Below are 72,089 nucleotides of genomic sequence, written 5' to 3'. Positions count from 1 at the left end.
GCTGTCCTGGCAAAACCACCCAAGTCTCCGCCGAAAGGCAACTATGAGCGCATTATTGGAAAGACATGGGCCGAAGCGGAGCGGTCGGGAAGTACAGTCAGTGATCAAAGGCTGAAAGAACGACGAGCAGCTGGGAAACAAATTTCCCAGCTCGGCGAACAAGCGAAGCAATCGTGCCCCCCGCTCAAGGTGCCTAGAGACATCGTCGATCCGAGGATGGTGCCCGGTTATGGCAATCCTGACGATTACCTTCCCGACACTATACATTATGATTTCTTGGAGGTGCAGATACACAGATACGAGTACGGGAAGCCTCTCGTCAAAGATGAAAAATCTCTATCAACGATGATGCGAAGATTGCATGATTGGTACTTGAAAATCTGCAGAGAGTCTGGGGGGAGGAGTACTTTGTATGCGAGAGTTAAGCCGGAGCATGACCTCGTTGGAATTGAACTGTTACCTATTCCATTTGAGGAGTTCTATCAGTTTTTCAATCAATTGGCCCTTGATAAAGCAACGGTCACCTGCTACTGTCTGTAAGTACTACTACTTCTGTCATTAAGTCTCTCTATATAGCTCAGCTCTTTGATTGCATGTATTTATAATTATCCTCACTATATTATGCAGATTGAAGATCGCCGAATTGAGGAAAAGACAAATCGGTGATATTGGGTTCGTTAACACATACTCCCTCCATTCCTTTATAAAAGGTGTATTTGTTTTTTGATAAAATTCCACAATGTAAGGTGCATTTCTTCTAAATCCTCGTAATTCCCTTTTTATCCCTCCAGAAAGAGGAAAGTATCTCTCTCCTGATTTTCTCTATTTGATCTTGTATAAAAAGAAGGAAACTATCTCTCTCAATTGCATGTATCTCTTACTTTCCTGGACAAACGGATTTACTTGCCACTAACCAACAAATTTGCCAAGGGTACTTTTGTCCTAACACCTCTATAATTGTGCGCCTTGGTCACCGTGCCCAAAATAATACACCTTAGATAAAGGAACGGAGGGAGTATCTCATAGATGCAACTGAAGTTGATAAAAGGCCCGAAGATACCGAGGCCAACTTGCTACGATCATTCAAAATAAATGAAAACAAAGATATAATACTCTTTCCTTACAACTTCAAGTGAGTGTTACTGTCTTGTGCATATTCGGTTTCCCTTATATATTAGTCCAGGTTATAGTAATGTAATTGATGAGTTATGCATGCGTGCGCAGTTACCACTATATTCTCCTAGAGATTAGGCTTGAGCAGGGAGTAGTAACTGTCTTGGACTCTAAACGAAAAGATCCCCAGGAGTATGCGGACATGACTGAAATCCTCAAGAAGTAAGTTAAATCAATCATTATCCACCATATCAGCAACTTTGTTCATTTCCTGATATCAAGCAATTGTTTTCTTTGTCCGGCAGGGTTTGGAGAAAATTCACCAGAAAAGCTCCGGGACTGCCGAAGGAGCTGCAATTTAGACACCCGAAAGTAAGTACTATAGTAGCATGTTCCGCGCATCTCCTAGTGATTCAAGCGCTAGTTTCATCAATACCATTTGGCATTCTTGCTTATCAGTTTGATTGACCTCTTTTTCTTGTAAAGTGGTTGTGGCAGGAATAAGGGAATGATTTCTGTGGATACTACGTCTGCGAGTCCATCCGCCACACGACCTGTGAGCGGGGCGGGTACTCTGCCGAACAATATGAAGTGCGTAAATAACAATATTCACAATTTTTTTTATTACCATCATTTGTGTTGAGTTTCATTCATTCATATACATATATAAAATGTATTGACCCCCTTCTTCAAATTAGATGTTCCGGATGCGGGATGAACTCCTAGCACCAGATCGCATGCGGGCTATTCAAGAGGAATTGGCGGCATTCTTTCTTGACCACGTGATCGCTGAAGACGGAGAATACTATGTGGACCATGCGTCCATAATTTAGGAGATTATATTTGTAAGAGATAATTATTGTATATATGTAGCCGGTAGTGTCGGACGATAGATATACGAGAACTTGTTGTTCGACCAATCTCTCGGAGAAGGAGAGGTGGTCGATATCACTTCTCTCTGTATGCATATATGTTCATGACGATCTTCTGTTTCCTTCGTTTGCTTACTAGCTAGCTAGCGTGTCTAGTCCTCTCTATACGTAAGTATAGTACGTAGCGTCGACCAAGCACGGACATAAGAGAGGACACTTCTCTCTATTAATTAGCTATCTAACACAATATATGAAATACCTAAATTAACCCCCCAAAACCCCCAACCCCCCCCCCTTCAAAAAAAAACAAAAACCCCAGCCACTGGAATGCTGACGCGTGGATGCCTTTTGGTCCCGGTGGGTGCCACCAACCGGGACCAAAGGCCCCCCTGCCTGGGCTTGGCGTACCGGCCACGTGGGGGACCATCTGTCCCGGTTCGTGTTAGAACCGGGACTAAAGGGGTGAGGTATTAGTAACGACCCATTAGTCCCGGTTCATGAACCGGGACTAAAGGCCCTTACGAACCGGGACTAATAGGTGTTTTCTACTAGTGCCTTGTCCAATATGCAACGCCAAAACTGAGCATCGAGGTTCCTTCTCAATAAATCTGCGACCTTATTTATTGTGACAAGTGAAGCTTGCGCATTGTGCAATACCTTGGCAAATTGATCTACTATTTGTACTAGTCGCGGGTATTCCGCCGGGTCTACGCTTCCAAATGCAAGTTTCTTGAAAAGATACCTCAACTCATTGTAAGATAGAATACCTAGGAAAATCGGTTCAATGATCCAAACCGGGCTAATCGTTTAAGTTTACTTACAATGATGATCTTGATTCCTCTGCCCATTGTTATGAGAAGTGAGTGTAACTTTTTCCAATCATCGTCACCCACATCAGCAGCAAACTCAATAACTACCAAGATCATCCCTTCCATGGTCCTGCCATGGTCAAGTATCTTCAAAAGGCTGTTTCCATTCAAGTGCAAAATATAGGAGAAGCGCGAGCGAAACCTTTCGTCGCTGCACACATGAGCAACCAATGTCTTCTTTCCAATTGCAGCACCTCCTATGATTGGAAGAACGGCTGGTGCATGATCACCAGGAGGGTTGTTGTGCTGCAAGAAGAAGCTCAAGAGTTTTTGCGTGTCAGCCGAACATGAAATTTTCAATGTAAAGATACACATCGTATGGTCTACGAGACATGCGTTCACATCCACCTAGAAGCATAACAAATTCTGTCATGTTAGCAACTACGACTTCTAAGCTTTCCAAGGAACCATGAGACTCAAGGCGCATGGTCTTATCATTCTTCTCAGTTGTTCGAGAACGCTTGAGGGGAATGTCTAAATACAAGTTGCTGCAAGATGAGTCGTTGATGCTAACCTCATCGAAGCCTGCACTGTCTTGGATGGTTCGGTGCCGCAAGGTGTCCAGCGCACTGTATCCTCCATACATGGCCTCTGAGAGCATCTTGAGCTGCAACTGCATCGCAGAGTTGGTTATGTACCGCGCATCTGCCTCCTCAACGACTGTGCTGACTCTCATCAGGAGGCGCTGCAACCTCTCCACCACCTTCTCTGATTGTGCATGGTTGTTGGAGTGGTACTTGTTCATCAGGAAGGAGATGAACCGGCTCACAAGTTCGCCAACAACTGCAGATTTGACAACCTCCATGGCTGATGGTCGATCTCTCTGGAGAAATTAACCAGACTGCTCTCTTCCAAGTCTTGCAAACACTCTTGGCAAACATAAAGAAGTCTCCAGGGATGACTAAATGTTTGACTGGAGTAGTGGGTTGGTGACACTGATACTTTTCTGAACGGCCCAAACCAAACACGTGACAAAGACAAGCCAACTTGTCCAAGGCACATGAAAAAATCGACCACTATTTTTATACTCACAATAGGTCCAAATTAATCATGGTTCGATAGCAAAATGTATATTTAATTATTTGTGCATTTGTCTTTCTTGGGGCTCCTTTTACATTTTACACACGAGGAATATCATCCACCCTACAATAGCAAAGTTTGACCGTGGAAATTGTTTGGGCTTTTCTAGCTGAATTTCAGTGGAGGATCATGACACAACTCGTTGGCAAGGACACAATATGCCCCCTTTCTACCTTTGTCAGTGATGATGAGAATCCCAACTCCATACGTCAGTGATGATGAATATCTTTTGCAGGCTTACCTTTATACTACCTGGGGTATCTCTGTTCATGCTTCACCATAAAGGAAGTTGAGTTTCCTTCAAGCTTGTGTCAAACTATCTTGAATTATAATTCTGTTCTAAATTTCTAGCCCGTTGTTGCTGTTCTTTTCTTTTTCCATTTTCCTCACCGAAGTTTGAATTCTTGGGCACAAGTAATAAGTCGAGAAAAAGCGGATAGCATTGTGTACTGCTATACTCTCATACAATTGATGTACATTTCCTTGATTTTTGACCCACAAAAAACATTTCCTTGATTTTACGCAGCATAATATACTTGAAGTTAGTAGGAGTATCTGATATCCAGAACGCCCTACTTGAGTAATCTTTCTCAAGATATGTAACTTGTCCATTGATATATTCTCACTCCTGTTGGTTCTACAGCTTCCCCCTGCTGCTCGCCGCCAAGGCCAACAAAGGTGCACTGATTTCGCGGGCTGCCGCTTTGCATGAAGGTGCTCGTCCACAAGCTCACCAGGTACTCGCTACCAAGCACTTCTCCCCGCCGCGACGGTGGAAGTGGGTGGTGAGTAAGGGAAGGGGTGCGTCATGGGGCTGTCTTTCTCGCCCGCTCCCCCGCTCCCCCGCTCCCACGACTAGGGTTTCCCCCGCTTCCCCCGCCGCCGCCGCGGCTGGCGGCCGTCAGCAGCGCGCTCCCCCCCCCCCCCCCCCCCCCCCCCCCCTCCCCCCCCCCCCCCCCCCCCCCCCCCCCCCCCCCGCGGGTGACGGGTGGCCCCCTGCCTCCTCTCCTTCAGCCTCCTCCCCGTCCATCTCCCTCCCCGCCGCCGTCGTCCCTTCCCCGCTCGCTCTTGGGGGGCGCGGGGGCCTCCAGATGGCGGCGGTGCAGCTCGGCCGCTCCGGTGGGGTTCGGCGGCAGGATTCCGGCGAGCTCCGTGGTTCTCGATGCGGCGGCGCGGCCGTTGGCCGCAGGGCGGCGTGTCGGTGCTAGTGGCCGGCGGCGCCCGCGCGGCCCAGATCTGGGCCCATTGGGGCTCCATCTGGGCTAGGGGGGCCGGCGACTCGATGCGTGGCGGCGCTGCTCCTTGGTTGGCGGTGAAGTGGCGGTGGTCTGCGGGGCGGTGGCGGCTTCGTCGGCTGGCGAGCTGCAGCGTGACGGCAGGGGCAGTCCGGACCCTTTTGGGTCCGGCCGGGCCTCGGTGTCTGGCAGTCCCCTTGTCCGCGCGTCCGGTCGGCTCCGCGGTGGCGGTGGTGGTTTTCCCCTCACGTCGGTGATGTTGCAGATGCCCCCAAGGCCATTCTTCCTTCTCCCATCCTCCAGGTCTCGTGTCGGTGACCTCAGGGAGACGACGAAGTTGATTCGGTGACCGTGGTGGCACATGTTGGTGGGCGGCGCGATGGGCGGTGCACTATGATTCGTCTGGGGTGGTGGTGGGGGTTTGTGTTGGGAGAAATCTCTGGCGGCTCGTCCGGCCCTGACGCGGCGACGCCTGTGGGTGCCGCCGGACCTTCCTAAAGGGCGTCGGGTACACCCCTCCCCTCACTGCCCCCCGCGTACCGGGGGAAACCCTAGGACTAGTCCGGGCAGCGGCGGCGTCGTTGTCGCCTCCTTCTTGAAGGTGTTGCTTGGTACGCGGCGCTTCGGGTGCTGGGAACGTGGTGGTACTTCTCCGGAGTCCGGAGGGTGCAGCGGTCGCCGGTCATCTTCGTTTCGTCGATCTGCCGTTGTTGGCATTTGTTTCTCTTCCTTTCTTCTCTGTGTTTTCTTTGGGCTTGTTTGTGCTGCGGCCCCAGCACCTATCGTTGAATGTATCGGTGGTTGCTTTGTAATACAAAGCGGAGAGAAACCCTTTTCGTGAAGTGGGTGGTGAGGCAGTTTAAGTGTTTACTCTTTGAGTAAAATTAGTGAGCTCAACTAATATAGAGATACATGTGCAGATGTGCTCACAGCCCAGACCTTCAGAGCTGCGTCTATTTATTTTGGATTTCATAGTTTATTTTGATCACAAATCATTATAGTAAAAACCTGCACAAATATATAGTACAATTTGACCACTTAACCATTGCTCCTAGGTAGGCATGTCAATGAGGATTTTGTGCTGGCAATTACCTCTCGATATGCTTTGGGGGGGGGGGGGGGGGGGGGGGTTCCTGACAGCAGGCGACACTGTCCGCCGCCGCCTCTGTCGTGTCGTAGCCGGACGCTGGCTGCGTTCAGATGGAGTGCTCCGTATAGCAACCAGACTCATAATTTGGTGGGCTCAAACGGGTCCTCTTTTCAGTGCTGAAACAGGCTTTGGACTGAATTTAGTAACAGCCCATATTAGACGCTTTTTCTGTTAGTTTTTTCGCGTGGATTTCACACAGAAGTGACCTCCAATATTGTCAGGTCTTGAATGTGCTATAGCTAGTGTTATGGGATATTGTAACTGACATAGTGTAACAGAGCGCATTGCCATCACTGTTTAAGTGTTTATTATTCAAGTCGACATAGCAAGCAGTTTCCTTAAGAAAAACAAAGCTTATGATTTCCGTCTTGTTTCAGGTCAAGCTAGACAGCTGACTGTACCGTATTTACTGGTTCCACTCTTCGGTTCTGGAAAGTTTTAGACGATCGACAACTTTGTTTTGTTTGCTATTCCAAACTAGCAGCTGTCTTCCTACAAGAAATTGTTTTTGTCCCCCCTGTTTCTTGGCTTCTGGACGCGCGAGTGCTAGGATGCTCGTTCCGACAGGTCAGGAGGCTGTTGTGTTAGGAATAAACCACGTTTCACCGTGGTCATCTGTGTGTGTCGCGTGTGAGTGGGTGTGCACTCAGTCCAGCGCGTGGGCAGGGGCCGTTGGCGAGTGTGCCGGCCAGATTAGCTAGTGCATGCACCTAGTTGGCAGGTTAGTTAGTGCATGGATCTCGGCTGGATAAGGTTGAGAGCCTAACCCAAGTGGTGGTTGAGGCCGTGCATGTAGCTAGGTTAGTGCGTGTGTGTGGTTGGACTAGGTAGTGGCCGGTGTGGCAGCCGGGTCGTGTGTGTGCAGCCGGGTATAAAACCCCCTCCCCGTGTACTGATCAAGAGCGCCGGTATGAGCCGAGCCTATGAGCCAGAGAAGAGGCAGTCTCCGTCAGGGAGTGGTATGCGCCCGGTTGGCTATGAGAGAGCTCCTCTGGGTAGGCTGCGGTGTGTTGCCGCGCCCGGATATGTAAAGTGAGGCCGTTCGTGCGGCCGAGGCGCCGTTCGTGCGGCGGAGGCGTTTGTGCGCCGGAAAAGTTATGTGCTCCATCTTCCATCTTCGTTTGTGCGAGTGAGAGAAAGAGAGTGGCAACAACATGTTGATGTTACTGCGAATATCCACACCATATACACCTCAAACTTAAATCATTATCCTCATATGCTTGTTCCGACAGTTTCTGAAATTTTATCAGAATATTTCTGCTTTCAGCCTGGGAAGGATGTCGGCGCCTAGCAGACTTCTTAATCCAATCTTATCCTGCAGTTGCAACTGTAATCTGACCTGATCCAAGTTTTTGTGCATTCCACATCCACGCAACAGCACAACATATAATTAGTAAGTCACTTTACTTAGAGTTCACTCGCTAGTGATAGTAAGGAGTGATGTCGTTTGTTCGCTATCTAAAAAGAGCAGGTGGTGGATCGTTGGATCTGATAAAATGTACAAGTTTATGGTACATTAGCTAAAATCATTAGTACATTTATTACTTCAATGGTATACATGAACACATCTGTTTATTCTGAATAAAAAATACAGCAAGAGCTACATATTACAAGAGTTTTGAAACAAAATTAGACCGGCACTCCTCGTCGCTTCCTCCCTGGCAAGGTGCTACCATGATGTGTATCCTGAGCACGCCTAGTAACAAAATAAACAAATGATTCATGCAGGGGTATCCTTGATTCCCATAAAATGAGAATGAAGTCTCCTTTTGGTCTAACACTAGGATCTGTTAGAAGTTCCGCAGCAGTCACACTTGGCGGTTTCTCGATTGAAGCATTCATTGTATAAGGTGCCATGCTGTGTGGATGCGAAGTAACGTCCTTTATGTCCACTGGATGGCCTTGTTCTAGGAGCGTTATTCTTGGCTGCATACCATACATGGAGACAGTGGCGAGTCTAGTAGGGGGGCTTCAACAGGCTCTAGCCTACCCTCCAAAAATACAAAAGAAAATAGTACTACACGTCCCAGCCCAGCAACCCAATATCTTATTCTCTGCCAAAAAACACCAACATTCCAACAGCCCACACGCAAGTACCACACAGGATATCGAGTAGGGACACATGATAGCGAGATGACGGACCCTCACGCTCCATGGCTCAAGACAAGTATATCAACATTTGTTTGCTGTAAAAAAGCATATCAATATTTCTCTGTCTAAGTAGGAAAATATGAAATATATAATCCAATTTGATACTTTTCAAAAACTTCAGAACAACTATAGTAAATACTACATGTTTCCAATAGTAATCTGGCTAATTTTGAGCTTATTTGAAGAAAAAGCATTAAGTGATAATGGCTATATTTTGCTAAGTAAATTCATATTTTGGTGAAAATTTTGATTTTTTAAATCTATCAAGTACTACATGTTTCTAGTAGTAATCTAAGAAATTTGCAGCTTGTTTGGAGCGAAAGGACTGGAGATAATGACTATTTAGCTAGACAGATATAAATTTCCGTTCAAAATTTGATATTTTCAAAAAGCCATACGATGACAGTAATAATACATATATTTTCAGTAGCATTCTGGTAAGTATTAGCTTATTTGGATTAAAAAATTAGGAGATAATGCCCTTTTCTCTTTAATTAAAATGATGCTTAGTTTCTTGCTGTTAAGTTTGAGCCCACCCTTCATTGTATTCCTGGATTCGCCACTGCATGGAGAGGTTCCTTTTAAGGAATCTTATCCCCTTGTCCAATATGCCACACCAAGATTGAACATGCAGACTCCTTCTTAACGCATCTGCAAACACAGTTGTTTCAACAAGTGAAGCTTGCATACTATGCAACACCTTGGCAAATTCATCCGCGAGCTGAAGTAGCCGTGGATGTTCTGTCGGGTCTACGCTTCCGAATGCCATTATCTTGAAAAGGTACCTCAGCTCATCGTGAGATAGAGCACTTAAGAAAATCGGCTTCACCGATGCAAACCGGGCCAATCTTTTAATTCTACTTACAATAATGATCTTGCTTCCTCTTCCAATTGTTATGAGAAATGAGTGAAACTTTTCCCAGTCATCGTCATCTATATCAGAAACAAACTCAATAACGATCAACATCATCCCTTTCATAGTCCTTCCATGGTCAAGTATTCTTAAAAGGTTATCTCCATTCAAGTGCAATATAGAGGAGAAGCGCAGACGAACCCTTTCATCGCCGCACACATGAGCAACCAAAGTTTTCTTACCAGTTGTTGCACCACCTATAATCGGAAGAACTGCCGGTACATGATCACCAGGAGGGTCGTCGTGCTGCAGCAAGAAGCTCAAGAGCTTTTGCTTTTCAGCATGCCGGCCAAACATGAAGTTATCTATGTAAAGATAAACATCATATGGCCTACGAGACATGCGCTCGCATCCACCCAGAAGGATCACAAATTCTGCCATGTTAGCAACAACAATTTCCAAGCTTTCCAAGGCATAATGCAACTCAAGGTGCGTGCCCTTATTACTTGTTCGAGAACGCTTGGCTAAATACAAGCTCCCGATAGATGAGTCGTTGCTGCTAACCTTGTCAGAGCTTGCCCCGTCTTGGAGAGCTCGATACTTCGAGTTGTCCACCACACTGTATTCTCGGTACATGGCCTCTGAGAGCATATTGAGCTGCATCATCATCTCGGAGTTGGTTATGTACCGTGTGTCCGCCTCCTCGACGATGGTGCAAACTCTCACTAGGAGATGCTGCAACCTCTCCATCACCTTCTCCTGCGAGTGTGGACGGCTAGAATGGTACTTGTTTAGCAGGAAGGAGATGAAACGGCTCACTAGTTCACCTGCAACAGCAGACAAGGCAACCTCCATGGCCAGAATTAAGTAGGTAATCAACTGGTCGGCTTTTTAACAAATTTATAGGCTGGCATCTGCCAAGTCTTGCAGAGAGTCTTCACGAAATATTAAAGTCTCCATGGTTGACTTTTGACTGTGACGAGTGGGTGGGCGACACAAGGATACTTGTCATTTTCACCTTTGTGCTAGTTCAGTGTTTAATAAATAAATAAAAAACTTGCACTGTGAGCATTTTTCATATAGGTCAGTCTTGACCTGATGTTGATCTGCACTATGGTAATGGAGAAGAATTACCGAAAAAGGGTTTCCCCCGCTTTATATTATAAAGCACCCACCGAATCACAAGTTCAACGATACAAAAGAAAGGAAGAAAAAACCATAAACGGCAAATATACAAGATACCAAAGGAGCCACTAACAAGACTCGAATGCACCAAGCACAAGCTTGAACATCGAAGCCCTCGGCGAACAGGAGCCAACACACGCCACGACTAAGCCGAGGTAGATCCCGCTGCAGGAGGATTGTCACACTCCGTCATCCCCCTTGAGCCAAGCCATCCGGTCCGCCATCCATCTCTACCTCCGAAGAGAGCCCCCTGCCCTCTAGTCCTGGATCGGAGGACACTACGCCGTCGACAGGCAGAGTCGCTTACCCCTGAGCTCGCATGACCAGGACCAACAGGTTGCCGGGAGGGGGCGACAAGCACGACTACCGCACCAGGCAGCCGCATCATCGATCATCGCCAACGCCGCGCGCCGACGCCAACTTCAACCGCAAGTGGCCGAGCATGGACACCACTGACGATATCCGGCAGCCACCTTCCGTGCCAAAGCCTCGACCACCACTCCGCCGCTCCAAGGTGGTGTCTTCAAGAAGAAAAACGACGCCGGAGCGCCGTCACCACCCAATCCGGAGATTTGGGGCTTTCACCCGGGATGAGGAAGGGAGGGCGAGGGGGGATTGCGAAGCCGCCTTCAAGAAGGGGAACGACGCCGGAGCGCCGCCGGCGTCGTTGCTGCAGCGAACAGCCAAGGGGTTTCCCCCAATCCATCCCCCCGAGAGGAAGCACCATCGCCAGATCTGCTCCAAGGGCAAACGGGGAAGCCCCAGGAGCCAGCCACGCTCCCCGCCGATCCGCCGCCCACGCGGCCAGGAGCGACACTCCCCGCATCTGCATCAGCCACCCGCCGAAGGGGGCCGACGCGCTCCACCAGTGGCCACCGCCACCACGCCAGGCGCAACCGCACGGAACAGAACACCATCGAGCCCATCGCGCCGCCGCCAGGCACCGGCCCCGCCACCGCCACCCGCCGCCGTGCCGTCACGCCCTCGACCAGCGCCACGCCGCCGCCCGCTGACCCCGACCCGCGTCGGCCCTAGCGAGCAGGGGAAGGAAGGCCCCGCCGCCGTCGAGGCTGACCGGGCTTCCCCCGTCAGCGCGAGCTGGCGGCGGCGAGGGAGGAGTCGAGGAGGAGGGGGGCCTGCGACTGGCGGCTAGGATTTCCCCTCTGCGTCGCTCGCGGGAGCGACCAGGAGGGGAGGGGAGGGAGGAGACATTGCACCATTCGCTCTACCATCGGAGAAGAATTTTCATCTGCTGCAACTTGGACGATCGACAAACTTGGTCTTGTTTCCCTATTCAAAGCAACTCTCTCTATTGACAATTTAAGTGGCCTCTGCCGAACAAGTCTCGCAGAGAATCTTTGCAAAATGGAGAAGTCTCCAGTGATTTATAAGTAGTTGATGGCGACAAGATGGTGGGTGACACAATGATACCTGTCTAAATGTCCTGACATGTGATATGGACAAGCTAAGCAGCATGAGAATATTGACCACTCACTCTAGCAAAGTTTGACGGTGGAAATTGTTTTGGTCTTTTCGAGAAGGACTTGAGTGGAGAAGCAAGGGGCAACACATCGACAAGAAACGATATGCTTACTTTTCTATCTTGTTTAGTGATGATGAGAATCACAGCTCCATATACTTCAGTAATCTCTCAGGGCACAGGTAAACTGTTTGTTTGTACTGTTGTCTTTTGGTTTCTTCAGAACCTGATTGATTATGTGTGGTTTAGTCTGTACTAATTCAGTCTGATCGAAAAACGTTACATCTGTGCATTCGTCAGATGTCAGGCTTGCACTGATGTTGATGTCCACAATGGTAAGTAAAGGTGTAGCTTGACCCGATGTTGATTTCCACAATGGTAAAAGTGTTGCTTGATCTGATGTTTATTTCCAAGCAACGACTTCCATGCCGGGCAGCTCAGCAGTGGCACCGCAGATTCTCAGGACCGCCTTGTACAGTCAATTTTATCATTATTGGCCGTCCTTATTAGCAGAAGTGCGCTCCTTTACTGGAAAGACAAGCCAAGCTGATTTCTTCTTTTTCCTGTATGTCATCTGGTCTAGAAAGACAATCCAGGCTGATTTTATCATCTTATATCGTTATTGGTACAAGAGTGAAGTGCATGATGAACAGTAAAAACAAATAAATATATAAAAAATTAAATTCTTTCGCATCGAAGATGCCCTGGTGCGTGAACAGTAGAAATGTTCGGTAATTCAAAAAAATGTTCGCGAATATGGAAAAGTTATTCGCGACTTTAGAAAAATGTTCACAAACAATAAATTTGAAAATATGTTCGCGCGTATGGAAAAATTGTTCGGGACTTTAAAAAAATGTTCGCGAACCACAAATATTCGCGACTTTAATAAAATATTAGAACATTTTTTTAAGTCGCAACTATTTTTCCGAAATTCATCGTTCGCGAATATTTTTTTAAAGACGCGAATATTTTTTCCAAACTCATCGTTCGCGAACATTTTTTTAAAGTCGCGAATATTTTTTCCAAATTCATCATGCACGAACATTTTTAAAGTCATGAATATTTTTACAAATTCATCATTCACGAACATTTTCTTAAAGTCACGAGCAGTTTATTAAAGTCGTGAATAATTTTTCCAAATTCATCGTTCGTGAATATTTTTTGAATTAATGAACATTTTACTGTTCATGCACCAGGGTATCTTTGATGCCAATGAATTTCAGTTTTTTTACATTTTTACTGTTACCATGCACTGTTCATCGCGTACAGAAATAATGGTCGGAACCGAATGCTATTTTACTGTTCATGGTTCACTGTTTCACTGTTCACGTTTAACGCCGCCAGCTGACCGGTTAGAGGGGAGGGGGTCAGGGAGATTTTGGACCTGAATGGCACACTTACTGCACTTTAAGAACCTGGATGATGATTTTCATAGTTCAAGGACCTGCGTGACACCTCTGAAATATTTCGAGGACCTACAGTGCACTTCACTCTTAGTACAATCACTAAACTACTTACCTGGGGTGTGCGTGTCTGTTCATGCTCGACATTAGAAGTCCATTCTCATGGTGATCTTCAATTCTAACTCAGTTTTAAATTTCTAACCTGTTTTTGGCCATCGGAGATCACGGTACCATTTGGTTTTATTTTGCCCTTTTTCACACAGAAGTTTGAATCCGTGCGCACAAGTAGAGATCTGTTCGAACTCGCACTACGGTTGTTTTTCCTTAGATTGAGAAGCAAGCATTGTGTAGTGTCTCTCATACAAATAATATAGATATCATTCCTTTTTGGTTCGTCAGAACCTAATACCGACAGTGTGGTCAAGTGTGTCTGCACGTGGCCTTTTGGCTCAATTAGACTTATGTTGATGAGCAAATCTGATTTTGCTCTCCGCAATAGTGAACATGCACTTTTCTCACCTCTTTTTGGTGAAGCAAATGACACTTTTCTCATATTTTTCGTAGCTTCAGATCTAGAGCTTCTCTATCCCGTTTAGCCTCCCGTTGTGGCCGGGGAGCCAAACCAGTGCAGCAAACGGTTTTCTAAATGTTCAGAAGTTTCAGTGTCCAACACTCCAGCAAACATTCTTTTTTAATTTCAGTTCAGTTTTCTCACCTTCGTGTATGGATCAGGATTTGTACAATGGTGTCAGATGAAATTGTTGGTTATAAAAGATGTGCAGGGCATGGTTGCTTCTGATAGAGCATACCACATTATTATAGATCTGCAGTACATTTAATGGTATACAATCACCCCTAAAAATAGTTTCTTCATGGCCATGTGAACACATCCGTTTCACATCTACCAAAAAAGATATATACAACAAGAGGTCCAAGAGTTTTGAAACAAAATTAGATTGGCGCTCCTTTCTGCTTGCTCCCTGAGCATGTGTAACCTGAGCATGACTTGTAACAAAATGAGGAAACGAATTATGTGGTGGTATCCTTGATTCCCATGCAATAAGAATGAAGTCTTGTTTTGGCGTAACACTAGGACCTCTCGTAAGTTCCCCAAATGTCAGACTTGGCAATTCTTTCTTGATTGAAACATTAGGAGTACAAGCTATCATGCTAAGTGGATACAAAGCATAATCCGTCATGTCGACTGCAGAGGCTTGGTCCTTAAGCATGCTTGATTGAATATCAAATATGGAGTAGTTTCTTTTAACATATATTAGTCCCTTGTGCACTATGCAACGCCAAAACTGAACACTGACGTTCATTCTCAACACATACGCAAGCATATTTGTTGCAAGAAGTGTACCTGGCACATTGTGCAACAGCTTGGTAAATTCTTCTACTAGTTGTACTAATTGTGGATGTTCCGTGGGGTCTACACTCACGAATGCTAGTATCTTGACAAGGTACCTCAACTCATCGCAAGACATACCACTTAGAAAAATAGGTTTCATCGATGGAACCGGACTAATGTTTGAAGTCTACTTAGGATGATGAGTTTTGTTCCTCTGCCCATTCTAATGGCAAAGAAGTAAAACCTGTTCCATTCATCGTCGCTTACATTAGAAGCAAACTCAATAACTACCAACATCGTCCCAAACAAGGTCCTTCCATGGTCAAGTATGGTCAAGAGGTTGTCCATTCAAGTGCCAAATAGAGGAGAAGCATGACCGAACCCCTTCGTTGCGACACACATGGGCAACCAAAGTTTTTTTCCCAATTGCTACACCACCTATTATTGGAAGAACTGCTGGTGCATAATCACCAGGAGGGTAAATGTGCTCCAGCAAGAAGCTCACATCCACCCAGAAGAATAATAAATTCTGATATTAGCCATAGCAATTCCTAAACTTTTCAAGGCACCATGTGACTCGAGGAGCATTGCCTTGACATTGTTGTTCGAGAACGCTTGAAAGGAATGGCTAACTGCAAGCTGCTGCTAGACTAGTCATTGATGCTAACCTTGTCGCAGCCTGCACTGTCAAGCAATGAAAGGCACGGTACCTAAAGTTGTCCAGCTCACAGCATCCTCGGTACATGGCCTCTGAGAGTTTCTTGAGCCGCATCATCATCCCGAAGTTGGTTATATATCGCCTGTCTTCCTCCTCAATGATGGTTCTAGCTCTCATCAGGAGGTGCTGCAATCTCTGCACCACCTTCTCCTCTGATGGGCATGACTCAAGGAGTTGTACTTATTTACCAGGAAGGAGATGAACTGACTCAGGTTGGTCATAATAGGAGTATCATAACTAGTATTATCCATGTCAACTATACAATTTTGACGTGGTGGTGTTGATTTAAATGAAGAAAGAGATGGTTCAGTATCATATTATGATACCGTATCAGAATAAATTATGTGCTACTATGTGTTATGCATGACAATAATGTGAGCACCTTAGATACTCACTAGTAGAAAACAGGGCTATGGTCCAGGCCGGCTCAGCCCATTAGTCCTGGTTCAGTCTAGAACCGGGACCAATGTGGGCATTGGTCCCAGTTCGTGAGCCCAAGGGGCCGGCCGGGCCACGTGGGCCATTGGTCCCGGTTCGTCTGGACCTTTTGGTCCCGGTTGGTGGGACGAACCGGGACCAATGGGCCTGGCTCCTGGCCCACCACCATTGGTCCCGGTTCGTGGCATGAACCGGGACCAAAGTATTTAGTTCTAAGTAGAACTGAAAAAATAATGGCACTAGTAAACCGAAGGGCGCCCACACTGGTTTATAAGCCTGTCCCTCTCTTCACTGTTGAGCTCCTCTCAAAATGAAAATAGATGCCCCTATACAGGAAATTTGACCTAAATTCATAATGAATTTCTCTGAAATTCATGGAAATTGATTATGAATTTAGGTTGAATTTTTTGTATAGGCGCATCTATGTTCATTTTTTTAGTAATTTTAATCACAAACTTGAGATTCACACAAATTTTAAAGAATTCAAATTTTATCTATTCTAATTTGAAAACTAATGGCACTAGTAAAGTTAATCACAAACTTGAGATTCACACAAATTTCAAAGAATTCATATTTTAACTATTCTAATTTGAAAACTAGTGGCACTAGCAAAGTTAATCACAAACTTGAGATTCACACAAATTTCAAAGAATTCAAATTTTAACTATTCTAATTTGAAAACTAATGACACTAGTAAAGTTAATCACAAACTTGAGATTCACACAAACTTCTAATTTCAAAGAATAAAATTATCTAAGTATTTTCTGTTCAAAACATTATAAGCAAAAAGAAACTTTAATAGCAAAAAGAATCATCATAAATATTTCTTTTGTTACAAACTAGTGATTCACATAAATTTCAAAGAATTCAAATTTAAACAATTCAAATTGGAAAATTAATGGCACTAACAGAAAGTTTATAATTTTTATTACCTAAAACCAAAAATAATAACTGAAAAACTAGTAAGTATTTTGCTATTAGTAAAAAAACAAAAAACTGAATTTTTTTTAAAAAAATGCCGCCTACTGGGCCACCACAGCATGCATACGACTGGAAACCCGCTAGTTGGGCCAGGATGCAGGCCACAGTAGGCCCACAGGCACAGAGAGTGGATTTAGGCCCGTAAGCCTGTAGTAGAGAGGAGCTCGAAGTGGTCGGCTCCGCAGGGCTTATAAACCACTCCGAGCCCCTCTCTGCTAGCGAGGTGGGACTAAACATCCCAACGCACCGCGGTAGTTCCAGTACACGCCCTTTGGTCCCGGTTGGTGGCACCAACCGGGATGAAAGGGAGCCTTTGGTCCCGGTTCGTGGCACCAACCGGGACTAAAGGCCGCTGCTTCCCGCCCTTTGGGCTGCCGAAAAGTGGCCTTTGGTCCCGGTTCGTGGCACAAACCGGGACTAAAGGGGTGCATTGGGCCTGGTTTGTGCCACGAACCGGTACCAATGGCTTTGCTATATAAGCAAAGACTTGGGAAATTTTCACATTTCCCTCGCAGTTGCCCCCGACGACGCCGAGCACGTCGACGCCGAAAGGCTGCCCCGACGCCGTCCGCCGCCCCTGCCCTCTCCCCCGACCGCGCCGTCGCCGTCGCCGGTGCCTCGCCGTTGCCGTCGCTGCCCCGTGCCCCCCTGCCCCCTCGCCGGCGACGCCGTGCCCCTCCCCGTCGCCGTCCGCCGCCCCTGCCGTCGCCCCCGACCGCGCCGTCGCCGTCGCCCGTGCCTCGCCGTCGCCCCGTGCCCCCCTGCCTCCTCGCCGCCGACGCCGTGCCCCTCACCGTCGCCGTCCGCCGCCCCTGCCGTCGCCCCCGACCGCGCCGTCGCCGTCGCTGCCCCGTGCCCCCCTGCCTCCTCGCCGCCGACGCCGTGCCCCTCCTCGTCGATCGCCGCCCCGACTTGCGTAATTTCCTAATTTAATTAGAATGTATAGTTAATTTAGTTGTATAGTTAGGATGTATAGTTAATTTAGATGTATAGTTAATTTAGATGTATAGTTAATTTAGTTGTACTTAATTTAGATGTATAGTTTAGATGCAAAAGTTAGAATTTCTTTCTATTCATACATTTTTTTGGTGATATTATTGTTGCATATGCAAAAGTTTGTGTGTTGATATATATGCAAATAATATGTCAATTTTTTCATAGAATTTTTATGATTTTTTTGTTGTAATTTTGTTCATAGAATTTTTATTTTGTTCATAGAATTTTTATTATTTTTTTCTGTTGTAATTTTGTTCATATTGTGTAGGAATCTGAACATTATGTATGATCAAAGTCATTTATGTATATGTTCATATTTAGAAGAAAAAGAAGGAGAGAAAAAAGGAAAATAAGAAGAGGAAGAAGGAGAAGAAGAAGAGGAGAAATAAATAAGAAGATGAAAAAGAAGAAATAAAAAGAAGAGAAGAAGAAGGAATAGAGGAGAAGAAGAAGAATTCTTCTTGTTCTCCTCTATTATTCCTTCTTCTTCTCCTTTTTTTTCTTTTTTTTCTTCTCCTTTTCCTTTCTTCTTGTCCTTTTTTTTTCTTCTTCTTCCTCTTCTTATTTTTTGTTATCGGGTATGTCGTTGTCGACATAGCCTCCCTCCCCGATAATTAACTTTTAGTAATTAGTACTACTTAGAAAGTGTTTAATGGAATTTGTTAGAACTAGGTAAACTTGTTTATTTTTAGTAAGTACTACATTATTCTATTTATAGTAAGTGCTTAGTAGTTGAACTAGTTTATTTAATAAAACTGGTTTATTTTACTATAGAAGTAGTTTATTTTTAGCAAGAAAATTAATAGAACTAGTTTATTTTTTTAGTTAAAGCAATTATTCCCGCAACGACGTGGACGATGCCTATCCCGCATCCTCGTCGTCGAGTCGGCGGTGGACGACACCTGCTTGACCAGATGGGCCATGTCCGGGACTGGGCTTCGCCGGGGTGGTACTGGGAGGCGCTACCTTCCGGGGGGCGTAGCTTGGTGAGGAGCCAGCCCGTCGTTGACCCGATCCTTGTTTGGTGGCGGTCGCGTGGGCCAGTGACGGTGCCGAGGCTTCCGGACACCGCGGAGGTGGTACGTCACCGTGTCAGCGAGGAGGACGAGCACGTCCGTCGCTACATGGTTGCGTTGGAGGGCGGGTTCGAGAATACCTGGCAGGTTCTTCAGGGATCTCACTGGAGCTATGATCCTGTGATGGTTCCTTCCCTTTGGGTGTCCACCGCCCGCGCCGATACCCGTCGGGCGCTACGGTTCTAGCTGTACTGGCGATATGTATGATATATAGTATTCGACGTGTATTAGTGATAATATTCGATGTACGGACACATGGAGATGATGTAGTTTTTCTTATAATTGAAGGCATCCTAATTTGAATACTACTTTATTTTGCGATTTGATTTTTCTTATTGAATGCTCAAATTGGAGAGCACTATGCAAGGCATATGCATATGATTAGTTGAATAATAATGATCTAATTTAGTCTTTGAATTATGAACGTATCATCGGACGAAGAAAGTCTCCCGGGGGAGTGCGACTGGTGCCACAACGATCGAGGTGAGTGCGACAGGCCTCACCTGGACGATGGTCGGCGCTTCAGCATTAAGCTCGAGGAGACCTTCGAAGTTGAAACGGTACGCAACGACGACAAGTGTTTTTTTTTCATAATTAAGCATGACTTCAACTATTTCAACGTGTAATTTTCATCTTTTACAATTCGAGTATAGTTTATCCCATGCCATGCAAGACGCTATGTCTTGGAGAGGATGGATTTTGAAGACCATGAAAATTTTGAAACGAAGAAAATTCACCTAAGGACCCATCATGACGTGGATTTTGAAGTAAAGTTGTATAATGCTGAGAGCGTAACCCATTTTGGTTGCAAAAATTGGGAAGCATTTTGCAAATTCTATGGTTTTGATGAGGGTATGCTTGTCACCATGGATCTTGGTGATCCTGAAATCGAGCAAGACAATATGGACATTTGGGTCCTTGTTGATACTCCTCCAGTTCTACCGCTATGTGAGTTTCTCAAACATAGTTAATTATTAACTAATTTATATTGTTCATTTCAAAATAGTTGACAGCTTATTTCCATTGACAGCTTATTTTGAAGTATCAAAGAATGTGCAGAAGATGGTAGATAGAACTTACTACACCGATGGCTCTGAGTTAACTTACAAGGAGAAAACTCATCTGGTTGGATTTTGTAATGATCTTGAGAATTACAATATCTACAATCGAACTCCTCAACATTATGGTCAATACGTGCCACTAGTGCACGTGTTGAACTACGGTAACTACCATGAAGATACCCTGGTAAGATTTTTTACTATTAGGACATCCGTGCATCTTTTTGCATACTTCTAAAACTAGTACATCATTGCTAACTACGAAGTTATTACTATGTTTTTCAACAGAGAATCCCAGAGGATTGTGTGCCTCATTTGATGTATCAGAATGGCGGCAGCCTTCGTGTTTTGAACATATATCCAGGTCATCCTACGAATCTCAACTGTCCATACCGGATTTCAAAAAGAAGTGGAGACATGACAATCAAAGGATGGAAAAAATGTATGGACAGTCGTAATGAGCTTCTTGGAAGCAAAAGGAAGCGAGGCGCAAGAATTGGAGACAGGATGATCTCCATTCTTCATAATGGAGAGTCAGGGTCTATATTGTTTTATGCTATTTTACCTTAAGTGTGTTTAGGTCCTACCTGATACTGATGATCATGTGCTAAGAACAATTATGTAGGGTTGGGTTCGATGACTATGAGGATGATGATCGTATGACTTATTATTAATAACGAGTAGAAGTTGTATGATGATGCTTGATTAGTAGGACTTGTTATTATATATGATGATGTATGATGCGAGCATGCATGAGTTATTATATATCTGCGGGTGAAATGAACATAGCAGTAGCTAGCGTTGGTAAACCAAGGATGAAGATATAAGAGAGGACACTTCTCTCTATTAGCTAGCTAATAACAACCTAAAAATAACCCCCTAAACCCCTAAAACAGCCACTTTTTTTTTTTAAAAAAAAGAAAAACCTCAGGTCCAGCCAGCTGCTGACGCGTGGAAGCCTTTTGGCCCCGGTTTATGTCTTAAACCGGGACCAAAAGCCCCCCTGCCTGGGCTGCCGGCAGCGGCCACGTGGAGGGCCATCAGTCCCGGTTCTGGATTGAACCGGGACTGAAGGGTCTGGCATTAGTACCGACACTTTATTCCCGGTTCAGGAACCGGGACTAAAGGCCCTTACGAACCGGGACTATAGGCCCTTTTTCTACCAGTGACTAGTTTACGATACTATGCATACGGAGTTAGTATCATATGCATGATACTAGTATACGATACTCCTGTTGGGGAACGTAGCAGAAATTCAAAATTTTCCTATGTGTCACCAAGATCTATCTATGGAGAGACCAGCAACGAGGGGAAGGAGAGTGCATCTACATACCCTTGTATATCGCTAAGCGGAAGCGTTCAAGTGAACGGGGTTGATGGAGTCGTACTCGTCGTGATTCAGATCACCGATGATCCTAGTGCCGAACGGACGGCACCTCCGCGTTCAACACACGTACAGCCCGGTGACGTCTCCCATGCCTTGATCCAGCAAGGAGAGAGGGAGAGGTTGAGGAAGACTCCATCCAACAGCAGCACAACGGCGTGGTGGTGATGGAGGAGCGTGGCAATCCTGCAGGGCTTCGCCAAGCACCACGGGAGAGGAGAAGAACTTGGGAGAGAGGGAGGGGCTGCACCAAAGGCAAAAGGTGTGTTTGAGAGGCCCTCCTACCCCACTATATATAGGGATCCCAAGGGGGGGGGGCGGGGGGAGGAGTCCTCCCCCCCCCCAAGGCACCTAGGAGGTGCCTTCCCCTGCTGGGACTCTTCCTTTAGGGTTCCCCTTTCACCCTAGGCGCATGGGCCTCTTGGGGCTGGTTCCCTTAGCCCATGTAGGCCAAGGCGCACCCCCTTCAGCCCATGTGGCCCCCCCGGGGTAGGTGGCCCCACCCGGTGGGCCCCCGGGACCCTTCCGGTGGTCCCGGTACAATATCGATGACCCCGAAACTTGTCCCGATGGCCGAAACAGGACTTCCTATATATAAATCTTTACCTCCGGACCATTCCGGAACTCCTCGTGACGTCCGGGATCTCATCCGGGACTCCGAACAACATTCGGTAACCACATACAAACTTCCTTTACAACCCTAGCGTCATCGAACCTTAAGTGTGTAGACCCTACGGGTTCGGGAGACATGCAGACATGACCGAGACGTTCTCCGGTCAATAACCAACAGCGGGATCTGGATACCCATGTTGGCTCCCACATGTTCCACGATGATCTCATCGGATGAACCACGATGTCAAGGACTTAATCAATCCCGTATACAATTCCCTTTGTCTATCGGTATGTTACTTGCCCGAGATTCGATCGTCGGAATCCAATACCTAGTTCAATCTCGTTACCGGCAAGTCTCTTTACTCGTTCCGTAACACATCATCCCGTGATCAACTCTTTGGGTCACATTGCGCATATGATGATGTCCTACCGAGTGGGCCCAGAGATACCTCTCCGCTTACACGGAGTGACAAATCCCAGTCTCGATTCGTGCCAACCCAACAGACACTTTCGGAGATACCTGTAATGCACCTTTATAGTCACCCAGTTACGTTGTGACGTTTGATACACCCAAAGCATTCCTACGGTATCCGGGAGTTGCACAATCTCATGGTCTAAGGAAATGATACTTGACATTAGAAAAGCTTTAGCATACGAACTACACGATCTAGTGCTATGCTTAGGATTGGGTCTTGTCCATCACATCATTCTCCTAATGATGTGATCCCGTTATCAACGACATTCAATGTCCATGGTTAGGAAACCGTAACCATCTATTGATCAACGAGCTAGTCAACTAGAGGCTTACTAGGGACATGGTGTTGTCTATGTATCCACACATGTATCTGAGTTTCCTATCAATACAATTATAGCATGGATAATAAACGATTATCATGAACAAGGAAATATAATAATAACCAATTTATTATTGCCTCTAGGGCATATTTCCAACAGTCTCCCACTTGCACTAGAGTCAATAATCTAGTTCACATCGCCATGTGATTAACACTCACAGGTCACATCGCCATGTGACTAACACCCAAAGAGTTCTGGGTTTGATCATGTTGCTTGTGAGAGAGGTTTTAGTCAACGGGTCTGAACCTTTCAGATCCGTGTGTGCTTTACAAATCTCTATGTCATCTCCTAGATGTAGCTACCACGTTCTATTTGGAGCTAATCCAAATAACTGTTCTACTTGGAGCTATTCTAAATTGTTGCTCCATTATATGTATCCGGTATCTCTACTCAGAGCTATCCGGATAGGTGTTAAGCTTGCATCGACGTAACTCTTTACGACGAACTCTTTTACCACCTCCATAATCGAGAAAATTCCTTAGTCCACTAGTTACTAAGGATAACTTTGACCGCTGTCCTGTGATCCATTCTTGGATCACTCTTGTACCCCTTGACTGACTCATGGCAAGGCACACTTCAGGTGCGGTACACAGCATAGCATACTGTAGAGCCTATGTCTTAAGCATAGGGGACGACCTTCGTCCTTTCTCTCTATTCTGCCGTGGTCGAGCTTTAAGTCTTAACTTCATACCTTATAACTCAGGCAAGAACTCCTTCTTTGACTGATCCATCTTGAACACCTTCAAGATCATGTCAAGGTATGTGCTCATTTGAAAGTACCTATTATGCGTTTTGATCTATCCTTATAGATCTTGATGCTCAATGTTCAAGTAGCTTAATCCAGGCTTTCCATTGAAAAACACTTTCCCAATAACCCTATATGCTTTCCAGAAATTCTACATCATTTCTGATCAACAATGTGTCAACAACATATACTCATCAGAAATTCTATAGTGCTCCCACTCACTTCTTTGGAAATACAAGTTTCTCATAAACTTTGTATAAACCCAAAATCTTTGATCATCTCATCAAAGCGTACATTCCAACTCCGAGATGCTTACTCCAGTCCTCAGAAGGATTGCTGGAGCTTTGCATACTTATTAGCATCTTTTCAGGATTGACAAAACCTTCCGGTTGTATCACATACAACCTTTCCTCAAAAATCGTCGAGGAAACAATGTTTTGACATCCTATCTGCAAGATTTCATAAATAATGCAGTGATCGGCTAACATAATTCTAACAGACTCTTAGCATCGCTACGAGTGAGAAAATCTCACCGTAGTCAACTCCTTGAACTTGTCAGAAAACATCTTAACGACAAGTCGAGCTTTCTTAATGGTGACATTTACCATCATTGTTCGTCTTCCTTTTAAAATCCATCTGTACTCAATAGCCTTACGACCATCGAGCCGTTCTGCCAAAGTCTACACTTTGTTCTCATACATGGATCCTCTCTCGGATTTTATGGCCTCGAGCCATTTATCGGAATTCGGGCCCACCATCGCTTCTCCATAGCTCGTAGGTCCATTGTTGTCTAGCAACATGACTTCCAAGACAGGGTTACGTACCACTCTGAAGTAGTACGCATCCTTGTCATCCTACGAGGTTTGGGAGTGACTTGATCCGAAGTCTCATGATCAATATCATAAGCTTCCACTTCAATTGGTGTAGGTGCCACAGGAACAACTCTTTGTGCCCTGCTATACACTAGTTGAAGTAACGGTTTAATAACCTCATCAAGTCTCCACCATCCTCCCACTCAATTCTTTCGAGAGAAACTTTTCCTCGAGAAAGGACCCGATTCTAGAAACAATCCCTTATTGTTTTCGGATCTGAGACAGGAGGTATACCCAACTGTTTTGGGTTGTCCTATGAAGATGCATTTATCCGCTTTGGGTTCGAGCTTATCGGCCTGAAACTTTTCCACATAAGCGTCGCAGCCCCAAACTTTTAAGAAATGACAGCTTAGGTTTCTCTAAACCATAGTTCATACGGTGTCATCTCATCGGAATTACGTGGTGCCCTATTTAAAGTGAATGTGGTTGTCTCTAATTCTTAACCCATAAACTATTGTGGTAATTCAATAAGAGACATCATGGTATGCATCATATCCAACAGGGTGCAGTTATGATGTTCGGACACACCATCACACTGTGGTGTTCCAGGCTGTATTAGTTGTGAAACAATTTCCAAAATGTCTTAATTCTGTGCCAAACTCGTAATTCAGATATTCATCTCTATGATCATATCATAGATATTTTATCCTCTTGTCACGACGATCTTTCAAACTTCACCCTGAAATTACTTGAACCTTTCAATAATTCAGACTCGTGATTCATCAAGTAAATGTACTCAACATCTACTCAAACCATCTGTGAAGTAAGAACATAACGATATCCACTACATGCCTCAGCACTCATTGGACTGCACACATCAAAATGTATTACTTCCAACAAGTTGCTTTCTAGTTCCATTTTACTGAAACCGAGGCTTTCAGTCATCTTGCCCATGTGGTATGATTTGCATGTCTCAAGTGATTCAAAATCAAGTGAGTCAGAACGGTCCATTTGCATGGAGTTTCTTCATGCATATACACCAATAGACATGGTTCGCATGTCTCAAACTTTTCAAAAATGAGTGAGCCCAAAGATCAATCAACATGGAGCTTCTTCATGCGTTTTATACCGATATGACTTACGTGGCAGTGCCACAAGTAGGTGGTACTATCATTACTATCTTTTGGCATGAACATGTGTATCACTACGATCGAGATTCAATAAACCATCCATTTCAGGTGTAAGACCATTTGAAGGTATTATTCAAATAAACAGAGTAACCATTATTCTCCTTAAATGAATAACCGTATTGCGATAGACATAATCCAATCATGTCTATGCTCAACGCAAACACCGATCTCGATGGTAGAGGGAGCGTGCGATGCTTGATCATATCAACATTGGAAACACTTCCAACACATATCGTCAGCTCACCTTTAGCTAGTCTCCATTTATTCCGTAGCTTTTATTTCGAGTTACTAACACTTAGCAACTGAACCGGTATCTAATACCCTGGTGCTACTAGGAGTACTACTAAAGTACACATCAACACAATGTATATCCAATATACTTTTATCGACCTTGCCAGCCTTCCAATCTACCAAGTATCTAGGGTAATTCTGCTCCAGTGGTTGTTTCTCTTATTACAGAAGCACTTAGTCTCGGGTTTGGGTTCAACCTTGGGTTTCTTCACTAGAGCAACAGCTGAATTGCTGTTTCATGAAGTATCCCTTCTTGCCCTTGCCCTTCTTGAAACTAGCGGTTTCACCAACCATCAACAATTGATGCTCCTTCTTGATTTCTACTTTTGTGGTGTCAAACATCAGGAACATCTCAAGGATCATCATACATGTCCCCGATATATTATAGTTCATCACGAAGCTCTAGCAGCTTGGTGGTAATGACTTCGGAGAAACATCACTATCTTATCTGGAAGATCAACTCCCACTTGATTCAAATGATTGTTGTACTCAGACAATCCGAGCACAAGCTCAACAATTGAGCTTTTCTCCCTTAGTATGTAGGCTAGAAGAACCGTCGGAGGTCTTATACCTCTTGACGTGGGCACGAGCTTGAAATCCCAATTTCAGCCCTCAAAACATCTCATATGTTTTGCGACGTTTCCAAAACATCTTTGGTGCCTCAATTCTAAACCGTTTAACTGAACTATCATGTAGTTATCAAAACGTGTATGTCAGATGTTCGCAACATCCACAGACAACGTTCGAGGTTCAGCACACTGAGCGGTGCATTAAGGACATAAGCCTTCTATGAAGCAATGAGGACAATCCTCAGTTTATGGACCTAGTCCGCATATTGCTACTATCAACTTTCAACTAATTTTTCTCTAGGAACATATCTAAACAATAGAACTATAGCGTGAGCTACGACATAATTTGCAAAAATCCTTTTGACTATGTTCAGAATAATTAAGTTCATCTTACGAACTCCCACTTAGATAGACATCCCTCTAGTCATCTAAGTGATTACATGATCCGAGTGAACTAGGCCGTGTCCGATCTGTGCGTGAGACGGACTAGACAACGTCGGTGAACATCATCATGTTGATCGTATCTTCTATACGACTCATACTCGACCTTTCGGTCTTCTGTGTTCCGAGGCCATGTCTGTACATGCTAGGCTCGTCAAGTTAACCCTAAGTGTTTTTGCTGTGTAAAACTATCTTACACCCGTTGTATGTGAACGTAAGGATCTATCACACCCAATTAACACGTGGTGCTTCGAAACGACGAACTGTAGCAACGGTGCACAGTTAGGGGAGAACACTTCTTGAAATTTTAATGAGGGATCATCTTATTTACTACCGTCGTTCTAAGCAAATAAGATGTATAAACATGATAAACATCACATGCAATCAAATAATAGTGACATGATATGGCCAATATCATATAGCTCCTTTGATCTCCATCTTGGGGCTCCATGATCATCTTGTCACCGGTATGACACCATGATCTCCATCATCATGATCTCCATCATCGTGTCTTCTTGAAGTTGTCTCGTCATCGACATGCAAGTCGTGATTCCCTTGACAAGAACATGATCAATCTCATACATCACATATATCATTCATCACATCCTTTTGGCCATATCACATCACATAGCATACCCTGCAAAAACAAGTTAGACGTCCTCTAATTGTTGTTTGCATGTTTTACGTGGCTGCTATGGGTTTCTAGCAAAACGTTTCTTACCTACGCAAAAACCACAACGTGATATGCCAATTTCTATTTACCCTTCATAAGGACCCTTTTCATCGAATCCGATTCGACTAAAGTAGGAGAAACAGACACCCGCTAGCCCCCTTATGCATCTAGTGCATGTCAGTCGGTGGAACCAGTCTCACGTAAGAGTACGTGTAAGGTTGGTCCGGGCCGCTTCATCCCACGATGCCGCCGAATCAAGATAAGACTAGTAACGGCAAGCATATTGAACAAAATCAACGCCCACAACTACTTTGTGTTCTACTCGTGCATAGAATCTACGCAATAGACCTAGCTCATGATGCCACTGTTGGGGAACGTAGCAGAAATTCAAAATTTTCCTACGTGTCACCAAGATCTATCTATGGAGAGACCAGCAACGAGGGGAAGGAGAGTGCATCTACATACCCTTGTAGATCGCTAAGCGGAAGCGTTCAAGTGAATGGGGTTGATGGAGTCATACTCGTCGTGATTCAGATCACCGATGATCCTAGTGCCGAACGGACGGCACCTCCGCGTTCAACACACGTACAACCCGGTGACGTCTCCCATGCCTTGATCCAGCAAGGAGAGAGGGAGAGGTTGAGGAAGACTCCATCCAACAGCAGCACAACGGCGTGGTGGTGATGGAGGAGCGTGGCAATCCTGCAGGGCTTCGCCAAGCACCACGGGAGAGGAGAAGAACTTGGGAGAGAGGGAGGGGCTGCACCAAAGGCAAAAGGTGTGTTTGAGAGGCCCTCCTACCCCACTATATATAGGGATCCCAAGGGGGGGGGGTGCGCCAGCCCCTAGGAGATCCAATCTCCAAGGGGGCGGCGGCCGGGGGAGGAGTCCTCCCCCCCCCCAAGGCACCTAGGAGGTGCCTTCCCCTGCTGGGACTCTTCCTTTAGGGTTCCCCTTTCACCCTAGGCGCATGGGCCCTAGGGGAAGTGGCGCCCCAGCCCACTTTGGGCTGGATCCCTTCTCACTTCAGCCCATGGGACCCTCCAGGATAGGTGGCCCCACCCGGTGGGCCCCCGGGACCCTTCCGGTGGTCCCGGTACAATACCGATGACCCCGAAACTTGTCTCGATGGCCGAAACATGACTTCCTATATATAAATCTTTACCTCCGGACCATTCCGGAACTCCTCGTGACGTCCGGGATCTCATCCGGGACTCCGAACAACATTCGGTAACCACATACAAACTTCCTTTACAACCCTAGCGTCATCGAACCTTAAGTGTGTAGACCCTACGGGTTCGGGAGACATGCAGACATGACCGAGACGTTCTCCGGTCAATAACCAACAGCGGGATCTGGATACCCATGATGGCTCCCACATGTTCCACGATGATCTCATCGGATGAACCACGATGTCAAGGACTTAATCAATCCCGTATACAATTCCCTTTGTCTATCGGTATGTTACTTGCCCGAGATTCGATCGTCGGAATCCAATACCTAGTTCAATCTCGTTACCGGCAAGTCTCTTTACTCGTTCCGTAACACATCATCCCGTGATCAACTCTTTGGTCACATTGCGCATATGATGATGTCCTACCGAGTGGGCCCAGAGATACCTCTCCGTTTACACGGAGTGACAAATCCCAGTCTCGATTCGTGCCAACCCAACAAACACTTTCGGAGATACCTGTAATGCACCTTTATAGTCACCCAGTTACGTTGTGACGTTTGATACACCCAAAGCATCCCTACGGTATCCGGGAGTTGCACAATCTCATGGTCTAAGGAAATGATACTTGACATTAGAAAAGCTTTAGCATACGAACTACACGATCTAGTGCTATGCTTAGGATTGGGTCTTGTCCATCACATCATTCTCCTAATGATGTGATCCCGTTATGAACGACATCCAATGTCCATGGTTAGGAAACCGTAACCATCTATTGATCAACGAGCTAGTCAACTAGAGGCTTACTAGGGACATGGTGTTGTCTATGTATCCACACATGTATCTGAGTTTCCTATCAATACAATTATAGCATGGATAATAAACGATTATCATGAACAAGGAAATATAATAATAATCAATTTATTATTGCCTCTAGGGCATATTTCCAACAACTCCCACTATGACCAGCCTCATGAGTTCACTTGCAAATGCAGATATGGCGGTCTCCATAGCTGGGATTGATGCCATATGTTGTTGCCGGTCTCAGGACAAATTCAACTATGCTGGCCTCTGCCAAGTCTTACCGAGATTCTTGGCAAAATGAAAAAGTCTCCATGGATGACTTCGACTGGGACAAGTGGGTGTGTGGAATACGGAGTAGAAGAAGCATGGAAAAATGAACCGATATTTAATATTAATGGTGGTTCAAATTAATTATTTTTAATTACCTTTGCATTCTTCTGTCGTTGGACTCTCTTTACACTACATATGAAAAAATCAGAATGGTATCCCATGTATGTGTGTAGTGTACTCTAGAAAGTTTGACCGGGGAAATTGTTTGGGCTTTTCCAGATAAACTTTAGTAGAGAAAGCATGGGAGCAACTCATTGGCACATACTCTAGTACTATCTCCGTCTCATATTAATTGGCACTAAAACGGATGTATCTAGAGTGATACTACCTTCGTCCTTGTTTATTAGTCCCCTTTATAGTTTGTGCTAAATTTTGACCAAATATTTAACTGACAAAATGTTGGTGCATGTCAACAAAAATTATATCGTTGGATTCGTATTTGAACATAGTTTTCAATGATATATTTTGTGACATGCATGAACATTTTGTTAGTTAAATTTATGGTCGAAATTTGGCACAAATTACAATGGGAACTAATAAACCAGGACGGAGGTAGTAGATACATCCGTTTGAGCGTTAATTAATATGGGATGGAGAGAGTACTAATCTTCCAGAGGAGTAACGAGTTTTCTTTTACATTTGCTCCTTTGGTTGGTTCTTCAAAACCCTATCAATCGGTGTGGCTTATTTTGTGCTAGTTCAATCTTTAATCGGAAACTGTTGCGCCTCGTGCATTCTTCATAGTTTAGGCTTGGACTTTTGTTTCCTATTTGAGTGTCAGAGAGACTCCTAGCAAAGTAGAAAACTCTTGCCGTCTTCTGGAAAAACAAGTGGGTGTGTGGAATACGGAGTAGAAGAAGCATGGAAAAATGAACCGATATTTAATATTAATGGTGGTTCAAATTAATTATTTTTAATTACCTTTGCATTCTTCTGCCGTTGGACTCTCTTTACACTACATATGAAAAAATCAGAATGGTATCCCATGTATGTGTGTAGTGTACTCTAGAAAGTTTGACCGGGGAAATTGTTTGGGCTTTTCCATATAAACTTTAGTAGAGAAAGCATGGGAGCAACTCATTGGCACATACTCTAGTACTATCTCCGTCTCATATTAATTGGCACTAAAACGGATGTATCTAGAGTGATACTACCTTCGTCCTCGTTTATTAGTCCCCTTTATAGTTTGTGCTAAATTTTGACCAAATATTTAACTGACAAAATGTTGGTGCATGTCAACAAAAATTATATCGTTGGATTCGTATTTGAACATAGTTTTCAATGATATATTTTGTGACATGCATGAACATTTTGTTAGTTAAATTTATGGTCGAAATTTGGCACAAATTACAATGGGGACTAATAAACCAGGACGGAGGTAGTAGATACATCCGTTTGAGCGTTAATTAATATGGGATGGAGAGAGTACTAATCTTCCAGAGGAGTAACGAGTTTTCTTTTACATTTGCTCCTTTGGTTGGTTCTTCAAAACCCTATCAATCGGTGTGGCTTATTTTGTGCTAGTTCAATCTTTAATCGGAAACTGTTGCGCCTTGTGCATTCTTCATAGTTTAGGCTTGGACTTTTGTTTCCTATTTGAGTGTCAGAGAGACTCCTAGCAAAGTAGAAAACTCTTGCCGTCTTCTGGAAAAACAAGTCTCACATAGGCTAAACCGTTTACAGCAAGGAGTGGGTGGATGACACTTAGATTCTTGTCTACATGTCCAAACATGTGACTAGGACAAGCCACATGAAATTTTATTACTAGTATGTCTAATATCTGCAGTTGATAGGTCCAAATTAATTGTTGTTCCATAGCAAAATGCGTGTATGTTTAATTATCTTTGCATTTAACTTGGCTTAGACTTCTTTCCCATCTTGCACGACACCCAATATATGTCCACTCTAGTCTGGCAAACTTTTGGTATTCCAGATGAACTTGAGAGTGGAGAACAACGGCACGCAACTCACTGCAAGAAACGCTACTATCCTCTGTTTTTTAATCTTGGCCAGTGATGATGAGAATCACATCTCCATACTCCAGTAATCTGTGAGGACACATGTAACCTGTTTGTCTGTACAGTTGTTCCCTTGGTTTCTTGAGAACCTGATCAGCTCCTGCGTGGCTGATTGTGTGCTACTTCAGTCTTTAGTCAAAATCCGTTTGATTGTCCATTCTCCAGAGCTGAGGGTCGACCTGATGTTGGTCTCTGCAATGGTAAAACTGTTGCTTGACCTGATGTTGATTCCCAAGCGACAACTTCTGTCCCCGGCAGCTTGTACAATCAATTTTATCATTATTGGCCGTCCTTGCTAGCAAAAGCGAGCTCATTATTTGGGCTAATTTGTTTTGGTGCATTCACCATGCTGCTTACCTGAAGTGTGTGCGTCTGTTCGTGCTTATATATAAGTCCTTGTGAAGGTGATCTTGAATTCTAACTCAGTTTTAAATTTCTAACTTGTTTTTCGCCATCAGAGACCGTGGTACCATTGTTTTTATTACTTTTAGGTCATTTTGCTCATGGAAGTTTGAATCTGTCCACATAAGAGCAAGTATAATAAGGTACAGTCAGCAGGCTGTAAGAATTAAAATATTGTATGTTTGCTGAGTTGGATGAGAGAGAAAAGGAGAGAGAAGGAAAGCGGGTTATAGATTAACAGCCGGCTGCAGCACTTGCTTCAAGGAACAATGTGAGAGTGTAAGGTGGGCCATATATTAATAAAGTAGTACTCCCTCTGTAAACTAATATAAGAGCGTCTAGATTACTAAAATAGTGATCTAAACGCTCTTATATTAGTTTATGGAGGGAGTACTACTTAGTAACTAGCTACTATACATGTTGGCTATTAGATTGGTTATAGATGACGTGGCAACCTCATAGCCGATTGTTGGCTATACTATTAACCATGCTCTAAGTAACTCTGTTAGAACTCACACTACAGTTGTCGTTCCTTGGATTTAGAAAACATAGGCTAGCTATCATTGTGTAGATGTGATTGATTGTACAAACAGAAAAGTACAACCATATTCACTCCCCTTCGTTCTTCACAACCCAAGTCGGTTTTGAATTGTTACCATGAATTTTTAATCGTATTCCTTGCGGAAGATTGATCATTCTGCATAGATAAATCTGTTAGCTGAAGTCACACTACAATGAGAAAACAGAGCGTAGCTATCATTGTACTGTATTCTCGTACAAACATGTAAATATCATTGATTTTACATAAAAAATACAACCATATTCGCTCCATAACCTAATCCAAAGGTTTGGTCAGGTGAGTCTGCACGTGGTTTGTTTTGTGCAAGGTTATATTGATGAGCAAGCTTGATGCTGCTCTACACAATACACCTCGTATCTGATGACTGTGTGATGATGATGATGATGATGATGAACAGCTAATTAAAGACAACAAGGAGATGGTAAACGAGTAGAATTGTGCTCTTGGATGGAGTTGGTTGGTCAATCCCGAGCTTGAGTGAAGGCGCTGAAGTGAATGTCACTTTCTCCTATTTTGCCAAGCTTCAAATTTAGATCTCCAACATAATTTCTTTTGTTATTTCAATTCAGTTTTCTCACCTTCGTACAAACGTTGTGAGATGATATTGTTGGTTATCAAATAAGTGCCGGGCGTAGTTGGATCTGATAGAACATATAATTTTCTTATAGATCACCGGTACATTTATTTGAATGGTATACAATCACTCCCTAAAACAGTTTTTCCGTTGCCACGTCAACAGAACCGTTTCACATCTACAAAAACAATTACAAAAACAACAAGAAGAAGAAGAAGAAGAGTTGCATTTATAGGCGTTTTGAACAAAAATTAAATTGGCACTCATCTTCGCTTCCTCCCTGGCAAGGCACTAACTTCATGTCCGCCCTGAGCATGACTTGTAACAAAATGAGGAAATGATTTATGAGGAGGTATCCTTGATTCCCATGCAATTATAATGAAATCTTGTTTCGGCGTAACACTGGGATCTCTGATAAGTTCACCAAGTGTTAGACTTGGCAATTCCTTCTTGATTGAAAAATTAGTTGTACAAGGTATCATGCTAAGTGGATGCAAAGCAAAATCTGTTATGTCCACTGGATGGTCTTCTTCTAAAAGCATGCTTGGTTGCACACCATATGTGGAGAGGTTTCTTTTAATGTATCTTAGACCCTTGTCCAATATGCAAAGCCAATACTGAACACTGAGGTTCATTCTCAACACATCTGCGAGTATATTTATTGCGATAAGTGTATCTGGCACATTGTGTAACAGCTTGCCAAATTCATCTGCTAGTTTTACTAGCCGTGGATGTTCTGTGGGGTCTACGCTCCCGAATGCCAGTGTCTTGAAAAGGTACTTCAACTCATCGCTAGACATTGCACTTAGAAAAATAGGTTTCACTGATCCGAATCGAGCTAATGTTTTAAGTCTACTTAAGATGATGATCTTGCTTCCTCTTCCCATTCCAATGGCAAATAAGTAAAACCTGTTCCAATTATCTTGGCCAATATCACAAGAAAACTCAATAACTAACAATATCCTTCCTTCCATGGTCATTCCATGGTCAGGTCTTCTCAAAAGGTTGTCTCCATTCAAGTGCAAAATAGAGGAGAAGCGTGAGCGAACCCTTTCGTCACCGCACGCATGAGCAACCAAAGTTTTCTTCCCAATTGCTGCACCACCTATGATCGGAAGAACTGCCGGTGCATCATCACCAGGAGAGTTGTTGTGCTGCAACAAGAAGCTCAAGAGCTTTTGCTTCTCAATGTGTCGGCCGAACATGAAATTTTCAGTGTAAAGATAAACATCATATGGCCTACGGGACATGCGCTCACATCCACCGAGAAGAACAATAAATTCTGACATATTAACAATAGCAATTTCTAAGCTTTCCAAGGCACCATGTGACTCGAGGCGCGTGACCTTATCATTTGTACTTCGAGAACGCTTGGCTAAATATAGGCTGCTGCCAGATGAGTCATTGATGCTAACCTCTTCGAAGCCTACAGTGACTTGGAGGGCACGGTACCTTAAGTTGTCCAGCGCATGGTATCCTTGGTACATGGCCTCAGATAGTGTCTTGAGCTGCATCATCATCCCGGAGTTGGTTATGTATGGCATGTCGGCCTCCTCAACAATGGTGCAAACTCTCATTAGGAGATGTTGCAACCGCTCCATCACCTTCTCCTCCGAGTGTGACCGACTCGAATGATACTTGTTCAGCAGGAAGGAGATGAAACGGCTCACAAGTTCACCTGCAACTGCAGACATGACAACCTCCATGGCGAGAATTAATTAGGTAATCAGCTGGTCGGTCTTGTGACAAATTTATATGCTGGCCTCTGCCAAGCCTTGCAGAGAGACTCTTGGCGAAATATAAAAGTCTCCGTGGATGACTTGGACTGCGACAAGTGGGTGGGTGACAAAAGGATACTTGTCATTTTCTCCTTTGTGCCAGTTCAGTGTTAGGTTTGAGCTGATGTTGAACTCCACTATGGTAATCGAGAAGAATTTTCATCTGATGTGACTTGGAGGGTCGACAAACTTTGTTTTGTTCCATCTGCCGAACAAGTCTCGCAGAGGCTCTACGCAAAATGGAAAAGTCTCCAGGATTTTCTAAGAAGTTGATGGCGACAAGATGATAGGTGACACAAGGATACTTGTCTAAATTTCCAATATTCAAAGTAAGTAGGTTCATTAATTATTGTCCCATCGCAGAATGCATGCATGTGTCTTGCGTTGGACTCCTTCCAACATTTTACATGGCAGTCTACTCTGGCAATGTTTGACCGTGCATGGATACTAGTTTGCGCTTTTCGAGATGGACTTGCCAAAATGTCCAAATAAGTGACTAGGACAAGCCACACAAAAAACTGTATTTCTAATATTCTAAATTCTAAAAAATGTGTACGACTATTTGGTGTTTGCGAGTGGCCGCTCTCTTACACACATGCATGCTTTTTTTTTATTTCCTAGCGCATGTCCTATTGGCATTAAATATGTTTACACTAGTCGCATCGGTTGGGGCATCCAGATGTGTAGGGGGGTTTGGGGCGCCCGGCCATAAATGGTGTAGGATGCGTTTGGTTGCCCGCATAAGGTCCAACAAGGCCCGCGTGGGAAGAAAACGAGCTGATTGGTTGCCAGCGTACACTATTGGGTCTCTATCACACGAAGTTTAAAACACCTCTGGGCCTGTCTCGTGAGGCATGCTCGAATCGGCAGTATCTCGCGAGCCAATCCCGCGCGAGGCACGTGGGCAGCCGAGGCTGCACGCGAGGACCCACCGTCGAGAAGCCGCCTTTCTTCCCGAAGCGCCGGCAGTTATTACCCTCACCTTCCCTCACTGCTCTCTCTGCCCTCTCCCCTCTCCCCACACTCACCGACGGCGGCGGCGGCGTGCAGCAGATCGGAGAACAGCAAGTCGACCTCCAGCCACCTTCACCGGCATCCACGACAGCAATTCCCCCCTCCTCACCTACTACTTTGCATTCGATTCGAGTTTAGATTCGATCCACGTTGGGGGAATGGGGAATCGAGGTAAACACTATAGGAGTGATCATAACATCATCATGACTACCGGTAGATATGAGTTTCCCGATTCGGATTGAGTACAATATGAATGGGGATTAGAGTTCACCTTACATAGTAGGCACATATTTTAGACTCAGGGACCCTGGATGCGATTGGAGCGGCGGGTGGCCTTGGTCTTGTTCTTCTCCTCGACCTACACCACCGTCTCTTCTTCCTCGTCGGAGTCTAGCTCGATTGGCATGCTTCGGTGTCCTAGCTTCAGCGCCCTCACAATCATCGACACTACATCTTCTTCTTCCACCTCCATAACACTCAAGCTGATGTATACCCCGGTTGTACACACAATGGTCGATGAGCTCACGCTTCATGAGGGATAGGCCATTGGAAGCTGGCCAAAACATCAGACTTATAAGCCAACACACATTATTCAGCGAAAGTAAAAATGTTCAACAGGAAACATTCCAAGATAAGTAAGCCTTACCAAGATAAGGGAGCGGCCTCTGCCTCACACCATCCCTCTTGACATCCACATAAAACCTTGAATTGCCACGGGGAAGGCAGATATACACCATGTCGCCCGGCCGCACTACATACTCATCCAGAAACCTGGCTCGAAGTCGGTTCCGACTACTGGCTTGAAGTTGTAAAAATCATATGCTTCTTGACATGAATCGAAGTTGGTTCCGACTACTGGCTCGAAGATTTCACAGCCTCTACGATCATTAATTTCAAGCAGACGTCGCTCCACGGCCGTCTTTGTGGACGGAGGTGTCCTCGTGTCAGGGCCACGAGCCCCAATATTCCGGATTATAATGTAAGCAATCTGTTATCATTATGACGCAAACATAATATTCCAGCAAAATACAGATTATAACTGTGTAATTATGAGGAATGATAACATTATCGCGACTACGAACAGGCAGCATCAGACCATTAATACTGATTTTGAAAAAAATATAATTAGCAGTGCACCTTATATGGTAAACAGCAAGTTTATCGAAAAATTTGTTGACATATTTATTATTTGTCAATGCTGGGACATGCGAATCATCTAGTTCTGAAAGCAATGGTGTATGTGTGTAGACGGATGTTTACCTTTTCTTCCATCCAGGCACAACTATAACGCTGCCAGAATCATCATCCCACACATCTGGATTAACATCTGAGCCGTAGGCGCATGCATTCGCGCCCCTCAATGTGGCCGGAGGCGTTACTAGCCCGGTGGGCGTACTGAGCATTCAAGATCAGAATATCAGGAGGACATGCGTGAGCTCTATACTGCGATTTTTTGTACTCGACGCACTGATATTGGATAAACTTACTTGGAGTATGGCGTTTCGTTTGGGACAAGCGCATTATCCTGGATGGCCGGAAGCAACGACAGATCCGCCCCCGACCCCCCTCCACTGATCTGCCTGGATGCAGAGAACGGTTCGCCGGCGGCTGGGTTGGATCTGTGCTCCGGCACAGAATCAAGAAGGAAAGGGGATTCAGAATCGCATCTGGGGAATCATAAGAAATCGATTATGACGCATCCCGGACGAGCGTTGCGAATAGTACAGCATTATCCATATTTGATACGCACCTACAGCCGGTCGCCCGAGAGGCCGGCGAGCGCCGTCGCCATTAAATCGCCTCCCTGCACCCAATCCATTAGATCGAGGAGTCAGTAGTCCGAGTAGGGCGCTGTATAGGGAGAGAAATTACGGGTCCGCGTCGGTATGCAAGGGGGCGGGTAGAAGACAGAAAAATGCAGAGGCTAGTTACCCTACGACGACAGAACCGTGACAGCTGTCTGACACGGTAATACGTGTGCTAGATCGCTATCCTGGGTCGGGCATCTCGAGGGAAAGCCAGACCTTTCGACCGCTACGATAGCGCGGCCCCGGTGCAGGTGTTCGAAAAATCCGCGTCCGATCCGGCCGTGTCCTCCTCCCATTTCCATGTGTTTGCGCTGCTGGATCACAAGGCTGGCACCGAGTGGGACCCCTACTTTTGTGGAGTGGAGGTGTATTCGTCTGAAACCGGAACATGGGTTCTTAAGGAGAATGGATGGAATGGAGAAGTTATGCTCAGTAATCATCAGTCAGCATCTGCGTTTCTTAACGGCTATATGCATTTTCGCGGCTTTCACCGTGAGTCACACCGTTGTCTAGCCGCTGTGGACACTAAGGGGGAGACATGGACGCACTTCCGCGTTCCTGGTGGTCTTTTGAATGGTTTTGTTCAGCAGTCACAGGGCTGCTTGCATTATGCAAATTTTAAGAGAGATGAAGACGGTGCTGGAATTCAATTCGTAGTCTATGTTCTCGAGGACTATGGCAGTAAAGAATGGGCATTGAAGCATAGCGTTGAAACTTCGCACATATTCAGAGGGAATCTTGTTTTCATGAATCCGAATTTCGAGTGGATTATGATTCATCCCGACTGTAACTTGATCTTCTTCACTGTGGGACAAGGTATTCTGTGCTACAACATGGATCGTCGACAAGTCAAGCTGATCCCAGGTACTAAAAATTGCATGGGGCCATATCTCCCATATGTGCCGCTGTACTTAGAGTTATCATCTTTGCAAATGTGAAACCAACATGGGATTGCTGGTGCCTTTAAAAGAACTGGACAATCAATGGGAGTCAATTGTTTGGCCTAAGGAGCAATGTGCTTGCTATGCCTGCTTGAGTATGGATCTTGTTTTGTCCAACTGGGGTGCACACATGATGTCTGCGTGCTTGTAACTATGGAGCAAATGGTGGTTCAGTATGGAGGCAACATGTCTGATTTCTCTGCACGTAGTTATTCAAAATTTCAGTGCACTTTCTACTTTCTGTACTTTTCCTTGACACTGCTACCTCCATGTTTTCATTCAGCTTTGGATAGTGTTTTAGTGAAGCTACTATGATCATTTAGTGTAACGCCTGATCAAATATTATCATGCAGTTTAAACTTATGTCTTCTATTTGTTGTTCGGGAATTACAAGCATCTTATGGACAAAGACCTAGTACACCATTGCTTGTCCGCTAATGATATGATGTGAGTAATTATTTTCTGACCGCTAGATATGTGTAGGTTGATGGTGAAACACTTTGGGTGAAACAATATCACTTTCTTTGGTGCTAAATGCTAGTTACTTATTAGCAGGAAACTAAATGCCAATTACTTATTAGCAGGTAAGTAAATGCTAAATAATTGTGGCCTCTTTTTGTGGCAAACAAAATGCTCATTACTTGTGGCCTGTTCTAGCAGAACATCAGCAATCAGGATGTTGATTTTTTTTTTGTCAGAAAACTTTTTGCAGCAGAGAATTGCTTCATCAGTAGAAATCTTGTCTGCTTGTTGGTATGTATTCATGTAGGTAGGTTAATATTATCTGCAATGAGCAACACCATTCACTTTCCATTTTAGTCTTGCTTATAGTTATACGATGTCTGTAATGCTGCACCTATGCTCCAGTCCGGTGCAGTTCTGAAACTGGGTAGCAGCAGTAAATCCCGTTTCAGCTTCAAGCCTCCAAGACAAACTGCACTATCCTTGTGTTGCTGAACCCCGGACAAACTGAAACTATCCTTTTGTTCCTAGCGTTCAGGAGATTTTTTTGTTGGTGATTTTGTGAAAAATAGATACGAAGAACTAAGAATAGACATAGTCTGGAATTTTGTGATCATGAAAATTTGGTAAGAGTTTTTTCTGAACGAAGCAGCCGTCGGTTAATTAGGTAGCAGTAGCTAGGTCAGCACGAATTCTTGTGTAGCCTGTTAACTTTGCATAGTTCTCCACGGAGCTACTATGAACATTTAATGCAAGACCCGATTAAATATTACCATGCAGCTTAAACTTATGCCTTCTGTTTGCAATTAGATATGTGTTTGTTCAAACAAATCTTATCGACTGAGACCTAGTAAACCATAGCCTGCCTGCTAATGATATAATGTGTGTGACCATTTTCTTTACTGTTAGATATGTGTTTGTTGATGAGTGTCTAGACAAATAAAGTGGCCTCTGCCAAACAAGTCTTGTAGTCTTCTGGAAAAACAAGTTTCACATAGTCTCTTTGCAAAGTAGAAAAGTCTCAACATGTGACTAAACCATTAAGAGCAAGGAGTGGGAGGATGACATGCACCCAGATAAAAGTTTGACTGGTATTTCTAATATTTGCAGTAGGTAGTTCCAAATTCATTACTGTTCCATAGAAACTGCCCTTATGTTTAATTATCTTTGAATTTGTCTTCGCTTGGACTTCCTTCGCATCTTACACAGCACCCAATATAAGTGAACTCTAGTCTAGCAAACTTTGACTGTATAAATTAGCCGTTTCTTGGTTGAGCGAAATATGGGACCAACTTGTTGTGCCTTTTTTTGGGAACACTTGTTGTGCCTTTGACATGTGGGACCTCCTAACCAGCATATGAGCCCGTATGCAAGAGCCAAATGTGCAGTCGGTCTCGCTTCGACGTATGGGACCGACATATGCATATGGGACCTCCTAGCCAGCATAGGAACACTTGTTTCCGTTTTCCCATGGGGCCCAATGTCCAGTACCCTACCAGCGATCCCCAGTATCGTTCCCCAACCCACCATGGCGGCAACCCAACCATGAGGCAACCGGCTTGCCGTGCGGCCATGGTGGTCGCCGACTTCAAGTGCGGAACGGCTAGAGCTCCTCAAGGGCTGGCGCGGGAGCCTCACCGACGGTGATGCGCGCTATGTGGATGTGCCGTGCCACCGCGGTTCCCCACGAGTTGTTCGAATTCCCCGGTAATTTGAGTCGAAACTGTATCCTCAGTACCAACACTGTATCCTCAGTACATGGCCTCTGAGAGTTGGTATGAGTGTCTTGAGCTGCATCATCATCCCAGAGTTGGTTATGTATCGCGTGTCTGCCTCCTCAACGATGGCGCCAGCTCTCATCAGGAGGTGCTGCAAACTATGCACCACCTTCTCCTCTGATTTCGCGTGGCTCATGGAGCTGTACTTGTTCAGCAGGAAGGAGATGAACTGGCTCATGAGTTCAGCTGCAATCGCAGATATGGCAGTCTCCATGGCTGGGAATGGTGAGGTAAGCTGCGGGCCGGTCTCTGGACAAATTTAACTATGCTGGCCTCTTACAAGTCTTACGGAGATTCTTGGCAAAATGGAAAAGTCTCCATGGATGACTTTGACTGGGACAGATGGGCGGGTGAAACACGGAGAAGCAGCATGGAAAACTGAACCGGTATTTAAAATTATTGTGGGTCAAAATTTATTATTGTTAATTAGCTTCGCATTTTTAGGTCGTTGGACTCCCTTTACGCTACATATGAGTGAATCAAAATGCATGGATGACTTTAACTAGGACAGATGGGCTGGTGAAACAGGGAGTAGAAGAAGCATGGAAAAATGCATCGGTACTTAATATTATTGTGGGTCAAAATTTATTATTGTTAATTAGCTTCACATTTTTATGTCTTTGGACTCCTTTTACACTACATATGAGTGAATCAGAATGCATGGATGACTTTGACTGGGATAGATGGGCGGTTGAAACACGGAGTAGAAGAAGCATGGAAAATGCATCGGTATTTGATATTATTGTGGGTCAAATTTATTCTTGTTAATTAGCTTCGCATTTTTAAGTCGTTGGACACCTTTTATACTACATATGAGTGAATCAGAATGCATGGATAACTTTGACTGGGACAGATGGGCGGGTGAAACACGGAGTAGAAGAAGCATGAAAAAATGCGTCAGTATTTAATATTATTGTGGGTCAAAATTTATTATTGTTAATTAGCTTCGCATTTTCATGTCGTTGAACTCCTTTTACACTAGAATGCATGGTTGACTTTGACTGTGACAGATGGGCGGGTGAAACACGGAGTAGAAGAAGCACGGTAAAATGCATCGGTATTTGATATTATTGTGGGTCAAAATTTATTATTTTTCACATTTTTATGTCGTTGGAATCCTTTTACACTACATATGAGTGAATTAGAATGCATGGATGACTTTGACCGGGACAGATGGGCGGGTGAAACACGGAGTAGAAGAAGCACGGAAAATGCATCGGTAATTAATATTATTGTGGGTCAAAATTTATTATTGTTAATTAGCTTCGCATTTTTCTGTCATTGGACTCCATTTACAATACATATGTGTGAATCAGAATGGTATCCATATAGGTATACTCTGCTCCAGCAAAGTTGTTTGGGCTTTTCCAGATGAACTTTTCTGGAGAAAGCAGGGGAGCAACTCATCGGCACATACTTTAGTAGTAATCTTCCGGAGGACATGTAACCAGTTTGCCTGTGCATTTTGCTCCTTTGATTGGTTCTTCAGAATCCTGTGCCTTATGTTTTGTCCACACGTACTTTCATAGCTTATTTTGTGCTAGTTCAGTTTTTAATCAGAAACTGTTGCATCTTGTGCATTCTTCAAAGTTTAGGCTGGGTCTGATGTTGATCTCCACCATGGAGCAAAAATGGAAAGGAAAATAGCATGATGCTACTAGAGGATCGACACCTTGTTTTTTTCCCTATTTGAATCAAGATTGTCTAGACAAATTAAGTGGCCTCTGCCGAACAAGTCTTACAGTGTTGTGGGAAAACAGGTCTCACAGAGACTCTTTGCAAAGTAGAAAAGTCCCCAGGGGTGACTAAATCGACACCGACGAGTTGGTCGATGACAGCCAGATTCTTGTCTAAATGTCCACACATGTGACACAGAGAAGCCAACAATCCAAGTATTATGAAAATAATTGACTACTATTTCCGGAACAAAATACATGTATGTTTGATTATCTTTGCATTTGTCTTGCCTTGGATTCGTTTTACATTTTACATGGCATCCAATATATAAACTTGAGTAGAGAAGCAGGGCGCAACTCATCAGCAAGGAAACGGTATGCTCCTTTTTTCATCACAACTACATAGTTGGGTGGAAATCTTCCAGTGGACATGTAACTAGTTCGTCTGTACATTTGACAGAGTGTGAAGAAGCCCATCTGTAGAAATAGAGATTTCGGCTGGTCGATTGCAAGCGCATATGCCCATATGGAATCAGCTCTAGTAAAATTCTAGCCAGAACTATGCAATGATGATGATAATATTGGTAACAGCTAACTAAATACAAGAAGGAAATGGTAAACGAGTAGAATTGTGCTGTTGGATAGAGTTGGTTGGTCAATCCTGAGCTTGAGTGAAGGCGGTGAAGTGAATGACGCTTTTCTCCTATTTTGCCCAGATTCAAATTTAGAGCTCCAGTAAACAATCTTTTCTTATTTCAGTTCAGTTTTCTCGCCTTGGTATATGGATCAGGATTTGTACAATGGTGTGAGATGATGTTGTTGGTCATAAAAATGGAAAAAGTATATTTTTGTCCCTCTACCTTTTTGAAAAGTTTAGAAATGGACTATGATTTCGTCGAGCTGGCTGCACCGTACACGTAAAGCAAAGCAATCTGGTATACTAGCAGAGTTAGCTCACATACACAAGTTAATTGTTCTAGTTGATTCCTTGGTGGCCTAACGCACCGGCTAGAAGCGCATGAGGGAGAGCTTGTGATACGATGGTCTAAGCTTATCCGGTTTTGAAAGTGGAGGAACCAAGATTTGTTGGTTTTGGAGTCGAGGGACCATTTCTATACTATCAAAATAGTTGAGGGATGAAAATATACTTATCCCTCTATAAAAAAGTGTAGGATCTGATAGAACACACAATTTTATTATAGATCTCCAGTACATTTATTTGAATGGTATAAAAATTACTCCTTGAAACATTTTTTCCATGGCCACGTGAACACATCCGTTTCAGATATACCAAAAAAATACCACAAGAGTTACATTATAGGAGTTTTGAAACAAAATTAGATTGGCACTCCTCTTCGCTTCCTCCCTGGCAATGCGCTACCCTTCATGTGTACCCTGAGTACGACTTGTGACAAAAAGATGAACTAAATTATGAGGCGGTATCCTTGATTCCCATGCAATTAGAATGAAGTCACCTTCTGGTCTAACACTTGGATCTGCTAGAAGTTCGCCCATTGTCACACTTGGTGACTCCTCCTTAATTGAAACATCAATTGTATAACGTTTCACGCTAAGTGGATGCAGCGCAATATCTGTTATGTCCACATGATGGCCTTCTTCAAAAAGCATGTTTGGGTGCACACCGTATGTGGAGGCATTTCTTTTGGCATATCTTATCACCTTGTCCAATATGCAGAGCCAAAACCGAACATTAAGGTTCTTTCTCAACACATCCGCTAGTGTATTTGTTGCAAGAAGTGTACTTGGCACAATGTACAACACCTTGGTAAATTCATCTGCTATTTGTACTAGCCATGGATGTTCTGCAGGGTCTACACTCCCGAACGCCAGTTTCTTGAAAAGGTATCTCAACTCGTCATAAGACAGAACACTGAAAATAGGCTGCACTGATCCAAACCGGGCTAACCTTTTAAGTTTACTTATGATGATGATCTTGCTTCCTCTGCTCATTCTTATGAGAAATGAGTGAAACATTTTCCATTCATCGTCGCCTACATCAGAAGCAAACTCAATAATTACCAACATCGTCCCAAACATGGTCCTTCCATGGTCAAGTATGGTCAAGAGGTTGTGTCCATTCAAGTGCAAAATAGATGAGAAGCGTGAGTGGACCCTTTCGTCGCCACACACATGAGCAACCAAGGTTTTCTTTCCAACGCCAACACCTCCTATGATTGGAAGAATTGCAAGTGCATGATCACCAGGAAGGTTGTTGTTCTCCAACAAGAAGCTCATGAGCTTTTGCTTCTCAGTGCGTCGGCCGAACATGAAATTGTCAGTGTAAAGATAAATGTCATACGGCCTACGGGACATGCGCTCGCATCCACCCAGAAGAACTATAAATTCTGCCATATTAGCAATAGAAATTTCTAAGCTTTCCAAGGCACCATATGACTCAAGGCACATTGCCTTGTCATCCTTCTTGGATGTTGTTCGAAAACGCTTGAAAGGAATGAATTGCAAGCTGCTGCTAGACGAGTCATTGATGCTAACCTTGTCGAAGCCTGCACTGTTTTGGAGGGCACAATACCTCAATTTGTCCAGCACACGATATCCTTGGTACATGGCCTCTGAGAGTGTCTTGACCTGCATCATCATCCCGGAGTTGGTTATGTATCGCGTGTCTGCCTCCTCAATGATGGTGCCAGCTCTCATCAGGAGGTGCTGCAACCTCTGCACCACCTTCTCCTCTGATTGGGCATGGCTCAAGGAGTTGTACTTGTTCATTAGGAAGGAGATGAACTGGCTCACAAGTTCACTTGCAACTGCAGATATGGCAGTCTCCATGGCTTGGATTGATGAGGTAAGCTGTTTGGCCGGTCCCTGGACAAATTTAACTATGCTGGTCTCTTACAAGTCTTATGGAGATTCTTGGCAAAATGGAAAAGTCTCCATGTGTGACTTTGACTGGGACAAGTGGGTGGTTAAAACATGAAGTACAAGAAGCATGGAAAATGAGTAATCTTCTAGAGGACATGTAACCAGTTTGGTGGGTCAAAATTGATTATTGTTAATTAGCTTTGCATTTTTCTGTCATTGGACTCTTTTTACACGAGATATGAGTAATCTTCTAGAGGACATGTAACCAGTTTGCTTGTACATTTGCTCCTTTGTTCAATCTTTGATTGAAAACTGTTGCACGTTCGTGCATTTTTGATAATTTAGGATTGGCCTCATGTTGGTCTCCACAGTAGGGTAAATATGGGAAAGGAAAATAGCATGATGCAACTTGCTTTTGTTTCCTCTTTGAATCAAAAGTCTCTGGACAAATTAAGTGGCCACTGCCAAACAAGTCTCAGATAAGACTCTTTCCAATGTGGAAAAGTCTCCAGGGGTACGTGTCTATACTGTACACACAAATACTTGTCTAAATGTCCAAACATGTGGCAAGGAAAAGCCAACAGTCCAACCGGCATGAAAAGGATTGACTAGTATTTCTAATATTTACTTATCTTTGTATTGCCTAGGTGAACTTCGATGGAGAAGTAGGGTACTGTTTCATCTTGGTCAGTGATGATGAGAAGCGAATCAGTCTGGGTACCCTCGGGAGTAACCTGTCTGTCTGTACATTTGCTCCTTTGATTTCTTCAGAACCCAATCAGTCTTATGTGGCTTATATTGTGCTTGTTCAGTCTATAGTCGAAACCTTTTGCACCTTGTGCATTTCTTCAGAGTTCATGCTTGAGCTGATGTTCAGCAGTGACAGCAGAGAGCTCATCATCATCACGTGGATTTTCATGAGCGCCTTGTACAGTCAATTTTTATCATTATTGACAGAAGAGTGCTAGTCAGTAAATCAACAGTTGTTGTTAGATTGAGAAAACAGAGGCTAGCACTATGTTTGATAGACAGAAAATACAACAAGAATTTATCTGAGTAATGTCTCACAAGATGGAACCTGTTGGTTAATAGTACACCTCAATCAGGCACTGAAGAAATATTTCGCAGTTTCTGGGTGATATGTGTTTCATCTCTGTTATACTAGTTCCCTTCATGTTTCCATCAGTTTGTGTAACAAAAAATGCTGATGCACGCTTCGCTAATGCATGAGCTCAGCTTCTTCTCTCTGCGTCGCTGCATACGAGGTGTGGTGTAAGTAACACAAGCAATTACCTGTCCAGGTTTCCGACGGCCAGCCACACAACCTGCCACCCTCTGTTCGTCACTGGAGGCTGGTCGCGTTCGGAAGGAGTGGTTAGTATATCACCGAGGCCCGTATCTTGGTGGGCTCAACATGCTTTTCTTTTGCAAGTTCTGTAACATGCTTTGGACTGAATCTGCTAATACAAAATTTAGCTTGCATCAGAAAAACAGAGCTAATATTAACAAGCACGTTTCCTTGTTGCTCAGGTCTAAGCTGGACAGCCGACTGTATACTCTATCTCCCGGTTCTTCTATCTGAAGAAACATATTCACTGACGCCAAATTCAGTTCTGGTAAGTACTGGTAAACTTGAGTTCTGGGAAGTTCTAGAAGCATATATACTACGTACTCTTTCTCTAGTTAAAGAAAATGATGCCAAGCTAACTTGACCGGCACTAGGAGGTCTTGCCTTAACTGACCCTCACTTGGCAAATTTTCTCCTCCAACAAAAAAGTTAGTCAACACTTGATTAATTAAGAGGCGGATTTGTTTCCATTTATCTGCCGTGTCATAGGATCCTGTCGGTAATGCTTAGCTGCCAAATGCTTTTCTGTGTTGCTCCTTGGATAAAACATAGTGGCAAATCTAAAACATTGCCAAAAAATGTATTTAGGCTGGATTGTTGTGTAGAATCACAATTTGTTTTTGTGAAAAAAACATATGTTTCTTTTTGTGGAGGGTGTGAAAAGTCTATGTTTATTTTTGTCCTATACCAAAAACATATACTATTTTGGTTACTGTATTAACCTCTCACTATTATTTGTTGCAGCAAACAAATAATCATTTTCTAATATGTTTCCTTATTGTTTGGTTTCTATAGTAACCTTTCACTGTTATTTGCCTCAACTGACCGTCAATAGTCAAAACTTTTCCTAAAAAAAAGGTAGTCAAAACTTGATTAAGTGGCGCATTTGTTTCCACTTAAATTGTTGCCGTGTGGCTTAGGGTCCTTTCTGCCAAATTATTGCTCTCTGTTGCTCCCCGGAGAAAACCCACCAGCAAGTTACAAACAGCTTCCTAAAAAGTATAGGTCTAGATTCTAGAATATTGTGTAGAATATCAATTTATTTTTTGCAGAAATATGTGTTTATAACTTTATGTGTGTCTTATACCAAAAAAATATACTTCCCTTTTATTAACATCTCACCATTATCTGTGCAAACAAATACACAACTTTTTAATAAAAGGTTTTAGTGTCCACACAACATGCATTTGAAATATAAATTATGTCTAGAAATTTTCCAAAATTTCCGGTCGCATCCAGTTGAGAATTCACTTTATGTACTTTTTATAGCAATGCTGAACTTGACGGGCAGAGTTAAAGCGTCCGTCAAAACTTGTTGAAGCGATGGAATCTTCTCCACTACCATATTTACCACGATGGTTACTACATCCTATATATATAACATATATTCATATCTTAATCTCCAGATATCAGAAAGATTCAACAAAACAATTTTCAACCCACCATGCTTCGTTTTTTCATTGTCTTCGTGCTTGCCATATCTGTTCCTCCGGCGGCGTGCTCTTCTGCAGCAAATGGCAGCAGCATCTTGACAGAAGGCCAAGAGCTCAGCGGTGGCAACAGGCTCATCTCAGAGAATGGCAAGTTCGCGTTGGGCTTCTTCACATCAGGCAGCAGTAAGTCTTCCTCAGGCAACACCACCTTGCCCAACTGGTATGTAGGTATATGGTTCAACAAGATCCCAAAGTTCACTCCTGTGTCGATTGCGAACAGAGAAAGACCAATCACTGACCCCAAGTTTAGACTGTCCAAGCTTAGAATCTCAAGGGATGGCAATCTTGTCATCTTAAGTCATGCGGCTAAATCCGTAATCTGGTCCAGTCAAATAATAGCAGCCAAAGGTAGAAGAACAACTAACAAAAATACTACCATCATGGTGGCGCTCTCAGACAATGGCAACCTTGTCATAAGAGACGCCTCGAACCCATCCATCGTGTGGTGGCAGAGTTTTGATCACCCAACAAATGTTTTCCTCCCCGGCGGAAGGATTGGCCGGAACAAGGTTACTGGCCAAAAATACAGTCTTGTTTCGAAGAAGAATCTGATTGATCCAGCTCCCGGCCTATACTGCATGGAGCTAGACCCCACTGGTGATCCGCAATACTTTGTGAAACATTGTAATTCATCCATGGCGTACTTCTCTACCGGGAAATGGATGGGGTGGTACTTCAATTTGGTGCCGGAGATGTCAGGCAGTAACTTTCTCCACACCAATTTCATCGACAATGATGATGAGGAGTAATTCACTTACGCCCCGACGGATCCAACAATGATCACCATCTGCTTCCTTGACGTCTCTGGTCTTACCAAGCAACTTCTTTGGCTTGAAAGCTTGCAAGATTGGGAAACCATATATGTCCAACCCAGGGCTCCATGCGATGTTTTCGCCGTTTGTGGGCCTTTCACGGTCTGCAACGACAACACACTTCCATTATGTAACTGCATGAATGGGTTCTCCGTGAAGTCACCGGAGGACTGGGCGCTGGACGATAGAAGAGGTGGATGCATGAGAAATAATCCACTAGAACATTGCAACAGCAACAAAAGTAACACAACAGGAATAACTGACCAGTTCTTTCCCATACATAGTGTTAGATTACCATATTATGCACATAGCATGGAAACAATTGAGAGTGGACAAGAGTGCATGCAGGTTTGTCTAAGAAATTGCTCATGCACTGCCTATTCCTATGGCAAGAGTGGCTGTTCTATCTGGCATGGCCAACTAATTAATGCAAAGCAGTACAATAATGGCACAGTCAATGGTGATGGAGAGATTCTTTTCCTTCGTCTTGCTGCTGGAGAGGTGCAAAGTTGGGGAAACAACACAAAAGGAAATAAAAGAATGATCATCGGTCTCACTGTTGGTGCTTTCGGTTTGTTGGTGATGATATTGATGATTTGGAAGGGGAAAAGGAAGTGGTGTTCTCATCCCCCGAGCAACGCTGAAGGTGGATGTGGAGTTATAGCATTTAAGTATGTTGATTTGCAGCATGCAACTAAAAATTTCTTAGAGAAGCTAGGTGTAGGTGGTTTTGGCTCTGTATTTAAGGGGATTCTGCGTGACTCGACTACCATAGCAGTGAAGATGCTTGTCGGTGCACGCCAAGGAGAGAAACAGTTCAGGGCTGAGGTCAGCACAATTGGAATGATCCACATGTCAACTTAGTCAAACTGATTGGTTTTTGCTGTGAAGGTGATAGAAGGATGCTTGTTTATGAACACATGGCTAATCGTTCTCTTGATGTCCATATATTCCAAGGCAATGAATCTATGCTAGATTGGAGTACAAGGTTCCGAATTGCCATCGGTGTTGCTAAAGGATTGTCCTACTTGCATGAGAGTTGTTATGACTGCATAATACATTGCGATATTAAGCCAGAAAACATACTTCTCGATGCGGCGCTTGTTCCTAAAATTGCAGATTTTGGGATGGCAAAACTTATGGGAAGGAACTTTAGTCGAGTTCTGACAACAATGAGAGGAACCATAGGATACCTTGCACCTGAATGGATTAGTGGGGTGGCTATTACACAAAAAGTTGATGTTTACAGCTATGGAATGGTACTGCTAGAAATCATGTCTGGAAGGAGGAACTCATTACCTCAAGAATGAACAGGCAATAGTGATCATGATGTTTATTTTCCTGTGCAAGCTGCACTTAAGCTTCTTGAGGGAGATGTGAGGACTTTGGTCGATCAACAATTACATGGTGACATCAACATGGAGGAGGTTGAAAGAGCTTGCAAAGCTGCATGTTGGTGCATTCAAGATCATGACTTTGATCGTCCGACAATGGGCGATGTGGTTCAGGTTCTCGAGGGTCTAGTAGAGCTTGATATGCCCCCAGTGCCAAGATTGCTTCAAGCTATATCAGGAAGCTCTTCTACAATTTGAATATAATCCATGTAAGGAAAAGTTCAAATTTCAGCAGGGTTGTAATAAATGAGCTGAGAAGTTACCCTTCATACACACTTTAAATTTCAGCAGGGTTGTAATAACTGAGCTGAGAAGTTACCCTTCATACACACTTTTCCATAGTGATTGATACTACTAAATACATGTCTTGAAGTTTAGTCTCTATTATCGTACAAACTAGTAGGGCAGCCAAATGTATCTGTGTTGCTAGGTTTGTCATGTATCGCCAATTGTATCAACCTGTCAAATGTTTGTTTCTCCCATAAATATCAGTTGACTTATTGGTATACAGAAGTTTGTAGCCAAAATACATTTCCATGACGGGTGTTCTCCATTGCACCTTAATTTCTTTAAATGTTTGCTATTTTCATCCTTGCCCAACACATGGTTCTCTTTTTCTGCCCCTGTTTTATCTTTCACAAATGAGGATTTCAGAATCTTCAATCAGGCCGCTCTATCCATGTATCCAGAAACCGGCGTTTAATGGTCACCAAGGACCCTCACTGGCAGACATCAGAAAATGGTAAATTTACTAAAGGAAACAAATTCACAAAAAAACCTTATTTGTGGTGGTTACCTGTCTAGGCTACTGGCCGGAGCCTTGGAAGTGGGCGACGGCGTCTGCCGGCCATGTTACCGTTGTCTACGCCCGGAAGGGCATAAACAGGACCGGGCAACAGAGGTGATAATAAACAGGACCGGGCAACAGAGGTGATAACATGTGTTTCTGAATGAATGGTGCATCAATGTAATACTTCCTTTGGAAACATTGTAAAGCTGAATCTGTGGTCTAAATGCCGTGTGGCAGAAGGCGTTGTAAATTTTGTTGGCCGTGTGCATCGGTCCATGCATAGGCCGCAAGAGCAATGAAACTCTTGCATATTGTGTAGAATCGAAAGATGAATCAGCTCTGCACCATGATTTATTCCGAGCTGTACCGAGGAATCATATATAGGAGACGTACGTCCTCCAAGCATGTTCAATCCTTGGAGGACAGCTAAACAAAACTATGAAGCATTATATAGTACATGAAAATACACTGTATTTTGCCCATCTAATGATACCAATTAATTTGGTTTAGCTTTCTTATACAGATTTAGTCAAACTCTGCACCATTTGAGTACAGAGAGTAAAATCTTTGAGCCTTGTTTTGGAGACGGAGTGAGTATATGCATGCCGGCAAAGCTGTCGGTAGGTTGGGACCCAAACCTCTCAAACTCGTGATTGATTTGAGTTGAATGCATGACAGCAAGCACTGACGTCCTCTTAATTGCATGTGTAAATTCTGACCGACTAATCTAGCTACCTCACATGTCCTATTCCTATCTAGTACAATAATCGAGCTGTCTGCAGCACAGATTAAATGCGGTCATCACTGTCACACCAGTTGTTAGTTCGAACGTATGTACTAGTACTCATCCAGCTCTTCTAAGCCTCCACAAGATCGGAAGCTGTGGGTTATCACCTGCCAGGTGACCGCCGGATCCATCCGGAAAGTGATGAAGGAGGAGGGCGACGGTGACACGATACGGAGGAAAGCTGATGAGCTCGGCGAAAAGGCGAGGGCCGCGGTGGAGAAAGGCGGGTCGTCGTAAGACGATGTTGGGCAGCTCATGGAGGAGTTGATCGCCCGCCGGTGCTCTAGACGTACGGCGGGTCAATAATGGTGGTCTGGCCTCCCATGTACCTTCGTCCACCACATATATTTCTAGTAAATTCCGTTCATGGTCTAGCTACGTGCAATGTTGGAGTAGCAGCTGGTCGGGCAGTCTACAACCCAACCCTCATGAGCCAGCAACAGCTTCCGTATCAGGCGTGGTAAATCTGAGTGGACTAAGACTTACTATATTCATAAGATCTTATGTGAAGATCTGCGCTATTTTTCTTGTTCTTTTTTCTGTTTATATGTTATATGTTGTCTTATTGAGACTTGATTAAATCTTAGTCGTCTGAAATCTAGCCACACCATCTTCGTATTTCGCTAGTCAGGCATGCATATGTGGCAGCAACAGGTCACACCACTAACTCTCAATGTGGGTCCTGTTTGTCAGTGGGCCAACCGAAGGAGATAAGAAAAATTAAAACGATGGGCTTGCCGCGACGTATCTAACCCTTGAGCTCATGGAGTTTGTCTTATTTCCTAAGGATATGTTCAGTTATCTACACATTTTTCCTCTGGCAATGGGTCCACGGCCGCCTCCCCTCAGGTACGGAGGTCCGCAAACGTAACGGCCCTGGGGATGGCCTCTGCCCCATTTGTTTGGTACCGGAAGATTGCAACCACATCTTCTTCCGGTGCCCTGCGGCGCAGTTCTTATGGAGCTGCTTCCGGGAGGAGGTTGGTGGCAACTGGTGCCACGTCAACCTCCCGGACTTATTTGGGAAGGTTCTTTGGCTCCCAGTTCTAGCCCCCCCCCCCCCCCCCCCCCCCCCCCCCCCCCCCCGCGGGTGGCTTTGGGCACCCTAGTGTGGTCCCTCTGGTGTATCCGTAATAAAATAGTCATAGAACGTGTGATTCCATGCCGTGTGACTGATGCTATCTATAAAACGTGTGGCTTCTTACAGCTCTAGAGACCGCTTAGCAAGCAGCGAGACCGGGACGCCATCGACAACATCATTGTTGGTCTTCGTTCTTCGGCGTCGATTTTTGCTCCTCCACCGCCACCACCACCACCACCTCCCGAGCCAGATTAGCTTCTTTTAGCTTTGTTTGGGGCTTGTCTTGCTGTGCCCCCAGCATTTCTTTATGACTTGATTGTACTCTGTACTATTGCGTTGGATGTTTGGTTCGTTGCTTTATAATATAAAGCGGGGGGAAACCCTTTTTCATAAAATCTACACCTTTTTTTGCCATTTTGCATGTGTATCTCAGTTGAGCCTCGCTAAGATAAAACGGACCAAAACCGGACGCGGTGTTTCTGCACCTTGGTCTAGATGCTCACATCCATAAACAGTAAAATAATTTAAAATAGTAATAAAGAATCCAAATTTGCTTTGTTGTGCGTGATGCCGGTGCCAAATTTGATGGAGTTTGGACATTCAAGAAGCTCATGACAAAAAAGATAAATTTCTGGTAGGTTTTAAGAGGCACTTCATAGCCGATTTTGTCTTTTTTGCCCATGAAATTTTGCACCCACCTAGTGGACACAAGAAACTTGCCTGCACAAAAGTTTGAGGATATTTTTTAATATTTTTTGATTTTACTGTTCATTGAGTGTAGATGAGTCTGGGCATCATTTTGAATATCCAGTAAAGAACCATCATGTACACATAGTTTGGTTGCCTGCATTAAGGATCAATATTGACCCAATATATATTTGATTGTGTACGTTGTACTGGACGGACAAACTACACATTGTGTCTTTGCGAACAGCGTAGGTTGTGATCACCACTTCTCACTAGTGGTGACCTTACCACACACGATTTAGACATCATCTCACTCTTAGCTAAGAAAGAATGACAGTTCATCCTGACTACTATCAAATTGCAGTACAAATTCAAGAGCCATATGGCAAAATAGGAGAAAGCTAATCGATGCTAACTAGGTAGAAGTCCATCCTCATCCTCTTCTACTTCCCACTGCATTGTCAAATGCCTTCACACTATGGCCTGAGCTAACAACATTATCAAGCGTCACCTCTATCTCCTCTCACATGAGGTCATCACAACCCATTATAGGATCCAGTTATGAAGGATGCAACATTCAAGAAGCAACTTAACCCGATGGGGTAAGGCTGATATGGTTTCAGATCCAGGATCTTAAATCTTTTCTTCAGAGCTTCAAATGCCATCTCAACCGTAAGTCTAAGGCTAGAGTGTCTTAAATTGAACAATTCCTGTGCAATATTAGGTAGTTCTTATCAGAGAGCTCGTTCAGATGATACTTGGTTTTTCTGATGGCTGGAAGAACACCTGTCTCACATGCATATACTAGTATCATGCATATGATACTAGTCTATGATACTACCTCGCTAATGCATAGTATCATATATTAGTATCATGTAGTACTTTATATATTGTCATGCATGACGCATAGTAGCATAACATTTACTATGATATGGTATCATGATATGATACTCAACCCTCTTTTTCTTCATTTAATTCTATGACACCTCATCAAAATTGCCTAGTTGCCATGCATGATACTAGTTATGATACTACCATTATGATCAGCCTAATCTAGCTACATCACATGTCCTATTCCTATCTAGAGTACAATAATCGAGCTGTCACACCAGTTGTTAGTTCGAACGTACGTACTAGTACTCATCCAGCTCTTCTAAGCCTCCACAAGATCGGAAGCTGTGGGTTATCACCTGCCAGGTGACCGCTGGATCCATCCGGAAAGTGATGAAGGAGGAGGGCGACGGTGACATGATACGGAAGAAAGCTGAGGAGGGTGACGCCGCCCCGTCCCTCCTCGTTGGCCGGGCCATCACCGTGATGCGCGAGCCAACGGCCATCCCGCACGGCAGCTGCACGGCCACCGGGGCGCCAGCGCGGGGCGCCGAGACGGTGGCGGGGCAGGACACGGGGGCTGACGGGGAGGGGGAAGGGGATGAGGAGGAGGCGGCGGCGGAAGGGGAGAGGAGGTGGGGCATGAGGATAGCCGCGACGGCGAAGGCGGAGGAGGCTGCGGCGTCGATGAAGGAGGCGGAGGAGGAGTTGGCGCCGCGGCTGAAGCGGATGGAGGAGCGCGAGGCGGGCGCGGCGGGGCGGGCCGGGGTGGGGAAGGTGAGCGTGTGGGGCCGGAGCGGGGCCGCGGTCGTGGAGGAGCGGACCTCGAGCTCACGGCGGCGCGGGCGGTTGGTGGTGGTGACGGGCACGACGAAGACGGAGACGGAGGCTCGGGCCGCGACTAAACGGTGCGACTCAGCCTTGTCCGAGTCAGCGCGCGGGCACGCGCCAACCGGCCAACGTGGCACCTGACGGACGGGCCCAACTGGTCAGTTTCCTTGTCAATACGTATAAACAGTATTTTTAGCCTCTTTTGCAACGTCTCGCCCCAAAGTTGATACTGACACGTAAAAATTACCAATCTTGGTACCAATCTGCTTCCAATGCCTTAATTGTGGTACTTCTGTGCAATTTACTCTTGTAGAGGAGACGTATGTACTCAAAGCATGTGCACAGCTAAACAAAACTATGAACCAGTATATAATATGAAAATACATTGTATTTTGCCCATCTAATGATACAAATTTGGTTTAGTTTTCTTATATAGAAATTTAGTCAAACTTTGCACCATTTGACTACAGATAAAATCTTTGAGCCTTTTCTTGGAGACGGAGTGAGTACTATGCATGCAAGCTCTCGGTAGGTTCGGACCCAAACCTCTCAAACTCGTGATTGATTTGAGTTGAATGCATGACAGTAACCACCGACCTCCTCTTAATTGCATGTGTAAATTCTGACCGACCAACCTAGCTACCTCACATGTCCTACATATAGTAATCGAGGTGTCTACAGCACAGATTAAATGCGGTCATCACTGTCACACCAGTTGTTAGTTCGAACGTACTACTCATCCAGCTCTTGTAAACCTCTACAAGATCGGAACTTCCGGGGCAGGCTGGGCATGGATGCATCCATGGCGCCAACGAAGGGTGACGAGCAGCCCCCGTTACGCATGCTCTTCTTCCCGTTCCTCCTCCCTGGCCACCTCATCCCGATGGCCGACATGGCCGCGCTCTTCGCCGCCCGTGGCGTTAGGTGCACCATTCTTACCACGCCCTTGCAAGCTTCGACCATCCGCTCCATCGTCGACCGTGCCAACACTTCCCTAGGGTCGGTGGATGTCGTCGTTGTTCCTTTCCCAGACGTTGGGCTTCCCCCCAGCGCCGAGAGCGGGACTGGCCTGACATCCAAGGACTACAACGACAGGTTCCTTCAAACGGCGGAGCTGCTCCGGGAGCCCTTCCGCCGCTTCCTGTCCGACCACCACGCCGAGATCGACGCCGTCGTCTCTGACGGCATCTTCCACTGGTCCGTGGACGAAGCAGCGGAGCATGGCTTCCCGCGCATCACGTTCCTCGGCACCAGCATGTTCGCCCGTTCCTGCACTGAAGCCATGCTCTGCAGCAACCCGTTCGAGGCGTGCTCCGACGACCCAGCCGCCGTCGTCTCCCTGCCAGGGCTGCCGCACCCGGTGGTTGAGCTGCGGGGGCAGCTGATGGACCCTGTGAAGCGGTCACATGAGTGGGCATTGTTCCAGCTCATCCACGCCGCGGATCGGCGGAGCTACGGCGAGCTCTTCAACAGCTTCCACGAGCTGGAGCCGGCCTACGCCGAGCACTACCGCGCCACACTCCACCGCCGAGCCTGGCTTGTCGGCCCGGTTGCGCTCGCAAGCGGCAGCGGGAAGGACGTGGCGTCAAGAGGCGCCATTGCTGGCACGCTCTCGCCGGAGGCCATCGGGTGCCTGCGCTGGCTCGACAAGAAGCCGGCCAGCTCGGTGGTGTACGTCTCCTTCGGCACAATGACCAGCTTCTCGCCGGAGCAGACGCGGGAGCTCGCCCGCGGCCTTGACCTCTCGGGCAAAAATTTCCTGTGGGTCATCACCAATGGCAGTGCCGCTGCTGCATCAGTGGATATATGTATGCCAGACGGGTTCCCAACTGCGCACCGTGGGTACGTCGTCCATGGCTGGGCGCCGCAGGTGCTCATCTTGAACCACCCCGCCGTTGGTGGTTTCATGACGCACTGCGGGTGGAACTCCACGCTGGAGGCCGTGAGCGCCGGCGTGCCGATGGTGACGTGGCCGCGGTACGCCGACCAGTTCCACAACGAGAAGCTCGTCGTGGAGGTACTCGGGGTGGGCGTCAGTGTTGGTGCCGAGGACTACGCAACATGGATGGAGACCCACCGGGTCATCACCGGCCAGGTGATCGCCGAATCCATCAGGAAAGTGATGAAGGAGGAGGGCAACGGCGACATGATACGAAAGAGAGCTGAGGAGCTCCGCGCAAAGGCGAGGGCCGCGGTGGAGAAAGGCGGGTCGTCGTACGACGATGTTGGGCAGCTCATGGAGGAGTTGATCGCCCGCCGGTGCTCCGGACGTAAGGCGGGTGGATAATTGTGTGATCCGGCCTCAGCGTGCTTCCCGTTTTGCACTGTACCGACTACCGTGTACCTTACTCCACCACATACATTTCTGCTTTCCTACCCTGCCGTGGCGGCCCTGAATCTCTGCCTCTGGCTGGCTCTGTTGGCCTGGCCGGGGGGCTGCGGCACGCCGTCTCGCTCGGCAGCAGTGCGTGCATGCGTGCGTGCGTTTCCGCGCGAGAAAGAGAGAGGTGTATGCGTCTCAAACCGGAACATGGGTTCTTGAGGAGAATGGATGGAATGGAGAAGTTATGCTCACTAATTATCAGTCAGCATCTGTGTTTCTTAATGGCTAGTAACAGTGGCGGAGCTAGCTACAAAGGACTGGGGGGCCATGGCGTGTGTGGAGGGCTGGTTTCTTCATAAACTATATTTCTCTCAATTTGTGACACCCAAATACATAATTTCTTCACAAAAAATCAAGGAGCTGGGGGGCCATGGCCCCTGCACTAACACACATAGCTCCGCCAGTGCTAGTATATGCATTTTCACAGGTTTGACCGCGGGTCACACCGTTTTCTAGCCGCGGTGGACACTAAGGGGGAAACGTGGACACACTTCCTCGGTCTTAGTAAAGGTTTTATCCAGCAATCACAGGGCTGCTTGCATTATACTCACTTTGTCCCATAATATAAGAATATTTTTGACACTAGTGTAGTTTCAAAAACGTTTTTATATTATGGGATAGAGGGAGTACAAATTTTAAGAGAGATGAAGACGGTGTTGTAGTTACGGTGTTGTAGTTCGATTACTAGCTTATGTTCAGATGGAATCTTGTTTAGTACATGAATCCGAATTTCGAGTGGATTATGATTCATCCGCACTGTAACTTGATCTTCTTCACTTTGGGACAAGGTATCCTTGGATCGTCGACAAGTCAAACTAATCCCTGGTACTAAAAATTACATGGGGCCATATCTCCCATATGTGCTGCTGTACTCGGAGTTACCATCTTTGCACATGTTTTTTCTTCCGGTGAAAATCGCGCCGACTACGCTCATGGCGGACGATGGCGGCGTCTATGACGTCGTTTCCTTCTTGAGGCATCGTTGTTGTAGGTCATGGCACCCCACTCGTGATGCTTCGGGGAAAACCCTAGATCTGGGACTACCGTATCGGACGATGATGGCACCTTCGATGCCGTTGTCCCTCCTGGGGACATCATTTTGAAGCACGTGCTAGCTGGAGGGGACAAGAGGAGGAGCGGTGTTACATCTACCGCAAGGCCGACGGCGGATCCCGGCGGCATATGGCGCCACGGAGGTTCGACGATGGGCGCGTATTGGAGATGGACTCGCACAGAAGGAGTATGATGTCTGGCGTCATGATGGCGTTGATAGCAGAGAGGCCTGGCAAGCACTTCCACCGCTTCCTGGACGACCACCACACCGAGATCGACGCCATCGTCTCCAACGGTATCTTCCATTGGTCCGTGGACAACGTCGCGGAGCATGGCATCCTGCGTATCACGTTCCTCGCCACCAGCATGTTTGCACGTTCCTGCATTGAGGCCATGCTCATTAGCAACCCGTTCGAGGCGTGCTCCGACGACTCAACCGCCGCCGTCTCCCTGCCAGGGCTGCCGCACCGGGTGGTTGAGCTGCGGGGGAAGATGATGGACCCTGCGAAGCGGCCACATGAGTGGGCATTGTTCCAACTCATCCACGCCGCGGATTGGCGGGAGCTCCTCATAGGCTGGCGCGGGAGCCTCGCCGACGGTGACGTGCGCTTCGTCACTAGTAGAAAAAGGGTCATCTGTCCCGGTTGGTAAGGACCTTTTGTCCCGGTTTTTGAACTAGGACTAAAGGGTCGTTACTAATGCCCTAGCCCTTTAGTTCCGGTTCTTACACAAATCGGGACAGATGGGTCTCCACGTGGCCGGTGCGTCGAGCCCAGGCAGGAGGGCCTTTGGTCCCGGTTGGTGGCATCAACCAGGACCAATAAGCATCCACGCGTCAGCATTTCAGGGGTTGGGGTTTTTGTTTTTTTTGAAGGGGGGGGAGTTGGGGGTTTTGGGAGGGTTAATTTAGGTGTTTCATATATTGTGTTAGCTAGCTAATTAATAGAGAGAAGTGTCCTCTCTTATGTCCGTGCTTGGTCGATGCTACATGCTATACATAGAGAGGCCCTCGACACGCTAGCTAGTAAGAAAATAAAGGAAACCATTAAGTACAGAAGTTCGTCATGCATACCGAGAGAAGTGATCGACCTCTCTTGCATATCAATGACATAAGACACCTCAGGATCTTCGTTCTTAGGCTTATACCATTGGTGAATGCTGATCGGGATCTTGTCCCTAACAAGAACCCCACACTGAGAAGCAAATGCTTCCTTTGTCCGGGTGGGTTCAATCGGTTGGCCGTCGCGCGCGATTGTTGTGATCTCAAACCTTTCATCCGAGCGCAACTTTTTCTTCGGGTCTCGTCTCTTTACCGAAGTTGTGCTCGATCCGGAGGGCTAGAAAAAAGAAGAAAGACGAGAGTTAATTAATATGTGTACATACCAAAACAATGAATGCATCAATAGCTCGTCAGCACAGGCTTAACTAATATATTTACCTGGCCGGACTCTGTTCGGTCACCGGAGCCGTCACCACGGGCTCCTTCTTGCACCAGCATTGGGTCACCGGAGTCATCATAATCATGTCTTTCCTCCTCCATTCTTCGATCACCGTAGCCTGCTTCTTCACCCTGTTCTTCCAGACCATCATTGTCGTTAAGATACGACAAGACATCACCTCCGGCTAAGATTATGTCCCCCAACACCTCTTCTTGTTCCTCGTCTCGTCCGAACTCCATTGTTTCTGCAAATATTACAACATGGCAATTATTAGCCAAACATGACAGTTCCGGGTTTGGGGTGGCCTCGGCAACGCTTCAAGGGTAGGGGCGCGGCAGCAGGGGGTAGGAGACCGACATCGTATTTTTCTAGGGTTTGGGTGTCCTCGAGAGTTTTGGTCGAGCGAGAGGGCCGGGGGTGCTCCCGTGTTATAAGTTATCACTGTCGAAGTTATCCGGGAGGGGGTTATATCGACAACGACGACATACATACATGGGAAAATAATGTTATCGGGGAGGGGGTAGGTCGACCCCCCCCTCGTGTTGAAGTTATCGGGACACGGGGCATATTGGCAACGACATACCCGATAAAAAATAAGAAGAAAAAAAAGAGGGGAAGAAGAAAGGAATAGAGGAGAAGAAGAGAAAATAGTATTTTCTCTTCTTCTCCTCTATTCCTTTCTTCTTCTCGTCTTCTTTTTCTTCTTTTTGTTTCTTCTTATTTATTTCTCCTCTTCTTCCTCTCCTCTTCTTCTCTTTTCTTCCTCTTCTTATTTTCTTTTTTCCTCTCATTCTTTTTCTTCTTCTTCCTTTCCTAGCTAGATATATAAAACTTTTCTAAAAATGTAACTTTTGCATATATATAAAACTTTTTCTTCTTCCTTCTTCCTTCTATTCCTTCTTCCTAAATATATAAAACTTCTCTAAAAATGAAACTAACCTAATACTTACTAAATGAGAGAACATATATAGATAAAACTTTTCTAAAAATCTAACTTTTGCATATATGTATTTTTAAAACATCATTACAATTGAAAAAATACATACATACATACAAAGCATATATCCATACATCAACATATATGCAAAAAATATTACATCAACATATATGCAAAAAAAATCATATATATATCCATACATCAACATATATACATGAAAATATATGAAAAAAAGCATTACATCCATTGAAAAAAACATCATACGGCAGCGGTGGCGGCAGGGGGCAGGGCAGGGCGCGGGGGCTCACTATGGGCGGCATCGGCGACGGCGTGGTCGGGGCCGGCCTAAGGCAGAGGCGCTGGCGCGCGGGGCAGGGGACGGCGTCGGGGCGACATGGGGCTGCGGTGGCATCGAAGCGTCGAGGTCGGGGCAGCGGTGGCGTGGGGCGGCGATGGCGTCGGGGCCCCGCGGGGCGGCGATGGTGTCGGGGCGACGCGGGGCGGAGATGGCGTCGGGGCTGCGCGGGGAGGTGACCGCAACGACGCGGGGTGGCGCGCGGCGACGGCGTCGGGGCGGCGCGGAGTGGTGACGGCGCGGGGCGCGGGCGGCGTCGGCGGGGTGAGCTGAATCAGGCAGCCTAGCGGCGTCGGTGGCGGGCAACTGCAGAGATGAAAATGAAAAATGCTAAGTGTTTGCTTATATAGCAAAGCCATTGGTACCGGTCGGTGCCACCAACCAGGACCAATGGCCCCCTTTAGTACCGATTGGTGCTACCAACCGGGACCAAAGGTCAGTTTTCGGCAGCCCAAAGGGCGGGAAACAGAGGCCTTTGGTCCCGGTTGGTGGCACCAACCGGGACTAAAGGTGGGCATCGGTCCCGATTGGTGGCACCAACTGGTACCAATGCACCCCTTTAGTCTCGGTTGGTGCCACCAACCGGGACCAAAGGCCTTGCGCTGCCCGCTACCAAAAGTTTAGTCCCACCTCGCTAGTTGAGAGGGGCTCGGAGTGGTTTATAAGCCCCACTGCGGCTGCCCTCTCGAGCTCCTCTCAAATGCAGACTTGCGGGCCTAATCTCACACTATGCTGTCTGTGGGCCTATTGGGCCTTCTGCGGGTCTGAATCCTGGCCCAGGTTGAGTTTCTAGTCGTATTTAGGCCGTGGTGGTCCTATAGGTGGCAGTTTTTTTTATTTCCAGTTTTTTTGTTTTGTTTTTTGCATTATTTATTTCCTTTTTTTTGCTTTAATTTCTAATTCTTTTTTCTTTTAGGTTAGAAAAATTATAAACTTTCTGTTAGTGCCATTAGTTTTCAAATTTGAAAAGTTAAAATTTGAATTCTTTGAAATTTGTGCGAATCACAAGTTTGTGATTAACTTTACTATAAAAATAGTTTTTTTTCCAGTTTTTTTGTATTGTTTTTTGTATTATTTATTTTCTTTTGTTTTTTGCTTTATTTTTTAATTCTTTTTGCTTTTAAGTCAGCAAAACTATAAACTTTCTGTTAGTGCCATTAGTTTTAGAAAAATTACAAACTTTCTGTTAGTGCCATTAGTTTTCAAATTTGAATAGTTAAAATTTTAATTCTTTTAAATTTATGTGAATCACAAGTTTGTGATTAACTTTACTAAAAAAATGAGCATAGACGCGCCTATAGAGAGAATTCAACCTAAATTCAACCTAAATTTCTATGAATTTCAGAGAAATTCACTCTGAATTTAGGTCAAATTCCCTGTATAAGGACATCTATTTTCACTTTGTGAGGAGCTCAACAAGGCAGAGAGGGACGGGCTTATAAACCGGTGTGAGCGCCCTTCGGTTGGCGAGGTGGGACTAAACTCTGACCGCAACAAGGACCAACCCTTTAGTCCCGGTTTGTGGCACAAACCGGGACTAATGGTCATGGGCCAGGGGCGAGGCACATTGGTCCCAGTTCGTGCGTGGAACTGGGACCAAAAGGTCCAGACGAACCGGGACCAATGGCCCACGTGGCTGCCCTCTTGAGTGTTCTTGGTGAGAACATAGTTGACAAGGAGCGAACCGGGATTAATGGTATTACGAGGGCCGAACCATAAGACATTAAAGCATTTCAAATGAACTCTGAAAAAGTTGAAAGTTGGCATGGTATTATAATTTCACCCACATAGCAAGTGCATGTACAAAACGGACAATGGTATCATACTCGTGTGTTACAAAGTTGGCATGGTATCATCATAATAGTTGCGGGAGAAAGTCTTCACTTTTTCTTCGCTTGTGTCATCTTCTTATTGCGCCGTAACCATGGATAATCTTCATCGTTTATCAGGATGCTGAAGGAAATATGCCCTAGAGGCAATAATAAAGTTATTGTTTATTTCCTTATATCATGATAAATGTTTATTATTCATGCTAGAATTGTATTAACCGGAAATATAATACATGTGTGAATACATAGACAAACAGAGTGTCACTAGTATGCCTCTACTTGACTAGCTCGTTAATCGAAGATGGTTATGTTTCCTAACCATGAACAAAAGAGTTGCTATTTGATTAACGGGATCACAACATTAGAAGAATGATGTGATTGACATGACCCATTCCATTAGCTTAGCACACGATCGTTTAGTGTGTTGCTATTGCTTTCTTCATGACTTGTACATGTTCCTGTGACTATGAGATTATGCAACCCCCGTTTGCCGGAGGAACACTTTGTGTGCTACCAAACGTCACAACGTAACTGGGTGATTATAAAGGAGCTCTACAGGTGTCTCCGAAGGTAAATGTTGGGTTGGCGTATTTCGAGATTAGGATTTGTCACTCCGATTGTCGGAGAGGTATCTCTGGGCCCTCTCGGTAATGCACATCACATAAGCCTTGCAAGCATTGCAACTAATAAGTTAGTTGCGAGATGATGTATTATGAAACGAGTAAAGAGACTTGCCAGTAACGAGATTGAACTAGGTATTGAGATACCGACGATCGAATCTCGGGCAAGTAACATACCGATGACAAAGGGAACAACGTATGTTGTTATGCGGTCTGACCGATAAAAGATCTTCGTAGAATATGTAGGAGCCAATATGAGCATCCAGGTTCCGCTATTGGTTATTGACCGGAGACGTGTCTCGGTCATGTCTACATTGTTCTCGAACCCGTAGGGTCCGCACGCTTAAGGTTTTGATGATAGTTATATTATGAGTTTATGAGTTTTGATGTACCGAAGTAAGTTCGGAGTCCCGGATGTGATCGCGGACATGACGAGGAGTCTCGAAATGGTCGAGACATAAAGATTGATATATTGGACGGCTATATTCGGACACCGGAAGTGTTCCGGGTGATTTCGGAGAAAACCGGAGAGCCGGAGGGTTACCGGACCCCCCCGGGAGAAGTAATGGGCCATATGGGCCTTAGTGGAGAGAGAGAGAGGGGCAGCCAGTGTGGGCCGCGCGCCTCCTCCCCCGCTGGTCCGAATTGGACCAGGAGAGGGGGGGCGGCGCCCCCCTTTCCTTCTCCCTCCCCACTTATTTCCCCCTCCTAGTAGGAGTCCTACTCCTACTAGGAGGAGGACTCCTCCTTGGCGCGCCATAGGGGCCGGCCGACCTCCTCCCCTTGATCCTTTATATACGGGGGCAGGGGGGCACCCCATAGACACAAGTTGATCCACGTGATCATATTCTTAGCCGTGTGTGGTGCCCCCTTCCACCATAATCCTCGATAAGATTGTAGCGGTGCTTAGGCGAAGCCCTGCGATGGTAGTACATCAAGATCGTCACCACGCCGTCGTGCTGACGGAACTCTTCCCCGACACTTTGCTGGATCGGAGTCCGGGGATCGTCATCGAGCTGAACGTGTGCTAGAACTCAGAGGTGCCGTAGTTTCGGTGCTTGATCGGTCGGGCCGTGAAGACGTACGACTACATCAACTGTGTTGTGCTAACGCTTCCGCTGTCGGTCTACAAGGGTACGTAGATCACACTCTCCCCTCTCGTTGCTATGCATCACCATGATCTTGCGTGTGCGTAGGAATTTTTTTGAAATTACTACGTTCCCCAACAGTGGTATCAGAGCCTAGGTTTTATGTGTTGATATTATATGCACGAGTAGAACACAAGTGAGTTGTGGGCGATATAAGTCATACTGCTTACCAGCATGTCATACTTTGGTTCGGCGGTATTGTTGGACGAAGCGGCCTGGACCGACATTAGGCGTACGCTTATGCGAGACCGGTTCTCCCGACATGCTTTGCACAAAGGTGGCTAGCGGGTGACAGTTTCTCCAACTTTAGTTGAACCGAGTGTGCCTACGCCCGGTCCTTGCGAAGGTTAAAACAGCACCAACTTGACAAACTATCGTTGTGGTTTTGATGCGTAGGTGAGATTGGTTCTTGCTTAAGCCCGTAGCAGCCACGTAAAACTTGCAACAACAAAGTAGAGGACGTCTAACTTGTTTTTGCAGGGCATGTTGTGATGTGATATGGTCAAGACATGATGCTAAATTTTATTCTATGAGATGATCATGTTTTGTAACCAAGTTATCGGCAACTGGCAGGAGCCATATGGTTGTCGCTTTATTGTATGCAATGCAATTGCGCTATAATGCTTTACTTTATCACTAAACGGTAGCGATAGTCGTGGAAGCATAAGATTGGCGAGACGACAACGATGCTACGATGGTGATCAAGGTGTCGCGCCAGTGACGATGGTGATCACGATGGTGTTTCGAAGATGGAGATCACAAGCACAGGATGATGATGGCCATATCATATCACTTATATTGATTGCATGTGATGTTTATCTTTTATGCATCTTATCTTGCTTTGTTTGACGGTAGCATTTTAAGATGATCTCTCACTAATTATCAAGAAGTGTTCTCCCTGAGTATTCACCGTTGCGAAAGTTCTTCGTGCTGAGACACCACGTGATGATCGGGTGTGATAGGCTCTACGTTCAAATACAACGGGTGCAAAACAGTTGCACACGCGGAATACTCAGGTTATACTTGACGAGCCAAGCATATACAGATATGGCCTCGGAACACGGAGACCGAAAGGTCGAGCGTGAATCATATAGTAGATATGATCAACATAGTGATGTTCACCAATGAAACTGCTCCATCTCACGTGATGATCGGACATGGTTTAGTTGATTTGGATCACGTGATCACTTAGAGGATTAGAGGGATGTCTATCTAAGTGGGAGTTCTTAAGTAATATGATTAATTGAACTTAAATTTATCATGAACTTAGTCCTGGTAGTATTTTGCTAATCATGTTGTAGATCAATAGCTCGCGTTGTTGCTTCCCTGTGTTTATTTTGATATGTTCCTAGAGAAAATTGTGTTGAAAGACGTTAGTAGCAATGATGCGGATTGGATCCGTGATCTGAGGTTTATCCTCATTGCTGCACAGAAGAATTATGTCCTTGATGCACCTCTAGGTGACAGACCTATTGCAGGAGCAGATGCAGACGTTATGAACGTTTGGCTAGCTCAATATGATGACTACTTGATAGTTTAGTGCACCATGCTTAACAGCTTTGAATCGGGACTTCAAAGATGTTTTGAACGTCATGGACCATATGAGATGTTCCAGGAGTTGAAGTTAATATTTCAAGCAAATACCCGAGTTTAGAGATATGAAGTCTCCAACAAGTTCTATAGCTAAAAGATGGAGGAGAATCGCTCAACTAGTGAGCATGTGCTCAGATTGTCTGGGTACTACAATCACTTGAATCAAGTGGGAGTTAATCTTCCAGATAAAATAGTGATTGACAGAATTCTCTAGTCACCATCACCAAGTTAGTAGAACTTCGTGATGAACTATAGTATGCAAGGGATGACGAAAACGACTCCCAAGCTTTTCATGATGATGAAATCGATGAAGGTAGAAATCAAGAAAAACATCAAGTGTTGATGGTTGACAAGACCACTAGTTTCAAGAAAAGGGCAAAGGGAAGAAAGGGAACTTTAAGAAGAATGACAAGCGAGTTGCTGCTCAAGTGAAGAAGCCCAAGTTTGGTCCTAAGCCTGAGACTAAGTGCTTCTACTGCAAATGGACTGGTCACTGGAAGCGGAACTACCCCAAGTGATTGGCGGATAAGAAGGATGGCAAAGTGAACATAAGTATATTTGATATACATGTTATTGATGTGTACTTTACTAGTGTTTATAGCAACCCCTCAGTATTTGATACTAGTTCAGTTGCTAAGATTAGTAACTCGAAACGGGAGTTGCACAATAAACAGAGACTAGTTAAGGGTGAAGTGACGATGTGTGTTGGAAGTGGTTCCAAGATTCATATGATCATCATCGCACACTCCCTATAATTTCGGGATTAGTGTTGAACCTAAATAAGTGTTATTTGGTGTTTGCGTTGAGCATGAATATGATTTGATCATGTTTATCGTAATACGGTTATTCATTTAAGTAAGAGAATAAATTGTTGTTCTGTTTACATGAATAAAACCTTATATGGTTACACACCCAATGAAAATAGTTCGTTGGATCTCGATTGTAGTGATACACATAATCATAATATTGAAACCAAAAGATGCAAAGTTAATAATGATAGTGCAACTTATTTGTGGCACTGCCGTTTAGGTCATATTGGTGTAAAGCGCATGAAGAAACTCCATGCTGATGGGCTTTTGGAATCACTTGATTATGAATCAGTTGATGCTTGCAAACCATGCCTCACGGGCAAGATGACTAAGACTCTGTTCTTCGGAACAATGGAGCGAGCAACAGATTTGTTGGAAATCATACATACTGATGTATGTGGTCCGATGAATATTGAGGCTCGCGACAGGTATCATTATTTTTCTGATCTTCACAGATGATTTGAGCAGATATGAGTATATCTACTTGATGAAACATAAGTCTAAAACATTTGAAAAGTTCAAAGAATTTCAGAGTGAAGTGAAAAATCATCGTAACAAGAAAATAAAGTTTCTACGATCTGATCATAGAGAAGAGTATTTGTGTTACGAGTTTGGCCTTCAGTTAAAAACAATGTGAAATAGTTTCACTACTCATGCCACCTGGAACACCACAATGTAATGGTGTGTCCGAACGTCATAACCGTACTTTATTGGATATGGTGCGATCTATGATGTCTCTTACCAATCTACCACTATCGTTTTGGGGTTATGCATTAGAGACAGCTGCATTCACGTTAAATAGGGCACCATCTAAATCCGTTGAAAAGACACCGTATGAACTATGGTTTGGCAAGAAACCTAAGCTGTCGTTTCTTAAAAGTTTGAGGTTGCAATGCTTATGTGAAAAAGTTTCAACTTGATAAGCTCAAACCCAAATCGGAGAAGTGCGTCTTCATAGGATACCCAAAAAGAAAAATGTTGGGTACACCTTCTATCACAGATCCGAAGGCAAGCTATTCGTTGCTGGGAATGGATCCTTTCTAGAGAAGGAGTTTCTCTCGAAAGAAGTGAGTGGGAGGAAAATAGAAAAATTGATAAGGTAATTGTACCTTCTCCCTTATTGGAAAGTAGTTCATCACAGAAATCTGTTCTTGTGACTACTATACCAATTAGTGAGGAAGCTAATGATGATGATCATGTAACTTCACATCAAGTTACTACCGAATCTCGTAGGTAAACCAGAGTGAGATCCACACCAGAGTGGTATGGTAATCCTATTCTGGAAGTCATGTTCTAGACCATGACGAACTTGCGAACTATGAGGAAGCGATGATGAGCCCAGATTCCGCAAAATGGCTTGAAGCCATGAAATATGAGATGAGATCCATGTATGAAAACAAAGTATGGACTTTGATTGACTTGCCCAATGATCGGCGAGCCATTGAGATTAAATGGATCTTCAAGAGGAAGACGGACACTGATAGTAGTGTTACTATCTACAAAGCTAGAATTGTCGCAAAAAGGTTTTTGACAAGTTCAAGATGTTGACTACGATGAGATTTCTCACTCGTATCTATGCTTAAGTCTGTCCGAATCATGTTAGCAATTGCCGCATTTTATGAAATCCGGCAAATGGATAAACAAAAATGCATTCCTTAATGGATTTATTAAAGAAGAGTTGTATATGATACAACCAGAAGGTTTTGTCAATCCTAAAGGTGCTAACAAAATGTGCAAACTCCAGCGATCCATCTATGGACTGGTGCAAGCATCTCAGAGTTGGAATATATGCTTTGATGAGTTGATCAAAGCATATAGTTTTATACAGACTTGCGGTGAAGCCTGTATTTACAAGAAAGTGAGTGGAAGCACTACAGCATTTCTGATAAGTATATGTGAAAGACATATTATTGATCGGAGATAATGTAGAATTATTCTGCAAAGCATAAAGGAATATTTGAAAGGAGTTTTTTCAAAGAAAGACCTCGGTGAAGCTGCTTACATATTGAGCATCAAGATCTATAGAGATAGATCAAGATGATTGATAAGTTTTTCAATGAGTACATACCTTGACAAGATTTTGAAGTAGTTCAGAATGGAACAGTCAAAGAAGGATTTCTTGACTGTGTTACAAGGTGTGAAGTTGAGTAAGACTCAAAACCCGACCACGGCAGAAGATAGAAAGAGAATGAAAGTCATTCCCTATGCCTCAGCCATAGGTTCTATAAAGTATGCCATGATGTGTACCAGATCCATTGTATACCCTACACTGTTTTTGGCAAGGGAGTACAATAGTGATCTAGGAGTAGATCACTGGACATCGGTCAAAATTATCCTTAGTGAAATAAGGATATGTTTCTCGATTATGGAGGTGACAAAAAGGTTCGTCGTAAAGGGTTACGTCGATGCAAGTTTTGACACTGATCCAGATGACTCTAAGTCTTAATCTGGATACATATTGAAAGTGGGAGCAATTAGCTAGAGTAGCTCCGTGCAGAGCATTGTTGACATAGAAATTTGCAAAATACACACGGATCTGAATGTGGCAGACCCGTTGACTAAACTTCTCTCACAAGCAAAACATGATCACACCTTAGTACTCTTTGGGTGTTAATCACATAGCAATGTGAACTAGATTATTGACTCTAGTAAACCCTTTGAGTATTGGTCACATAACGATGTGAACTATGGGTGTTAATCACATGATGATGTGAACTATTGGTGTTAAATCACATGGCAATGTGAACTAGATTATTGACTCTAGTGCAAGTGGGAGACTGAAGGAAATATGCCCTAGAGGCAATAATAAAGTTATTATTTATTTCCTTATATCATGATAAATGTTTATTATTCATGCTAGAATTGTATTAACCGGAAACATAATACATGTGTGAATACATAGAAAAACAGAGTGTCACTAGTATGCCTCTACTTGACTAGCTCGTTAATCGAAGATGGTTATGTTTCCTAACCATGAACAAAAGAGTTGTTATTTGATTAACGGGATCACATCATTAGAAGAATGATGTGATTGACATGACCCATTCCATTAGCTTAGCACACAATCGTTTAGTGTGTTGCTATTGCTTTCTTCATGACTTGTACGTGTTCCTATGACTATGAGATTATGCAACTCCCGTTTGCTGGAGGAACACTTTGTGTGCTACCAAACGTCACAACGTAACTGGGTGATTATAAAGGAGCTCTACAGGTGTCTCCGAAGGTAAATGTTGGGTTGGCGTATTTCGAGATTAGGATTTGTCACTCCGATTGTCGGAGAGGTATCTCTGGGCCCTCTCGGTAATGCACATCACATAAGCCTTGCAAGCATTGCAACTAATGAGTTAGTTGCGAGATGATGTATTATGGAACGAGTAAAGAGACTTGTCGGTAACGAGATTGAACTAGGTATTGAGATACCGATGATCGAATCTCGGGCAAGTAACATACCGATGACAAAGGGAACAACGTATGTTGTTATGCGGTCTGACCGATAAAATATCTTCGTAGAATATGTAGGAGCCAATATGAGCATCCAGGTTCCACTATTGGTTATTGACCGGAGACGTTTCTCGGTCATGTCTACATTGTTCTTGAACCCGTAGGGTCCGCACGCTTAAGGTTTCGATGACAGTTATATTATGAGTTTATGAGTTTTGATGTACCGAAGTTAGTTCGGAGTCCCGGATGTGATCACGGACATGACGAGGAGTCTCGAAATGGTCGAGACATAAAGATTGATATATTGGACGGCTATATTCGGACACCGGAAGTGTTCCGGGTGATTTCGGAGAAAACCGGAGAGCCGGAGGGTTACCGGAACCCCCCCGGAGAAGTAATGGGCCATATGGGCCTTAGCGGAGAGAGAGAGGGGCAGCCAGGGTGGGCCGCGCGCCTCCTCCCCCCTGGTCCGAATTGGACTAGGAGAGGGGGGCGGCGCCCCCCTTTCCTTCTCCCTCCCCACTTCTTTCCCCCCTCCTAGTAGGAGTCCTACTCCTACTAGGAGGAGGACTCCTCCTTGGCGCGCCATAGGGGCCGGCCGGCCTCCTCCCCTTGATCCTTTATATACGGGGGCAGGGGGGCACCCCATAGACACAAGTTGATCCACGTG

The 72,089-nt window shown here is 44.8% G+C and overlaps 5 protein-coding genes and 1 pseudogene across 5 annotated transcripts; 2 read left to right on the top strand and 4 right to left on the bottom strand.

The window, feature by feature from the left end:
- Positions 1–2,691: 2,691 nt before the first annotated feature.
- LOC125540631 lies at positions 2,692–3,665 on the bottom strand. Its single transcript, XM_048704232.1, has one exon. It carries the CDS (start codon positions 3,657–3,659, stop codon positions 3,132–3,134), a length of 528 nt encoding a protein of 175 aa, XP_048560189.1. The 5' UTR covers positions 3,660–3,665; the 3' UTR covers positions 2,692–3,131.
- Positions 3,666–7,816: 4,151 nt separating this feature from the next.
- Positions 7,817–10,298, bottom strand: LOC125535061. Its single transcript, XM_048698117.1, has 2 exons — positions 9,034–10,298; positions 7,817–8,276 (listed from the first exon to the last, which is right to left on the bottom strand). Exons 1-2 carry the CDS (start codon positions 10,176–10,178, stop codon positions 7,949–7,951), a joined length of 1,473 nt encoding a protein of 490 aa, XP_048554074.1. The 5' UTR covers positions 10,179–10,298; the 3' UTR covers positions 7,817–7,948.
- Positions 10,299–33,504: 23,206 nt separating this feature from the next.
- LOC125540630 lies at positions 33,505–35,173 on the bottom strand. The gene has a single exon (XM_048704231.1). The coding sequence runs from the start codon at positions 35,164–35,166 to the stop codon at positions 33,724–33,726; it is 1,443 nt and encodes a 480-aa protein (XP_048560188.1). The 5' UTR covers positions 35,167–35,173; the 3' UTR covers positions 33,505–33,723.
- An 8,925-nt stretch (positions 35,174–44,098) lies between these two features.
- On the bottom strand, positions 44,099–45,749 carry LOC125540629. The gene has a single exon (XM_048704230.1). The coding sequence runs from the start codon at positions 45,723–45,725 to the stop codon at positions 44,295–44,297; it is 1,431 nt and encodes a 476-aa protein (XP_048560187.1). The 5' UTR covers positions 45,726–45,749; the 3' UTR covers positions 44,099–44,294.
- Positions 45,750–48,550: 2,801 nt separating this feature from the next.
- On the top strand, positions 48,551–51,097 carry LOC125534733 (annotated as a pseudogene).
- Positions 51,098–56,504: 5,407 nt separating this feature from the next.
- Positions 56,505–58,400, top strand: LOC125535060 (scopoletin glucosyltransferase-like). Its single transcript, XM_048698116.1, has one exon. The coding sequence runs from the start codon at positions 56,603–56,605 to the stop codon at positions 58,097–58,099; it is 1,497 nt and encodes a 498-aa protein (XP_048554073.1). The 5' UTR covers positions 56,505–56,602; the 3' UTR covers positions 58,100–58,400.
- The last annotated feature ends 13,689 nt before the right edge of the window (positions 58,401–72,089 follow it).

Source organism: Triticum urartu, chromosome 2 (genome assembly GCF_003073215.2).
Source record: "Triticum urartu cultivar G1812 chromosome 2, Tu2.1, whole genome shotgun sequence".
Classification (NCBI taxonomy): domain Eukaryota; kingdom Viridiplantae; phylum Streptophyta; class Magnoliopsida; order Poales; family Poaceae; genus Triticum; species Triticum urartu.
The sequence above is the reverse complement of the archived record's forward strand: the minus strand, read 5'-3'. Positions and strand labels throughout refer to the sequence as shown.

Bases quoted from the DNA above. Each gene is read 5' to 3' on its own strand.
- LOC125540629 (XM_048704230.1), bottom strand. From the start codon at position 45,725: ATGGAGACTGCCATATCTGCAGTTGCAAGTGAACTTGTGAGCCAGTTC.
- LOC125540631 (XM_048704232.1), bottom strand. From the start codon at position 3,659: ATGGAGGTTGTCAAATCTGCAGTTGTTGGCGAACTTGTGAGCCGGTTC.
- LOC125535060 (XM_048698116.1), top strand. From the start codon at position 56,603: ATGGATGCATCCATGGCGCCAACGAAGGGTGACGAGCAGCCCCCGTTA.
- LOC125540630 (XM_048704231.1), bottom strand. From the start codon at position 35,166: ATGGAGGTTGTCATGTCTGCAGTTGCAGGTGAACTTGTGAGCCGTTTC.
- LOC125535061 (XM_048698117.1), bottom strand. From the start codon at position 10,178: ATGGAGGTTGCCTTGTCTGCTGTTGCAGGTGAACTAGTGAGCCGTTTC. The intron at 8,277-9,033 runs GTGGCGAATCCA...CCCCCCTACTAG, and splicing joins AAAAGGAACCTCTCCATGCA to ACTCGCCACTGTCTCCATGT.